Source organism: Borostomias antarcticus (genome assembly GCF_949987555.1).
Source record: "Borostomias antarcticus genome assembly, chromosome: 5".
NCBI lineage: Eukaryota > Metazoa > Chordata > Actinopteri > Stomiiformes > Stomiidae > Borostomias > Borostomias antarcticus.
In genome coordinates, this window is record NC_140238.1 from 32,194,492 (window position 1) to 32,261,446 (window position 66,955).

At 47.3% G+C, this 66,955-nt stretch overlaps 1 protein-coding gene across 1 annotated transcript; it reads right to left on the bottom strand.

Annotated features, from left to right (window-relative positions):
• Positions 1–43,823: 43,823 nt before the first annotated feature.
• On the bottom strand, positions 43,824–51,424 carry metrnla (meteorin like, glial cell differentiation regulator a). The gene is made up of 4 exons (XM_084437708.1): positions 51,174–51,424; positions 48,987–49,375; positions 44,851–44,910; positions 43,824–44,722 (listed from the first exon to the last, which is right to left on the bottom strand). The coding sequence occupies exons 1-4, from the start codon at positions 51,269–51,271 to the stop codon at positions 44,409–44,411; spliced, it is 861 nt and encodes a 286-aa protein (XP_084293834.1). The 5' UTR covers positions 51,272–51,424; the 3' UTR covers positions 43,824–44,408.
• Positions 51,425–66,955: the final 15,531 nt, after the last annotated feature.

The window sequence follows — 66,955 nt, forward strand, 5'->3', positions numbered from 1 at the left end:
GATTGATTGATTGATAGGCATTAAGAGGATAAGTAAGCTATACAGTAAGGAAACCATAACCCCAGGGAAACTCACCTTTTAGTGCTGCTGTCCCTGATGGACCAGCTCTATGCTGCTGTTTCTCAGTAACCATGGAGATGGCATGGATGTCTAGGAGGATAGTACCTGACTGGTTGCTTGACTCCAGATACACACAACACAGACTGACCACAAGCCGCCTGAGAAAACAGTGTGTGGCCATGGAGTAGGTGTACATCACACAGAATCAACCAGATATCTCACAATTCCCTGGTAGAGGAGCACATGGCTGTAACCTATTCAATAATGTTAGATCAAGTTTCATGAAAGGATTTGAGATATCAAACGGGTTCATATCCTTATCGGTGTCTGATGTTCTGTCGCCACCTGGTGGAGATTTAGAGGCTGCTAGAAGTATGAATTCAGGCGTTTTGTAGTCAGGATTTATAGATCTAAATCTCAGCTATCAACTTTTGTTCGAAGCTGATATGATGCTGTGGAGGCCCCCCTGAATTTTCATGGTCACTATTGGAGTTGAGTGTTAAACTAATTTGTGTTGTCAGACCACCGTCTTATTTCGACGTTCCACCCAGTTACTAACTTATGTAAATTGGCATTAATATTTCAATAGACTCGATCAAATTTGTAGTAGCTCATCTCTGACTAGGCTACATCTGGCAAATATCACACTGCTAATTCTTTCATGGTTTTCGTGAGCTGGTTGAGTAAGAAAAGGACTGAGCCTGACTATTCGTGAGCTGTGTAACCCCCCCCCCCCCACTCAATAATGAAGTGAAACGAAATGGCGAGTCAGTCTGAGTGTCAGGCTAATTGAATATCAGTTTAGCTGGCTTGTCATGCACAATTGTACAATTGCAGTGATTTGGTTTTAAAAGCTGATGTATAATGCTGACCAGATGTACACTCCTAGAACTACCCCCTGTTGACCACTCACTCATCAGTTGCCTGTTATCATTCCTCTTTCTGAAGTGTTCATTTGTCTCCTCAGGTTGGATCCTGCCCATGCAGTGGCAAGGGACTCCAGTCAGACTGGTCTGCCCCACATCTCCAGCTAACCAGAAGCCCATACCCACCCCTGCTACAGACCCCCCAATGCTCCCACTACCCCCAAGCCTGAGACCACCACCCCCAAGCCTGAGACCACCACCCCCAAGCTGTGGAACAGCCTGCCGCCACAAATTCAGTCTGCCCAGACCCTAGACATGTTTAAATCACAGCTAAAGACTCACCTGTTTTCACTGGCTTTCTAAGGCTAGTTAAGCCATACATCCCTGGCCCTCGTATGACTGTGTTGTTTTTAAATGGTGCATTGTTTGTATGTATTGTCTGTTTTTATTTTATTTATACTGTAAAGCACTTTGGTGCAACTTCGGTTGATTTTAAATGTGCTATATAAATAAAGTTGCAAATGAGAAATACAAGACTCCCGCACACACTTTTTCTCTGCTTTAATCTTTTTAACAACGTTTCGGTGTTGCCACCTTCATCAGGACAGATTTTTGATTTTTTCACTTATATAAATAATGTTGACCTTGACCTATCTAGCTCTAACTCTAAATCTTTTTTTCACTCAGTTCAGTTCACTGAGCACAGCCGTGGGAGCGGTGCTTATTAGCGCGTCAGTATACAACGGAGACCCAAACACAGGCCAAGAATGTTCACAGACTTTATTCTCAAATTAAATGAACATCCAAAACATACATGTAACAACAATTGTCATCTCAAGAGCCTGAGTTGTCACCGTGGCCTCGACATGAGGTTGGTAGGTAGGAAGGTAGATAGGTGAGTGGGTGGCTAAATCGGTGTTGGTGGATTGGTAATCAAGGGGTTATTTGTTATGTCTTGTGTCTCTTCCGTGGCTAGGGTTGGGTGGAACTGGAATCTGGCTCCTCAGACCTTTCCTGAGGGGCTCAAACGTTGGCCCCACCTGTCTGTCAGAGAGGGCTGGCTGGTCCCGGTCACTTGAGGATGGTGGTTTGGCAGATGGTGCTGCCATCTTCAAAAGAGAATCCGAGCTGGAAGCGGCCTTTCCAGGAAAGACTCCTTCCCACTTATCGCGAAAGCGCCTCCGATGGAGAGCCAGCTTCAGGTCCTGCTTCCATTGGTCGTCAGGCGATTGTGGAACCTTCATCTCAGATTTTCCCTTTGAACCTTCACTCTTGTGAGTAGAGGCAGATGCGCTGACACCACTAGACGTCATGCCGGTGGACAGGTGGGTAGACTTTATCGTGGCAGGGCCGTTTCCCCGTGGTGGTTTGGAAGAAAGGGCTGTGCCAGCCGCCCTCTGCATCAGACAGTCCGAGGTAGAAGTGGCCTTTCCAGGAAAGACTCTTTCCCAGTGATCGCGAAAGCGCCTCCGATGGAGTGCCAGCTCCAGGTCCTGCTTCCACTGGGAGTCAGGCGATTGTGGGCGAACCTTCATCTCAGATTGTCCTTTTGGACCTTCACCCTTGTGCGCAGAGGCAGATGCGCCGACACCACTAGATGACACAGCGGTGGAGAGGTGGGTCGATGTTATCGGGGCGCGGTCGTGTCGTCGTGGTGGTTTCGAAGAAGGGTCTGTTTCAGCCGCCTTCTGCACTAGACAGTTCGAGCAGGAATCGGCCTTTCCTGGAAAAACTCCTTCCCACTTCTTGCGAAAGAGCCTCCTACCAAGCTTCAGCTTCCAGTCAGCCTCAGGTGACGGTGGAGCGTTCTTCTCAGGTTTTCCCTTTGACCCGACCTGACGTTTAGAGGACGACTCGCCGACACCACCAGACGCCATGGGGCTGTTCCCTCGACTGAACCGAGACCTGGCAGAGACCATGTCGTCTTCACAGTCGTCCCCCGGGTCACAGGGATGATAGTGTGAGCTGCTGGAGTGTGAGCTGCCTTCAGATCGGCTGTCCATCTCCAGCAGCGCTTCCACACGGCCGAAGCACTTGTCGCATGCGGTCACATCAATGTCACACCGTGCCCTTTTGAGAGAATGAAATACAAACTAAGATGACTTGATTACTTCGATAGATTTAAATATTAGGGCTGTCAATTTAACATGTTAATTAGATTAAATAATTATACAAAATTAATACACAAAAATTAACAGAAAGGTCTGTTGAAATATCTTCATTTGGGGGCTTCTGCCAGCAACAAAAATGACATAGGATCAATTTGTGATTAACTGTGATTAATTAATTACAGATCATGTAATTAATTAGAGTAATTTTTTAATCATTTGACAGCCCTAATAATATATAATCGAAATGCATCATATTATGCCACTCATTATACACACACACACACACACATATCTCTCTCTCTCTCTCTCACTCACACACAAACATTGTTTTGGATGCACTGAAAAAAAAACATAATAAACTTACCGATCAGTGTTGAAACAGATTCCATCCTAATTTAGAAAGAAAAGACAAGATGGCTGGTGAGGTTATACAGGCTTCACAAAGACAGAACAACTCCTGGAATCGTTTGAATTGTCAATTATTAAATTACAATGAAACTTTGATTACTAACCTCCGTGTATCCTTGATGCTTTCTCCACTGATCTAGTATCCAATTTACTACCACGACCAGGGAGAGCACAAACAGAAGTCCCAAGCAGAGCCGTGTTGCATCAAGGCCCTGGACCAGGCTTGTAATTGGCACATCACGGACTATTGGCACATCACGGACTAACTGAGGTTGAATTATCACCCTTGTAATTGGCACATCACGGACTAACTGAGGTTGAATTATCACCCTCTCTCGCCTCATAAAATCATTCTTAGTCTCAATATATAACATATTCTTAATTCGTCAAAACCATGTCTTTGACAACATGTTCAGACTGCAAACACCACAGCACTGACGCTTGTCCACTTGTCAAAGCTTTATATACCCTGCCGTTGCTACGTGTATGTTACGTCATAGTGCGAACACCCATGTCACAGACCGGATATTCCTGTGACGTTTCAAGCTAGCCTAGTATGACCATCCCATGGATGACCATCCCGATCTAGCGAGCTCACTGCTTCGCTCCGCAATATCGGTCTGGCCTTCGCCCCATAGAGAGCGATTATGTGGGCGGGGCTACTTGCCTTGACAGACAAACACCTTCAGCCAATAAGCATTCTGCAAACTTTTGCCAAATCCAGGAGAAGGGTATCTCTGCAGGCCCGGAGACTTCGAGGGGGCGGGTCAACTGTCAATCAATTTCTACTTTGGCCAATCAGAGGCAGACAATCGTCTTGTCAATCAAAAACTAATTTCGCCTGAAACGGTTGTCAATCACTTTTTATTTGGCGAATCGCCTTTCTCTTAGGAGAAGGGGTGTGAGACGCAAAGCTAATTTGTCATTAATAAGTGTCAGCTGCGGACAATCAAGCGAACATATTGGACGTCTTTCGAGGTAAGGGAGATTGACACAAGTAACATAACAATAAGCAGTTATTTTAACGTATTTTCAATTAGTTATAACATTGACAGCGCCTAAATGCTCACATTTAAGAACGTAGACGAAGATGCTGAGATGCCTAACGTTAGATAAATAGCTAAGTTAGTGAATACATCCATGATCCTAGCCGTCACAACGTGGCTAGCTAGGTGTAGGCTGTTCTTGACCCAAGTTAACATTAGCAAAGCGGTGTACCTGCGCACATGCACAAACAGAGCAGTGCTTCTACAAAGAAATCTATCATATTTATTTTCTCATGTAAACACTGGGCGTTTGGTGTTGCCAAGCAATTAAGCTCTTTGCACAAATTCCACTACTTCCTGAAATTCTACAGGCATCCTTATTTCCTGTCCTATACTATTGGATGGAAGTTATTAATCAGGTGTGCCGCTTATATAGATAAACAAATAGACAGGTAGGTGTGTATATATATATACACAGTATGCATGATTATGTTCTGTTAAAAATATATAATTTGTTGACAGGAAACCAAGAGGTACAAGAGAGTGGAAGAGAGGGGACAGGAGGAGAGGACATAGAGATGAGAGGTGAGATACCTGATGTTAGCCAAAGAGACACTACATTAATTAGATCCTGGCAAGTTTAATAAATAATGTGGATGGGTGGGTGTGGGTGAGTGTGTTTATAGCTTATGTTTATGTTTTGTTAATTTGTGGACAGGAGATGAAAATGGACACCACAGTGGAGGAGAGGTGACAGGAGGAGACCAGCATGGACAAAAGACAGGAGGAGAGGTGACAGGAGGAGACCAACATGGACACCACAGTGGAAGAGAGGTGACAGGAGGAGACCAGCATGGACACCACAGTGGAAGAAAGGTGACAGAAGGAGACCAACATGGACACCACAGTGGAAGAGAGGTGACAGGAGGAGACCAACATGGACATCAGAGTGGAGGAGGCCAGGCTGGGAGAGAGGTGACAGGAGGAGCTAGTCTCATGTTTCTAATAGATGGTGTGTTCTCATCAACATTCACTTAAGTTGTGTCCTCTCTGGATGACCTCCACTGCTCTCAGTTAAAGATGATATTAATCCAATATGATGCGTGTTGTTCTTTATAGATCTAGCCTCTTCATTTTGCTCTCAAAGTGCACCAGATTGAAGCACCACAACTAAATGACCTCGGTATTACAAAAATCCTGCGTACAGCCCTGGTCCTGAATGTTTCAGAGGGCAGATGATAACCTCCTTCTAATCAAGGAGCAGGTGTTAATAACTGTCTGCATCACTACACTGGTGACATTTTGGTTGTACCGTCTGATCACAACACTGAGTTCTAATCTAATTTTTTAACCTATCTGTCTACATGTCTGTCTGTCCATCTCTATCTTTCATTGTCTGCCCCTGTTTTATTATTGTATCAGGCTTCATGTTTGGTGATGGGACTTCAGTGGGTGAGAACAGACATGCTGAATAGACATAAAGATGTAGGCTTGGGCAGCATCTTTCCATCCATTTAAAAATAAATATGTATTATTTTATGCCAACCTACATTCAGTCTAGCCCTAACCCTAACCTCTTAGAGTGCAGGAAGTGTCGGCCAGCTGTGTCGTGTCTCCATTCTCAGCGTCAGTACATCCAGTTTGATGGTTCACCTGGGCCAGTAGACTAAGCAGAGCCTCGACCCAAACAAGGTGTCCTGAATGGTCTCCCAGGTCCGCCTTGTACAACTGAACTGTCAGCCCAGTGTTTCAGTGTGGTCTACAAGCTATTCAATAAAACCTGGAGAAAATGATCTGTATCTTGTCTTTACACTTACAGCACACATGCTGCACAAATGATAACCTTAATTGTATGACACTTGTTTTGTCAAATGTACAAGGGTATCTGACTTGGCTAGACTGTGGATGTGGTGACTAGTCCAGGCCAGTCAGCATGGTATAAGCTGCATACAGGTGAGCGGAAGCTGAAACGCTTGTTCCTTGGCTAGGCCCAAGGCAGCTTGCCAGCAGGGTCAGGCCTGTGCCGGGAGGTCAGAACATTAGAACCCCCTTAGGCGGGCTGTATGTATCCTAGGTTCTCAAACTTATATTTGTGGTATAGAAAGGTAGAACTTGCTTGGTTGATTATGTAAGTGTGTGTGTGTGTGGGGTGCTGTTGATTTTCCTCCACACATCTCTCAGCCATATGTTTCCCCTATGTGGATCTGAAAACAGTGATGGGGATTAAATTAGGTTGCTAAGAGAACTGCTAGTCACCAGAAGCATTCAAGAACATAACCCGTGCTGGAATACTAGTGTATGAACAAAGCAATACAAGTAGAGCACATCTACTGACAGGCTGGCTGAATGACTAGAAGACTGACTTGGGACCTCCACTGAGGACATCCCAGTCCTGGCTATGGATCAGTAGTGATGCTCCCCTGCCCCTGTAGTCCAGGCATTTTATGACATAACCTTGAACAAATTGCAACAGAAATTATTTCAACTGTTGTAGTGTCATACATTATGTTCTTTATAACATATCAGTTAGTCCCCCAAAATCCCAGTGCTGGAAAGTAATGAAAAATGCAGATGGAAGGTATGTGACAAATATACCAATTTCCAATTTTCGCCTATGTAAAAGAAAAAGGTTTATGCATGTTTTCTTGTCTGATGTCCACACAACACTGTCCACCAACCAGAAACTATATAGGATGCATCACAGTGCATATACAGAAATATATTTTTAATTCTATTGGCATTTGGTGAAGAGAAAAGGGGTGAATCTCACACATATTGCAACAGAAAATCTGACGTGTATTAATCAAATAGCTCAAGAGTCTAGAACCCTGGAGAGGACAGTCTACAACCCTGGAGAACAGTCTACAGCCCTGTAGAGAACAGTAGAACCCTGGAGAACAGTCTACAGCCCTGTAGAGAACAGTAGAACCCTGGAGAACAGTCTACAGCCCTGGAGAGAACAGTAGAACCCTGGAGAGGACAGTCTGAGATGTAGAACCGTCCATAGCAGAGCAGCCAGGTGCTAGAGGGTCCACTTCAGATACCTGTGGGAGAAAATCACACGCGCGTGCGCGCGCACACACACACACACACACACGATTAGAGGGTCCACTTCAGGAGAGAAGAGAACATGAGCAGGATGATAATAATAATAATAATAATAATAACTTGCATTCATCATCATCTTCATCATCACATGCCGCCTGATGTGAATTTGCACACCCTGATCCTTTACAGCTGCTACATGCAACAGAACACTCAAGGCCATGTTTCTTGCATGTGCACCTCAGGCTGCTGCAGTCTGTCTTGCAGGTGCATCTGAAGACCTTAAGAAGTTCTTGTGGAGCTGGTGGTAAGTCCGTCTGGACAGGGACAAGCCTCCCATCATTCTCTTTCCACCCCCATTCTTGTGGCAGGAGTTCATCTACAGGTTCCTTCCACTGTTGCACCTGGTAGTACACACGGAGACTCTGGTAATTTGCTGCTGCTGACGTTGGTGGTAGACTCTGTGGCTGTACATGAGAAGTGCTGGTAGCCACCTTCTCACAAAAGCGCTTGTATCTTAGACTGTCAAGTCCCTCCCCAGGCTTCCCATTGTACAGGCACAGCCAAGCATTCTCTCCTGCTGACACAATCTCTGCTCTAGAAGCTGACTATGAGTCAAACACTGTAGCTTGCTGATAGAACTCGCTGCTGGCTCTGAACGTCTTGAGGGGAGCTCCTTTCCCAATGCCATAAAGGCAGGACGTAGTGTCACACCCAGCTATAGCATGAATGAAGAGAATGTGAGTGCACACACTGGGACCTAGCTGCTGCTTGACGGACTTGATGTTCCAGATGCGTGGCTTCATGCTTTTCTTGGGCTCAAGTTTGAAGAAGAGGTCATGGGAGTTGAGGTTGGTGTGGTAGATGAGGAGGACGAGCAGATCTGTATCATGTCACCAGGATGGGGGTGGAAAGAGAATGATGGGAGGCTTGTCCCTGTCCAGACAGACTTCAGCTCCACAAGAACTTCTTAAGGTTATCAGATGCACCTGCAAGACAGACTGCAGCAGCCTGAGGTGCACATGCAAGAAACATGGCCTTGAGTGTTCTGTTGCATGTAGCAGCTGTAAAGGATCAGGGTGTGCAAATTCACATCAGGCGGCATGTGATGATGAAGATGATGAATGCAAGTTATTATTATTATTATCATCCTGCTCATGTTCTCTTCTCTCCTGAAGTGGACCCTCTAATCGTGTGTGTGTGTGTGTGTGTGTGTGTGCGCCCGCACGCGCGTGTGATTTTCTCCCACAGGTATCTGAAGTGGACCCTCTAGCAACTGGCTGCTCTGCTATGGACGGTTCTACGTCTCAGACTGTCCTCTCCAGGGTTCTACTGTTCTCTACAGGGCTGTAGACTGTTCTCCAGGGTTCTACTGTTCTCTACAGGGCTGTAGACTGTTCTCCAGGGTTCTACTGTTCTCTACAGGGCTGTAGACTGTTCTCCAGGGTTGTAGACTGTTCTCGCCAGGGTTCTAGACTCTTGAGCTATTTGATTAATACACGTCAGATTTTCTGTTGCAATATGTGTGAGATTCACCCCTTTTCTCTTCACCAAATGCCAATAGAATTAAAAAATATATTTCTGTATATGCACTGTGATGCATCCTATATAGTTTCTGGTTCATTGGGGACAGTGTTGTGTGGACATCAGACAAGAAAACATGCATAAACCTTTTTCTTTTACATAGGCAAAAATTGGAAATTGGTATACTTTATCTGCATTTTTCATTACTTTCCACCACTGGGATTTTGGGGGACTTTTGATATGTTATAAAGAACATATGTATGACACTAAAACAGTTGAAATAATTTCTGTTGCAATTTTTTCCATATTGACCCCTTTTGTCTCATAAAATGCCTGGACTACTGGGCTAGTGTAGGCCATTGCTAGCCTCTACCCACAAGCCTCCATTGCATTGATCATAAGCCTACTAAGAGAATACCAAGGGGAGTCTTGGTAAGGCTTTTATCATCATGATTTATTAAGTCTTTCAAGATACATGATTTGCATTAAAAAATATAATCTCTCTCACACACAGTCATGTTATCCAGTAAATCTAACTCCATAACAAATTGCATTAGGCCTACGTAACTAGCAAGCTAACTATAGCAAACGAAGTCAATGTAGATAGCTAGCTACGTTATTAATTAGCTTAGCTAGCTACGTAACTAGCAAATGTAAATAGCTAGCGAACTAGCTATAGCGTCATTTCTACCACGCCCTTAGAGAAAGGCGATTCGCCAAATAGAAAGTGATTGACAACCGTTTCAGGCGAAATGAGTTTTTGATTGACACGACGATTGTCAGCCTGTGATTTGCCAAAGTAAAAATTGATTGACAGTTGACCCGCCCCCTCGAAGTCTCCGGCCTGCATACACACTTGAGCGGCAGGGACACGAACCAATCAGGGGCTGCTTTCCACTGTGGGGGCGGGACAGCAGTTAAAACGCAGTCCCTGATTGGCCCGGTATGGTCTGGATTTTGGGATATTCGCTCTGGAGGAGGCGAAGGCCTACGGAAGAGCATTAGGGCCAACAACTGAGTTTATTATTTTTTAAGCTTCTGAGTTTAAAGCCAGAATTTCTGATTTCCAAAAATCGTTTACATGTGCGGCCAGACAGCTCAAGTTTGGATACATTTAGTTGCTGTGTGTATCAGTATCTGCTCTGCTGTTTTAGCTAATGTTTGGTAACGTAACGAATAACGTTACAGCTAAAACTTACGAACTATTTGCTAGCCAGCTAGCTAACTGATTTAGCAGGGTGAGTGGGAGACCTCCAACTGACACTCAGATCCGACTTGAGAAGATAACTTTACGCTGCCCGTTTTGTGTTCTCTGCAGGTAGATGGGCAAAAGCTTCACTTTCTAGGCTAACGGTAAAGCTAGGCTAACGCAAGCTTCTTGTCTTTGAAATCGAGTTTAACATGTTTTTGAAAGATTTTTCACGGTGCCCACCCACATCCATTGTATGACCAAAACGGTGGTAGAACAATTATCAGACTTTGTCAAAGGTGCTAGTTTTGTCAACTTTTTGATCTGAACCATTGTTACCATGGATGTATTAATAGAACCACAGTTGATCATCCAGGATCACACCCCTGATTCCTCGCTGTCCAAGTTGGCGTCTCCACGGTATCGTCAGTCAGTAAAATGGTGATGGACAGGTCTCGATGCCTAGGCTACCTTCCCCCGGGAAGAACAGTCAGGTTGAGCTTCAAGGTGTGTCGCCATCCACTCCGAGATGTCAGCCAAACACGCAGCAATGCTTATTGTTGTTTCTGCCTCATATGCTAGTAGGCATTAAGAGGGTAAGTAAGCTATAGCCTACAGTAAGTAAACCATACCCCCAGGGAAACTCACCTTTTAGTGCTGCTGTCCCTGATGGACCAGCTCTATGCTGCTGTTTCTCAGTAACCATGGAGATGGCATGGATGTCTAGGAGGATAGTACCTGACTGGTTGCTTGACTCCAGATACACACAACACAGACTGACCACAAGCCGCCTGAGAAAACAGTGTGTGGCCATGGAGTAGGTGTACATCACACAGAATCAACCAGATATCTCACAATTCCCTGGTAGAGGAGCACATGGCTGTAACCTATTCAATAATGTTAGATCAAGTTTCATGAAAGGATTTGAGATACAAACGGGTTCATATCCTTATCGGTGTCTGATGTTCTGTCGCCACCTGGTGGAGATTTAGAGGCTGCTAGAAGTATGAATTCAGGCGTTTTGTAGTCAGGATTTATAGATCTAAATCTCAGCTATCAACTTTTGTTCGAAGCTGATATGACGCTGTGGAGGCCCCCCTGAATTTTCATGGTCACTATTGGAGTTGAGTGTTTAAACTAATTTGTGTTGTCAGACCACCGTCTTATTTCGACGTTCCACCCAGTTACTAACTTATGTAAATTGGCATTAATATTTCAATAGACTCGATCAAATTTGTAGTAGCTCATCTCTGACTAGGCTACATCTGGCAAATATCACACTGCTAATTCTTTCATGGTTTTCGTGAGCTGGTTGAGTAAGAAAAGGACTGAGCCTGACTATTCGTGAGCTGTGTAACCCCCCCCCACTCAATAATGAAGTGAAACGAAATGGCGAGTCAGTCTGAGTGTCAGGCTAATTGAATATCAGTTTAGCTGGCTTGTCATGCACAATTGTACAATTGCAGTGATTTGGTTTTAAAAGCTGATATATAATGCTGACCAGATGTACACTCCAAGAACTACCCCCTGTTGACCACTCACTCATCAGTTGCCTGTTATCATTCCTCTTTCTGAAGTGTTAATTTGTCTCCTCAGGTTGGATCCTGCTCATGCAGGGGCAAGGGGCTCCAGTTAAACTGGAATGCCCCACATCTCCAGCTAACCAGAAGCCCATACCCACCCCTGCTACAGACCCCCCAATGCTCCCACTACCCCCAAGCCTGAGACCACCACCCCCAAGCCTGAGACCACCACCCCCAAGCTGTGGAACAGCCTGCCGCCACAAATTCAGTCTGCCCAGACCCTAGACATGTTTAAATCACAGCTTAAGCCTCACCTGTTTTCACTGGCTTTCTAAGGCTAGTTAAGCCGTACATCCCTGGCCCTCGTATGACTGTGTTGTTTTTAAATGGTGCATTGTTTGTATGTATTGTCTGTTTTTATTTTATTTATACTGTAAAGCACTTTGGTGCAACTTCGGTTGATTTTAAATGTGCTATATAAATAAAGTTGACCTTGACCTTGACCTTGACCTATCTAGCTCTAACTCTAAATCTTTTTTTCACTCAGTTCACTGAGCACAGCCGTGGGAGCGGTGCTTATTAGCGCGTCAGTATACAACGGAGACCCAAACACAGGCCAAGAATGTTCACAGACTTTATTCTCAAATTAAATGAACATCCAAAACATACATGTAACAACAATTGTCATCTCAAGAGCCTGAGTTGTCACCGTGGCCTCGACATGAGGTTGGTAGGTAGGAAGGTAGATAGGTGAGTGGGTGGCTAAATCGGTGTTGGTGGATTGGTAATCGAGGGGTTATTTGTTATGTCTTGTGTCTCTTCCGTGGCTAGGGCTGGGTGGAACTGGAGTCTGGCTCCTCAGACCTTTCCTGAGGGGCTCAAACGTTGGCCCCACCTGTCTGTCAGAGAGGGCTGGCTGGTCCCGGTCACTTGAGGATGGTGGTTTGGCAGATGGTGCTGCCATCTTCAAAAGAGAATCCGAGCTGGAAGCGGCCTTTCCAGGAAAGACTCCTTCCCACTGATCGCGAAAGCGCCTCCGATGGAGAGCCAGCTTCAGGTCCTGCTTCCACTGGTCGTCAGGCGATTGTGGAACCTTCATCTCAGATTTTCCCTTTGAACCTTCACTCTTGTGAGTAGAGGCAGATGCGCTGACACCACTAGACGTCATGCCGGTGGACAGGTGGGTAGACTTTATCGTGGCAGGGCCGTTTCTCCGTGGTGGTTTGGAAGAAAGGGCTGTGCCAGCCGCCCTCTGCATCAGACAGTCCGAGGTAGAAGTGGCCTTTCCTGGAAAGACTCTTTCCCAGTGATCGCGAAAGCGCCTCCGATGGAGTGCCAGCTCCAGGTCCTGCTTCCACTGGGAGTCAGGCGATTGTGGGCGAACCTTCATCTCAGATTGTCCCTTTGGACCTTCACCCTTGTGCGCAGAGGCAGATGCGCCGACACCACTAGATGACACAGCGGTGGAGAGGTGGGTCGATGTTATCGGGGCGCGGTCGTGTCGTCGTGGTGGTTTCGAAGAAGGGTCTGTTTCAGCCGCCTTCTGCACTAGACAGTTCGAGCAGGAATCGGCCTTTCCTGGAAAAACTCCTTCCCACTTCTTGCGAAAGAGCCTCCTACCAAGCTTCAGCTTCCAGTCAGCCTCAGGTGACGGTGGAGCGTTCTTCTCAGGTTTTCCCTTTGACCCGACCCCACGTTTAGAGGACGACTCGCCGACACCACCAGAAGCCATGGGGCTGTTCCCTCGACTGAACCGAGACCTGGCAGAGACCATGTCGTATTCACAGTCGTCCCCCGGGTCACAGGGATGATAGTGTGAGCTGCTGGAGTGTGAGCTGCCTTCAGATCGGCTGTCCATCTCCAGCAGCGCTTCCACACGGCCGAAGCACTTGTCGCATGCGGTCACATCAATGTCACACCGTGCCCTTTTGAGAGAATGAAATACAAACTAAGATGACTTGATTACTTCGATAGCTTTAAATATTAGGGCTGTCAATTTAACATGTTAATTAGATTAAATAATTATACAAAATTAATACACAAAAATTAACAGAAAGGTCTGTTGAAATATCTTCATTTGGGGGCTTCTGCCAGCAACAAAAATGACATAGGATCAATTTGTGATTAACTGTGATTAATTAATTACAGATCATGTAATTAATTAGAGTAATTTTTTAATCATTTGACAGCCCTAATAATATATAATCGAAATGCATCATATTATGCCACTCATTATACACACACACACACACACACACACATATCTCTCTCTCTCTCTCTCTCTCACTCACACACAAACATTGTTTTGGATGCACTGAAAAAAAAACATAATAAACTTACCGATCAGTGTTGAAACAGATTCCATCCTAATTTAGAAAGAAAAGACAAGATGGCTGGTGAGGTTATACAGGCTTCACAAAGACAGAACAACTCCTGGAATCGTTTGAATTGTGAATTATTAAATTACAATGAAACTTTGATTACTAACCTCCGTGTATCCTTGATGCTTTCTCCACTGATCTAGTATCCAATTTACTACCACGACCAGGGAGAGCACAAACAGAAGTCCCAAGCAGAGCCGTGTTGCATCAAGGCCCTGGACCAGGCTTGTAATTGGCACATCACGGACTATTGGCACATCACGGACTAACTGAGGTTGAATTATCACCCTCTCTCGCCTTCTAAAATCATTCTTAGTCTCAATATATAACATATTCTTAATTCGTCAAAACCATGTCTTTGACAACATGTTCAGACTGCAAACACCACAGCACTGACGCTTGTCCACTTGTCAAAGCTTTATATACCCTGCCGTTGCTACGTGTATGTTACGTCATAGTGCGAACACCCATGTCACAGACCGGATATTCCTGTGACGTTTCAAGCTAGCCTAGTATGACCATCCCATGGATGACCATCCCGATCTAGCGAGCTCACTGCTTCACTCCGCAATATCGGTCTGGCCTTCGCCCCATAGAGAGCGATTATGTGGGCGGGGCTACTTGCCTTGACAGACAAACACCTTCAGCCAATAAGCATTCAGCAAACTTTTGCCAAATCCAGGAGAAGGGTATCTCTGCAGGCCCGGAGACTTCGAGGGGGCGGGTCAACTGTCAATCAATTTCTACTTTGGCCAATCAGAGGCAGACAATCGTCTTGTCAATCAAAAACTAATTTCGCCTGAAACGGTTGTCAATCACTTTTTATTTGGCGAATCGCCTTTCTCTTAGGAGAAGGGGTGTGAGACGCAAAGCTAATTTGTCATTAATATCAGCTGCGGACGATCAAGCGAACATATTGGACGTCTTTCGAGGTAAGGGAGATTGACACAAGTAACAACAATAAGCAGTTATTTTAACGTATTTTCAATTAGTTATAACATTGACAGCGCCTAAATGCTCACATTTAAGAACGTAGACGAAGATGCTGAGATGCCTAACGTTAGCTAAATAGCTAAGTTAGTGTATACATCCATGATCCTAGCCGTCACAACGTGGCTAGCTAGGTGTAGGCTGTTCTTGACCCAAGTTAACATTAGCAAAGCGGTGTACCTGCGCACATGCACAAACAGAGCAGTGCTTCTACAAAGAAATCTATCATATTTATTTTCTCATGTAAACACTGGGCGTTTGGTGTTGCCAAGCAATTAAGCTCTTTGCACAAATTCCACTACTTCCTGAAATTCTACAGGCATCCTTATTTCCTGTCCTATACCATTGGATGGAAGTTATTAATCAGGTGTGCCGCTTATATAGATAAACAAATAGACAGGTAGGTGTGTGTATATATATATATATACACAGTATGCATGATTATGTTCTGTTAAAAATATATAATTTGTTGACAGGAAACCAAGAGGTACAAGAGAGTGGAAGAGAGGGGACAGGAGGAGAGGACATAGAGATGAGAGGTGAGATACCTGATGTTAGCCAAAGAGACACTACATTAATTAGATCCTGGCAAGTTTAATAAATAATGTGGATGGGTGGGTGGGTGTGGGTGTGTGTGTTTATAGCTTATGTTTATGTTTTGTTAATTTGTGGACAGGAGATGAAAATGGACACCACAGTGGAGGAGAGGTGACAGGAGGAGACCAACATGGACACCACAGTGGAAGAGAGGTGACAGGAGGAGACCAACATGGACACCACAGTGGAAGAGAGGTGACAGGAGGAGACCAACATGGACAAGAGTGGAAGAGAGGTGACGGGAGGAGACCAACATGGACACCACAGTGGAAGAGAGGTGACAGGAGGAGACCAACATGGAAATCAGAGTGGAGGAGGCCAGGCTGGGAGAGAGGTGACAGGAGGAGACCAACATGGACATCAGAGTGGAGGAGGCCAGGCTGGGAGAGAGGTGACAGGAGGAGCTAGTCTCATGTTTCTAATAGATGGTGTGTTCTCATCAACATTCACTTAAGTTGTGTCCTCTCTGGATGACCTCCACTGCTCTCAGTTAAAGATGATATTAATCCAATATGATGCGTGTTGTTCTTTATAGATCTAGCCTCTTCATTTTGCTCTCAAAGTGCACCAGATTGAAGCACCACAACTAAATGACCTCGGTATTACAAAAATCCTGCGTACAGCCCTGGTCCTGGATGTTTCAGAGGGCAGATGATAACCTCCTTCTAATCAAGGAGCAGGTGTTAATAACTCTGTCTGCATCACTACACTGGTGACATTTTGGTTGTACCGTCTGATCACAACACTGAGTTCTAATCTAATTTTTTAACCTATCTGTCTACATGTCTGTCTGTCCATCTCTATCTTTCATTGTCTGCCCCTGTTTTATTATTGTATCAGGCTTCATGTTTGGTGATGGGACCTCAGTGGGTGAGAACAGACATGCTGAATAGACATAAAGATGTAGGCTTGGGCAGCATCTTTCCATCCATTTAAAAATAAATATGTATTATTTTATGCCAACCTACATTCAGTCTAGCCCTAACCCTAACCTCTTAGAGTGCAGGAAGTGTCGGCCAGCTGTGTCGTGTCTCCATTCTCAGCGTCAGTACATCCAGTTTGATGGTTCACCTGGGCCAGTAGACTAAGCAGAGCCTCGACCCAAACAAGGTGTCCTGAATGGTCTCCCAGGTCCGCCTTGTACAACTGAACTGTCAGCCCAGTGTTTCAGTGTGGTCTACAAGCTATTCAATAAAACCTGGAGAAAATGATCTGTATCTTGTCTTTACACTTACAGCACACATGCTGCACAAATGATAACCTTAATTGTATGACACTTGTTTTGTCAAATGTACAAGGGTATCTCTGACTTGGCTAGACTGTGGATGTGGTGACTAGTCCAGGCCAGTCAGCATGGTATAAGCTGCATACAGGTGAGCGGAAGCTGAAACGCTTGTTCCTTGGCTAGGCCCAAGGCAGCTTGCCAGCAGGGTCAGGCCTGTGCCTGGAGGTCAGTACATTAGAACCCCCTTAGGCGGGCTGTATGTATCCTAGGTTCTCAAACTTATATTTGTGGTATAGAAAGGTAGAACTTGCTTGGTTGATTATGTAAGTGTGTGTGTGTGGGGTGCTGTTGATTTTCCTCCACACATCTCTCAGCCATATGTTTCCCCTATGTGGATCTGAAAACAGTGATGGGGATTAAATTAGGTTGCTAAGAGAACTGCTAGTCACCAGAAGCATTCAAGAACATAACCCGTGCTGGAATACTAGTGTATGAACAAAGCAATACAAGTAGAGCACATCTACTGACAGGCTGGCTGAATGACTAGAAGACTGACTTGGGACCTCCACTGAGGACATCCCAGTCCTGGCTATGGATCAGTAGTGATGCTCCCCTGCCCCTGTAGTCCAGGCATTTTATGACATAACCTTGAACAAATTGCAACAGAAATTATTTCAACTGTTGTGTCATACATATGTTCTTTATAACATATCAGTTAGTCCCCCAAAATCCCAGTGCTGGAAAGTAATGAAAAATGCAGATGGAAGGTATGTGACAAATATACCAATTTCCAATTTTCGCCTATGTAAAAGAAAAAGGTTTATGCATGTTTTCTTGTCTGATGTCCACACAACACTGTCCACCAACCAGAAACTATATAGGATGCATCACAGTGCATATACAGAAATATATTTTTAATTCTATTGGCATTTGGTGAAGAGAAAAGGGGTGAATCTCACACATATTGCAACAGAAAATCTGACGTGTATTAATCAAATAGCTCAAGAGTCTAGAACCCTGGAGAGGACAGTCTACAACCCTGGAGAACAGTCTACAGCCCTGTAGAGAACAGTAGAACCCTGGAGAACAGTCTACAGCCCTGTAGAGAACAGTAGAACCCTGGAGAACAGTCTACAGCCCTGGAGAGAACAGTAGAACCCTGGAGAGGACAGTCTGAGACGTAGAACCGTCCATAGCAGAGCAGCCAGGTGCTAGAGGGTCCACTTCAGATACCTGTGGGAGAAAATCACACGCGCGTGCGGGCGCACACACACACACACACACACACACACACGATTAGAGGGTCCACTTCAGGAGAGAAGAGAACATGAGAAGGATGATAATAATAATAATAATAATAACTTGCATTCATCATCATCTTCATCATCACATGCCGCCTGATGTGAATTTGCACACCCTGATCCTTTACAGCTGCTACATGCAACAGAACACTCAAGGCCATGTTTCTTGCATGTGCACCTCAGGCTGCTGCAGTCTGTCTTGCAGGTGCATCTGAAGACCTTAAGAAGTTCTTGTGGAGCTGGTGGTAAGTCCGTCTGGACAGGGACAAGCCTCCCATCATTCTCTTTCCACCCCCATTCTTGTGGCAGGAGTTCATCTACAGGTTCCTTCCACTGTTGCACCTGGTAGTACACACGGAGACTCTGGTACTTTGCTGCTGCTGACGTTGGTGGTAGACTCTGTGGCTGTACATGAGAAGTGCTGGTAGCCACCTTCTCACAAAAGCGCTTGTATCTTAGACTGTCAAGTCCCTCCCCAGGCTTCCCATTGTACAGGCACAGCCAAGCATTCTCTCCTGCTGACACAATCTCTGCTCTAGAAGCTGACTATGAGTCAAACACTGTAGCTTGCTGATAGAACTCGCTGCTGGCTCTGAACGTCTTGAGGGGAGCTCCTTTCCCAATGCCATAAAGGCAGGACGTAGTGTCACACCCAGCTATAGCATGAATGAAGAGAATGTGAGTGCACACACTGGGACCTAGCTGCTGCTTGACGGACTTGATGTTCCAGATGCGTGGCTTCATGCTTTTCTTGGGCTCAAGTTTGAAGAAGAGGTCATGGGAGTTGAGGTTGGTGTGGTAGATGAGGAGGACGAGCAGATCTGTATCATGTCACCAGGATGGGGGTGGAAAGAGAATGATGGGAGGCTTGTCCCTGTCCAGACAGACTTCAGCTCCACAAGAACTTCTTAAGGTCATCAGATGCACCTGCAAGACAGACTGCAGCAGCCTGAGGTGCACATGCAAGAAACATGGCCTTGAGTGTTCTGTTGCATGTAGCAGCTGTAAAGGATCAGGGTGTGCAAATTCACATCAGGCGGCATGTGATGATGAAGATGATGATGAATGCAAGTTATTATTATTATTATCATCCTGCTCATGTTCTCTTCTCTCCTGAAGTGGACCCTCTAATCGTGTGTGTGTGTGTGTGTGTGTGTGCGCCCGCACGCGCGTGTGATTTTCTCCCACAGGTATCTGAAGTGGACCCTCTAGCACCTGGCTGCTCTGCTATGGACGGTTCTACGTCTCAGACTGTCCTCTCCAGGGTTCTACTGTTCTCTACAGGGCTGTAGACTGTTCTCCAGGGTTCTACTGTTCTCTACAGGGCTGTAGACTGTTCTCCAGGGTTCTACTGTTCTCTACAGGGCTGTAGACTGTTCTCCAGGGTTCTACTGTTCTCTACAGGGCTGTAGACTGTTCTCCAGGGTTGTAGACTGTTCTCGCCAGGGTTCTAGACTCTTGAGCTATTTGATTAATACACGTCAGATTTTCTGTTGCAATATGTGTGAGATTCACCCCTTTTCTCTTCACCAAATGCCAATAGAATTAAAAAATATATTTCTGTATATGCACTGTGATGCATCCTATATAGTTTCTGGTTCATTGGGGACAGTGTTGTGTGGACATCAGACAAGAAAACATGCATAAACCTTTTTCTTTTACATAGGCAAAAATTGGAAATTGGTATACTTTATCTGCATTTTTCATTACTTTCCACCACTGGGATTTTGGGGGACTTTTGATATGTTATAAAGAACATATGTATGACACTAAAACAGTTGAAATAATTTCTGTTGCAATTTTTTCCATATTGACCCCTTTTGTCTCATAAAATGCCTGGACTACTGGGCTAGTGTAGGCCATTGCTAGCCTCTACCCACAAGCCTCCATTACATTGATCATAAGCCTACTAAGAGAATACCAAGCGGAGTCTTGGTAAGGCTTTTATCATCATGATTTATTAAGTCTTTCAAGATACATGATTTGCATTAAAAAAATATAATCTCTCTCACACACAGTCATGTAATCCAGTAAATCTAACTCCATAACAAATTGCATTAGGCCTACGTAACTAGCAAGCTAACTATAGCGAACGAAGTCAATGTAGATAGCTAGCTACGTTATTAATTAGCTTAGCTAGCTACGTAACTAGAAAATGTAAATAGCTAGAGAACTAGCTATAGCGTCATTTCTACCACGCCCTTAGAGAAAGGCGATTCGCCAAATAGAAAGTGATTGACAACCGTTTCAGGCGAAATGAGTTTTTGATTAACAAGACGATTGTCAGCCGGTGATTGGCCAAAGTAAAAATTGATTGACAGTTGACCCGCCCCCTCCAAGTCTCCGGCCTGCAGAGATACACACTTGAAATCCAGTCGGAAGAACGGCAAAAACGTATTTTCCACCGATAAACTCCACTAGTGCATACTACTGTTCTTGTTTAAGTGTTGTGGTTAAGTCTATTTCTGCAATAACTGCACTTATAGCTGTATTTATTCTTCTAACGTTAACGTTACCACTCTTTGCTTCGGGAGCCGACATGTTTGTTTAGCGAGCGGCAGGGACACGAACCAATCAGGGGCTGCTTTCCACTGTGGGGGCGGGACAGCAGTTAAAACGCAGTCCCTGATTGGCCCGGTATGGTCTGGATTTTGGGATATTCGCTCTGGAGGAGGCGAAGGCCTACGGAAGAGCATTAGGGCCAACAACTGAGTTTATTATTTTTTAAGCTTCTGAGTTTAAAGCCAGAATTTCTGATTTCCAAAAATCGTTTACATGTGCTGCCAGACAGCTCAAGTTTGGATACATTTAGTTGCTGTGTGTATCAGTATCTTCTCTACTGTTTTAGCTAATGTTTGGTAACGTAACGAATAACATTACAGCTAAAACTTATGAACTATTTGCTACCCAGCTAGCTAACTGATTTAGCAGGGTGAATGGGAGACCTCCAACTGACACTCAGATCCGACTTGAGAAGATAACTTTACGCTGCCCGTTTTGTGTTCTCTGCAGGTAGATGGGCAAAAGCTTCACTTTCTAGGCTAACGGTAAAGCTAGGCTAACGCAAGCTTCTTGTCTTTGAAATCGAGTTTAACATGTTTTTGAAAGATTTTTCACGGTGCCCACACACATCCATTGTATGACCAAAACGGTGGTAGAACAATTATCAGACTTTGTCAAAGGTGCTAGTTTTGTCAACTTTTTGATCTGAACCATTGTTACCATGGATGTATTAATAGAACCACAGTTGATCATCCAGGATCACACCCCTGATTCCTCGCTGTCCAAGTTGGCGTCTCCACGGTATCGTCAGTCAGTAAAATGGTGATGGACAGGTCTCGATGCCTAGGCTACCTTCCCCCGGGAAGAACAGTCAGGTTGAGCTTCAAGGTGTGTCGCCATCCACTCCGAGATGTCAGCCAAACACGCAGCAATGCTTATTGTTGTTTCTGCCTCATATGCTAGGCTAGGGGTGTGTAGGGGTGGGTCGTAGCCTATACCCACCTCCCTTGTTCTCTGTAAAGCGCATTGTGTTGCCTCTGGGTATGAAATGCGCTATACAAATAAAACTTTGATTGATTGATTGATTGATATGCATTAAGAGGATAAGTAAGCTATACAGTAAGTAAGCCATAACCCCAGGGAAACTCAACCTTTTAGTGCTGCTGTCCCTGATGGACCAGCTCTATGCTGCTGTTTCTCAGTAACCATGGAGATGGCATGGATGTCTAGGAGGATAGTACCTGACTGGTTGCTTGACTCCAGATACACACAACACAGACTGACCACAAGCCGCCTGAGAAAACAGTGTGTGGCCATGGAGTAGGTGTACATCACACAGAATCAACCAGATATCTCACAATTCCCTGGTAGAGGAGCACATGGCTGTAACCTATTCAATAATGTTAGATCAAGTTTCATGAAAGGATTTGAGATATCAAACGGGTTCATATCCTTATCGGTGTCTGATGTTCTGTCGCCACCTGGTGGAGATTTAGAGGCTGCTAGAAGTATGAATTCAGGCGTTTTGTAGTCAGGATTTATAGATCTAAATCTCAGCTATCAACTTTTGTTCGAAGCTGATATGACGCTGTGGAGGCCCTCCTGAATTTTCATGGTCACTATTGGAGTTGAGTGTTAAACTAATTTGTGTTGTCAGACCACCGTCTTATTTCGACGTTCCACCCAGTTACTAACTTATGTAAATTGGCATTAATATTTCAATAGACTCGATCAAATTTGTAGTAGCTCATCTCTGACTAGGCTACATCTGGCAAATATCACACTGCTAATTCTTTCATGGTTTTCGTGAGCTGGTTGAGTAAGAAAAGGACTGAGCCTGACTATTCGTGAGCTGTGTAACCCCCCCCACTCAATAATGAAGTGAAACGAAATGGCGAGTCAGTCTGAGTGTCAGGCTAATTGAATATCAGTTTAGCTGGCTTGTCATGCACAATTGTACAATTGCAGTGATTTGGTTTTAAAAGCTGATGTATAATGCTGACCAGATGTACACTCCAAGAACTACCCCCTGTTGACCACTCACTCATCAGTTGCCTGTTATCATTCCTCTTTCTGAAGTGTTCATTTGTCTCCTCAGGTTGGATCCTGCTCATGCAGGGGCAAGGGACTCCAGTCAGACTGGTCTGCCCCACATCTCCAGCTAACCAGAAGCCCATACCCACCCCTGCTACAGACCCCCCAATGCTCCCACTACCCCCAAGCCTGAGACCACCACCCCCAAGCCTGAGACCACCACCCCGAAGCTGTGGAACAGCCTGCCGCCACAAATTCAGTCTGCCCAGACCCTAGACATGTTTAAATCACAGCTTAAGACTCACCTGTTTTCACTGGCTTTCTAAGGCTAGTTAAGCCATACATCCCTGGCCCTCGTATGACTGTTGTTTTTAAATGGTGCATTGTTTGTATGTATTGTCTGTTTTTATTTTATTTATACTGTAAAGCACTTTGGTGCAACTTCGGTTGATTTTAAATGTGCTATATAAATAAAGTTGCAAATGAGAAATACAAGACTCCCGCACACACTTTTTCTCAGCTTTAATCTTTTTAACAACGTTTCGGTGTTGCCACCTTCATCAGGACAGATTTTTGATTTTTTCACTTATATAAATAATGTTGACCTTGACCTATCTAGCTCTAACTCTAAATCTTTTTTTCACTCAGTTCAGTTCACTGAGCACAGCCGTGGGAGCGGTGCTTATTAGCGCGTCAGTATACAACGGAGACCCAAACACAGGCCAAGAATGTTCACAGACTTTATTCTCAAATTAAATGAACATCCAAAACATACATGTAACAACAATTGTCATCTCAAGAGCCTGAGTTGTCACCGTGGCCTCGACATGAGGTTGGTAGGTAGGAAGGTAGATAGGTGAGTGGGTGGCTAAATCGGTGTTGGTGGATTGGTAATCAAGGGGTTATTTGTTATGTCTTGTGTCTCTTCCGTGGCTAGGGTTGGGTGGAACTGGAATCTGGCTCCTCAGACCTTTCCTGAGGGGCTCAAACGTTGGCCCCACCTGTCTGTCAGAGAGGGCTGGCTGGTCCCGGTCACTTGAGGATGGTGGTTTGGCAGATGGTGCTGCCATCTTCAAAAGAGAATCCGAGCTGGAAGCGGCCTTTCCAGGAAAGACTCCTTCCCACTTATCGCGAAAGCGCCTCCGATGGAGAGCCAGCTTCAGGTCCTGCTTCCATTGGTCGTCAGGCGATTGTGGAACCTTCATCTCAGATTTTCCCTTTGAACCTTCACTCTTGTGAGTAGAGGCAGATGCGCTGACACCACTAGACGTCATGCCGGTGGACAGGTGGGTAGACTTTATCGTGGCAGGGCCGTTTCTCCGTGGTGGTTTGGAAGAAAGGGCTGTGCCAGCCGCCCTCTGCATCAGACAGTCCGAGGTAGAAGTGGCCTTTCCAGGAAAGACTCTTTCCCAGTGATCGCGAAAGCGCCTCCGATGGAGTGCCAGCTCCAGGTCCTGCTTCCACTGGGAGTCAGGCGATTGTGGGCGAACCTTCATCTCAGATTGTCCCTTTGGACCTTCACCCTTGTGCGCAGAGGCAGATGCGCCGACACCACTAGATGACACAGCGGTGGAGAGGTGGGTCGATGTTATCGGGGCGCGGTCGTGTCGTGGTGGTTTCGAAGAAGGGTCTGTTTCAGCCTCCTTCTGCACTAGACAGTTCGAGCAGGAATCGGCCTTTCCTGGAAAAACTCCTTCCCACTTCTTGCGAAAGAGCCTCCTACCAAGCTTCAGCTTCCAGTCAGCCTCAGGTGACGGTGGAGCGTTCTTCTCAGGTTTTCCCTTTGACCCGACCCGACGTTTAGAGGACGACTCGCCGACACCACCAGACGCCATGGGGCTGTTCCCTCGACTGAACCGAGACCTGGCAGAGACCATGTCGTCTTCACAGTCGTCCCCCGGGTCACAGGGATGATAGTGTGAGCTGCTGGAGTGTGAGCTGCCTTCAGATCGGCTGTCCATCTCCAGCAGCGCTTCCACACGGCCGAAGCACTTGTCGCATGCAGTCACATCAATGTCACACCGTGCCCTTTTGAGAGAATAAAATACAAACTAAGATGACTTGATTACTTCGATAGATTTAAATATTAGGGCTGTCAATTTAACATGTTAATTAGATTAAATAATTATACAAAATTAATACACAAAAATTAACAGAAAGGTCTGTTGAAATATCTTCATTTGGGGGCTTCTGCCAGCAACAAAAATGACATAGGATCAATTTGTGATTAACTGTGATTAATTAATTACAGATCATGTAATTAATTAGAGTAATTTTTTAATCATTTGACAGCCCTAATAATATATAATCGAAAGGCATCATATTATGCCACTCATTATACACATAACACACACACACACACATATCTCTCTCTCTCTCACTCACACACACACAAACATTGTTTTGGATGCACTGAAAAAAAAACATAATAAACTTACCGATCAATGTTTGAACAGATTCCATCCTAATTTAGAAAGAAAAGACAAGATGGCTGGTGAGGTTATACAGGCTTCACAAAGACAGAACAACTCCTGGAATCGTTTGAATTGTGAATTATTAAATTACAATGAAACTTTGATTACTAACCTCCGTGTATCCTTGATGCTTTCTCCACTGATCTAGTATCCAATTTACTACCACGACCAGGGAGAGCACAAACAGAAGTCCCAAGCAGAGCCGTGTTGCATCAAGGCCCTGGACCAGGCTTGTAATTGGCACATCACGGACTATTGGCACATCACGGACTAACTGAGGTTGAATTATCACCCTCTCTCGCCTTCTAAAATCATTCTTAGTCTCAATATATAACATATTCTTAATTCTCCAAAGCCATGTCTTTGACAACATGTTCAGACTGCAAACACCACAGCACTGACGCTTGTCCACTTGTCAAAGCTTTATATACCCTGCCGTTGCTACGTGTATGTTACGTCATAGCGCGAACACCCATGTCACAGACCGGATATTCCTGTGACGTTTCAAGCTAGCCTAGTATGACCATCCCATGGATGACCATCCCGATCTAGCGAGCTCACTGCTTCGCTCCGCAATATCGGTCTGGCCTTCGCCCCATAGAGAGCGATTATGTGGGCGGGGCTACTTGCCTTGACAGACAAACACCTTCAGCCAATAAGCATTCTGCAAACTTTTGCCAAATCCAGGAGAAGGGTATCTCTGCAGGCCCGGAGACTTCGAGGGGGCGGGTCAACTGTCAATCAATTTCTACTTTGGCCAATCAGAGGCAGACAATCGTCTTGTCAATCAAAAACTAATTTCGCCTGAAACGGTTGTCAATCACTTTTTATTTGGCGAATCGCCTTTCTCTTAGGAGAAGGGGTGTGAGACGCAAAGCTAATTTGTCATTAATAAATGTCAGCTGCGGACGATCAAGCGAACATATTGGACGTTTTTCGAGGTAAGGGAGATTGACACAAGTAACATAACAATAAGCAGTTATTTTAACGTATTTTCAATTAGTTATAACATTGACCGCGCCAAAATGCTCACATTTAAGAACGTAGACGAAGATGCTGAGATGCCTAACTTTAGCTAAATAGCTAAGTTAGTGTATACATCCATGATCCTAGCCTTCACAACGTGGCTAGCTAGGTGTAGGCTGTTCTTGACCCAAGTTAACATTAGCAAAGCGGTGTACCTGCGCACATGCACAAACAGAGCAGTGCTTCTACAAAGAAATCTATCATATTTATTTTCTCATGTAAACACTGGGCGTTTGGTGTTGCCAAGCAATTAAGCTCTTTGCACAAGCTCCACTACTTCCTGAAATTCTACAGGCATCCTTATTTCCTGTCCTATACCATTGGATGGAAGTTATTAATCAGGTGTGCCGCTTATATAGATAAACAAATAGACAGGTAGGTGTGTATATATATATACACAGTATGCATGATTATGTTCTGTTAAAAATATATAATTTGTTGACAGGAAACCAAGAGGTACAAGAGAGTGGAAGAGAGGGGACAGGAGGAGAGGACATAGAGATGAGAGGTGAGATACCTGATGTTAGCCAAAGAGACACTACATTAATTAGATCCTGGCAAGTTTAATAAATAATGTGGATGGGTGGGTGTGGGTGTGTGTTTATAGCTTATGTTTATGTTTTGTTAATTTGTGGACAGGAGATGAAAATGGACACCACAGTGGAGGAGAGGTGACAGGAGGAGACCAGCATGGACAAAAGACAGGAGGAGAGGTGACAGGAGGAGACCAACATGGACACCACAGTGGAAGAGAGGTGACAGGAGGAGACCAACATGGACAAGAGTGGAAGAGAGGTGACAGGAGGAGACCAACATGGACATCAGAGTGGAGGAGGCCAGGCTGGGAGAGAGGTGACAGGAGGAGCTAGTCTCATGTTTCTAATAGATGGTGTGTTCTCATCAACATTCACTTAAGTTGTGTCCTCTCTGGATGACCTCCACTGCTCTCAGTTAAAGATGATATTAATCCAATATGATGCGTGTTGTTCTTTATAGATCTAGCCTCTTCATTTTGCTCTCAAAGTGCACCAGATTGAAGCACCACAACTAAATGACCTCGGTATTACAAAAATCCTGCGTACAGCCCTGGTCCTGAATGTTTCAGAGGGCAGATGATAACCTCCTTCTAATCAAGGAGCAGGTGTTAATAACTCTGTCTGCATCACTACACTGGTGACATTTTGGTTGTACCGTCTGATCACAACACTGAGTTCTAATCTAATTTTTTAACCTATCTGTCTACATGTCTGTCTGTGTCCATCTATCTTTCATTGTCTGCCCCTGTTTTATTATTGTATCAGGCTTCATGTTTGGTGATGGGACCTCAGTGGGTGAGAACAGACATGCTGAATAGACATAAAGATGTAGGCTTGGGCAGCATCTTTCCATCCATTTAAAAATAAATATGTATTATTTTATGCCAACCTACATTCAGTCTAGCCCTAACCCTAACCTCTTAGAGTGCAGGAAGTGTCGGCCAGCTGTGTCGTGTCTCCATTCTCAGCGTCGGTACATCCAGTTTGATGGTTCACCTGGGCCAGTAGACTAAGCAGAGCCTCGACCCAAACAAGGTGTCCTGAATGGTCTCCCAGGTCCGCCTTGTACAACTGAACTGTCAGCCCAGTGTTTCAGTGTGGTCTACAAGCTATTCAATAAAACCTGGAGAAAATGATCTGTATCTTGTCTTTACACTTACAGCACACATGCTGCACAAATGATAACCTTAATTGTATGACACTTGTTTTGTCAAATGTACAAGGGTATCTCTGACTTGGCTAGACTGTGGATGTGGTGACTAGTCCAGGCCAGTCAGCATGGTATAAGCTGCATACAGGTGAGCGGAAGCTGAAACGCTTGTTCCTTGGCTAGGCCCAAGGCAGCTTGCCAGCAGGGTCAGGCCTGTGCCGGGAGGTCAGTACATTAGAACCCCCTTAGGCGGGCTGTATGTATCCTAGGTTCTCAAACTTATATTTGTGGTATAGAAAGGTAGAACTTGCTTGGTTGATTATGTAAGTGTGTGTGTGTGGGGTGCTGTTGATTTTCCTCCACACATCTCTCAGCCATATGTTTCCCCTATGTGGATCTGAAAACAGTGATGGGGATTAAATTAGGTTGCTAAGAGAACTGCTAGTCACCAGAAGCATTCAAGAACATAACCCGTGCTGGAATACTAGTGTATGAACAAAGCAATACAAGTAGAGCACATCTACTGACAGGCTGGCTGAATGACTAGAAGACTGACTTGGGACCTCCACTGAGGACATCCCAGTCCTGGCTATGGATCAGTAGTGATGCTCCCCTGCCCCTGTAGTCCAGGCATTTTATGACATAACCTTGAACAAATTGCAACAGAAATTATTTCAACTGTTGTAGTGTCATACATATGTTCTTTATAACATATCAGTTAGTCCCCCAAAATCCCAGTGCTGGAAAGTAATGAAAATGCAGATGGAAGGTATGTGACAAATATACCAATTTCCAATTTTCGCCTATGTAAAAGAAAAAGGTTTATGCATGTTTTCTTGTCTGATGTCCACACAACACTGTCCACCAACCAGAAACTATATAGGATGCATCACAGTGCATATACAGAAATATATTTTTTATTCTATTGGCATTTGGTGAAGAGAAAAGGGGTGAATCTCACACATATTGCAACAGAAAATCTGACGTGTATTAATCAAATAGCTCAAGAGTCTAGAACCCTGGAGAGGACAGTCTACAACCCTGGAGAACAGTCTACAGCCCTGTAGAGAACAGTAGAACCCTGGAGAACAGTCTACAGCCCTGTAGAGAACAGTAGAACCCTGGAGAGGACAGTCTGAGACGTAGAACCGTCCATAGCAGAGCAGCCAGGTGCTAGAGGGTCCACTTCAGATACCTGTGGGAGAAAATCACACGCGCGTGCGGGCGCACACACACACGATTAGAGGGTCCACTTCAGGAGAGAAGAGAACATGAGCAGGATGATAATAATAATAATAACTTGCATTCATCATCATCTTCATCATCACATGCCGCCTGATGTGAATTTGCACACCCTGATCCTAATAACAAGCGGAGTCTTGGTAAGGCTTTTATCATCATGATTTATTAAGTCTTTCAAGATACATGATTTGCATTAAAAAATATAATCTCTCTCACACACAGTCATGTAATCCAGTAAATCTAACTCCATAACAAATTGCATTAGGCCTACGTAACTAGCAAGCTAACTATAGCAAACGAAGTCAATGTAGATAGCTAGCTACGTTATTAATTAGCTTAGCTAGCTACGTAACTAGAAAATGTAAATAGCTAGCGAACTAGCTATAGCGTCATTTCTACCACGCCCTTAGAGAAAGGCGATTCGCCAAATAGAAAGTGATTGACAACCGTTTCAGGCGAAATTAGTTTTTGATTGACAAGACGATTGTCAGCCTGTGATTGGCCAAAGTAAAAATTGATTGACAGTTGACCCGCCCCCTCCAAGTCTCCGGCCTGCAGAGATACCAAGCCCCCAGGATTCGAAATCTAAAGTGAAGGCCTATTGAACCGCGCCATCTTGGCTAGATTTGTAGTCACTTGGCTATTTCCGGTGACTTTTGACTTGCGCAGTTGAGCTTTTCTGTCCGACGCGCGTCCACGAAAAAGTTCACCTTTATGTGAAATGTAGACGCACGTTCCCGGCTCTCTCGGCTCTCCCCGCTTTGATTTAGCAATGAAAACCGGCTTGCATATTAACCTGTTTTTGTAAAATATATCCATTGGAGAAATTATTTTTTCATCCAGGCATCTTAGTTTTAACAGGTTAAATATAACGGAACATGTTTTGTTTGCTAGTAGATGGTATTCATTCCGTTCGCGATAACGTTATTGCAGCCAGGCTAAATTCCTCCAGGGATCCAGTGACCGGCGAGTTGAAGAGCTTCACTCCCCGCCAGCAGGAGCTTTGGCCGCGGCTACCGCATCTCGGATAACCCGCTGAGTTCGTGGCTGCTATTTCACATATCTCAAATCCTTTCATGAAACTTGATCTAACATTATTGAATAGGTTACAGCCATGTGCTCCTCTACCAGGGAATTGTGAGATATCTGGTTGATTCTGTGTGATGTACACCTAATCCATGGCCACACACTGTTTTCTCAGGCGGCTTGTGGTCAGTCTGTGTTGTGTGTATCTGGAGTCAAGCAACCAGTCAGGTACTATCCTCCTAGACATCCATGCCATCTCCATGGTTACTGAGAAACAGCAGCATAGAGCTGGTCTTGAAACGGGTTCATATCCTTATCGGTGTCTAATGTTCTGTCGCCACCTGGTGGAGATTTAGAGGCTGCTAGAAGTATGAATTCAGGCGTTTTGTAGTCAGGATTTATAGATCTAAATCTCAGCTATCAACTTTTGTTCGAAGCTGATATGACGCTGTGGAGGCCCCCCTGAATTTTCATGGTCACTATTGGAGTTGAGTGTTAAACTAATTTGTGTTGTCAGACCACCGTCTTATTTCGACGTTCCACCCAGTTACTAACTTATGTAAATTGGCATTCATATTTCAATAGACTCGATCAAATTTGTAGTAGCTCATCTCTGACTAGGCTACATCTGGCAAATATCACACTGCTAATTCTTTCATGGTTTTCGTGAGCTGGTTGAGTAAGAAAAGGACTGAGCCTGACTATTCGTGAGCTGTGTAACCCCCCCCCCCCACTCAATAATGAAGTGAAACGAAATGGCGAGTCAGTCTGAGTGTCAGGCTAATTGAATATCAGTTTAGCTGGCTTGTCATGCACAATTGTACAATTGCAGTGATTTGGTTTTAAAAGCTGATGTATAATGCTGACCAGATGTACACTCCAAGAACTACCCCCTGTTGACCACTCACTCATCAGTTGCCTGTTATCATTCCTCTTTCTGAAGTGTTCATTTGTCTCCTCAGGTTGGATCCTGCCCATGCAGTGGCAAGGGACTCCAGTCAGACTGGTCTGCCCCACATCTCCAGCTAACCAGAAGCCCATACCCACCCCTGCTACAGACCCCCCAATGCTCCCACTACCCCCAAGCCTGAGACCACCACCCCCAAGCCTGAGACCACCACCCCGAAGCTGTGGAACAGCCTGCCACAAATTCAGTCTGCCCAGACCCTAGACATGTTTAAATCACAGCTTAAGACTCACCTGTTTTCACTGGCTTTCTAAGGCTAGTTAAGCCATACATCCCTGGCCCTCGTATGACTGTGTTGTTTTTAAATGGTGCATTGTTTGTATGTATTGTCTGTTTTTATTTTATTTATACTGTAAAGCACTTTGGTGCAACTTCGGTTGATTTTAAATGTGCTATATAAATAAAGTTGCAAATGAGAAATACAAGACTCCCGCACACACTTTTTCTCTGCTTTAATCTTTTTAACGTTTCGGTGTTGCCACCTTCATCAGGACAGATTTTTGATTTTTTCACTTATATAAATAATGTTGACCTTGACCTATCTAGCTCTAACTCTAAATCTTTTTTTCACTCAGTTCAGTTCACTGAGCACAGCCGTGGGAGCGGTGCTTATTAGCGCGTCAGTATACAACGGAGACCCAAACACAGGCCAAGAATGTTCACAGACTTTATTCTCAAATTAAATGAACATCCAAAACATACATGTAACAACAATTGTCATCTCAAGAGCCTGAGTTGTCACCGTGGCCTCGACATGAGGTTGGTAGGTAGGAAGGTAGATAGGTGAGTGGGTGGCTAAATCGGTGTTGGTGGATTGGTAATCAAGGGGTTATTTGTTATGTCTTGTGTCTCTTCCGTGGCTAGGGTTGGGTGGAACTGGAGTCTGGCTCCTCAGACCTTTCCTGAGGGGCTCAAACGTTGGCCCCACCTGTCTGTCAGAGAGGGCTGGCTGGTCCCGGTCACTTGAGGATGGTGGTTTGGCAGATGGTGCTGCCATCTTCAAAAGAGAATCCGAGCTGGAAGCGGCCTTTCCAGGAAAGACTCCTTCCCACTGATCGCGAAAGCGCCTCCGATGGAGAGCCAGCTTCAGGTCCTGCTTCCATTGGTCGTCAGGCGATTGTGGAACCTTCATCTCAGATTTTCCCTTTGAACCTTCACTCTTGTGAGTAGAGGCAGATGCGCTGACACCACTAGACGTCATGCCGGTGGACAGGTGGGTAGACTTTATCGAGGCGGGGCCGTTTCCCCGTGGTGGTTTGGATAAAAGGGCTGTGCCAGCCGCCCTCTGCATCAGACAGTCCGAGGTAGAAGTGGCCTTTCCAGGAAAGACTCTTTCCCAGTGATCGCGAAAGCGCCTCCGATGGAGTGCCAGCTCCAGGTCCTGCTTCCACTGGGAGTCAGGCGATTGTGGGCGAACCTTCATCTCAGATTGTCCCTTTGGACCTTCACCCTTGTGCGCAGAGGCAGATGCGCCGACACCACTAGATGACACAGCGGTGGAGAGGTGGGTCGATGTTATCGGGGCGCGGTCGTGTCGTCGTGGTGGTTTCGAAGAAGGGACTGTTTCAGCCGCCTTCTGCACTAGACAGTTCGAGCAGGAATCGGCCTTTCCTGGAAAAACTCCTTCCCACTTCTTGCGAAAGAGCCTCCTACCAAGCTTCAGCTTCCAGTCAGCCTCAGGTGACGGTGGAGCGTTCTTCTCAGGTTTTCCCTTTGACCCGACCCGACGTTTAGAGGACGACTCGCCGACACCACCAGACGCCATGGGGCTGTTCCCTCGACTGAACCGAGACCTGGCAGAGACCATGTCGTCTTCACAGTCGTCCCCCGGGTCACAGGGATGATAGTGTGAGCTGCTGGAGTGTGAGCTGCCTTCAGATCGGCTGTCCATCTCCAGCAGCGCTTCCAGATGGCCGAAGCACTTGTCGCATGCGGTCAGATCAATGTCACACCGTTCCCTTTTGAGAGAATGAAATACAAACTAAGATGACTTGATTACTTCGATAGATTTAAATATTAGGGCTGTCAATTTAACATGTTAATTAGATTAAATAATTATACAAAATTAATACACAAAAATTAACAGAAAGGTCTGTTGAAATATCTTCATTTGGGGGCTTCTGCCAGCAACAAAAATGACATAGGATCAATTTGTGATTAACTGTGATTAATTAATTACAGATCATGTAATTAATTAGAGTAATTTTTTAATCATTTGACAGCCCTAATAATATATAATCGAAATGCATCATATTATGCCACTCATTATACACATAACACACACACACACACACACACACACACACATATCTCTCTCTCTCTCTCTCTCTCACTCACACACAAACATTGTTTTGGATGCACTGAAAAAAAAACATAATAAACTTACCGATCAGTGTTGAAACAGATTCCATCCTAATTTAGAAAGAAAAGACAAGATGGCTGGTGAGGTTATACAGGCTTCACAAAGACAGAACAACTCCTGGAATCGTTTGAATTGTGAATTATTAAATTACAATGAAACTTTGATTACTAACCTCCGTGTATCCTTGATGCTTTCTCCACTGATCTAGTATCCAATTTACTACCACGACCAGGGAGAGCACAAACAGAAGTCCCAAGCAGAGCCGTGTTGCATCAAGGCCCTGGACCAGGCTTGTAATTGGCACATCACGGACTAACTGAGGTTGAATTATCACCCTTGTAATTGGCACATCACGGACTAACTGAGGTTGAATTATCACCCTCTCTCGCCTCATAAAATCATTCTTAGTCTCAATATATAACATATTCTTAATTCGTCAAAGCCATGTCTTTGACAACATGTTCAGACTGCAAACACCACAGCACTGACGCTTGTCCACTTGTCAAAGCTTTATATACCCTGCCGTTGCTACGTGTATGTTACGTCATAGTGCGAACACCCATGTCACAGACCGGATATTCCTGTGACGTTTCAAGCTAGCCTAGTATGACCATCCCATGGATGACCATCCCGATCTAGCGAGCTCACTGCTTCGCTCCGCAATATCGGTCTGGCCTTCGCCCCATAGAGAGCGATTATGTGGGCGGGGCTACTTGCCTTGACAGACAAACACCTTCAGCCAATAAGCATTCAGCAAACTTTTGCCAAATCCAGTCGGAAGAACGGCAAAAACGTATTTTCCACCGATAAACTCCACTAGTGCATACTCTTGTTCTTGTTTAAGTGTTGTGGTTAAGTCTATTTCTGCAATAACTGCACTTATAGCTGTATTTATTCTTCTAACGTTAACGTTATCACTCTTTGCTTCGGGAGCCGCCATGTTTGTTTAGCGAGCGGCAGGGACACGAACCAATCAGGGGCTGCTTTCCACTGTGGGGGCGGGACAGCAGTTAAAACGCAGTCCCTGATTGGCCCGATATGGTCTGGATTTTGGGATATTCGCTCTGGAGGAGGCGAAGGCCTACGGAAGAGCATTAGGGCCAACAACTGAGTTTATTATTTTTTAAGCTTCTGAGTTTAAAGCCAGAATTTCTGATTTCCAAAAATCGTTTACATGTGCTGCCAGACAGCTCAAGTTTGGATACATTTAGTTGCTGTGTGTATCAGTATCTGCTCTGCTGTTTTAGCTAATGTTTGGTAACGTAACGAATAACATTACAGCTAAAACTTATGAACTATTTGCTAGCCAGCTAGCTAACTGATTTAGCAGGGTGAGTGGGAGACCTCCAACTGACACTCAGATCCGACTTGAGAAGATAACTTTACGCTGCCCGTTTTGTGTTCTCTGCAGGTAGATGGGCAAAAGCTTCCCTTTCTAGGCTAACGGTAAAGCTAGGCTAACGCGAGCTTCTTGTCTTTGAAATTGAGAGTTTAACATGATTTTTCACGGTGCCCACCCACATCCATTGTATGACCAAAACGGTGATAGAACAATTATCAGACTTTCTCAAAAGTGCTTGTTTTGTCAACTTTTTGATCTGAACCATTGTATATGATGATATTTACTACTCTTTTAAAGGTGCTCAGTTTGATTTTTTTCGGCCACTAGAGGGGGCAGTGGTGCAGCGTATCAGATATAAACAAGTGGGCGTTTTCACTCCATAAGGTGCCGTTCAGGGGGCGGGGCTCAGCGCCAGGCCGGCTTCGCTCATAATAAAAATACATTCTGCATTTGCTCCACAGGCATGACACCGTTGGCTATATTTTCTGTACAGTTAGTTATGACTCCCCTGGACCTATTTATTGCATATATTGGAATTTATTTTATTTTATTTTTACAAAAAGTGCAGTAAATTGAACAGAGCACCTTTAAGAACACACATGATAGTTCCATGGTGTTCATATAATGCCCCTGTGTGCTAATATCATAGAAAACACTAGAAAGTAAGATTTTCACTGTGTTGTCCCTTTAATGACTCAGTTCATTCCCATGTAAAAGGCCCTTTAATGACTCAGTCCATTCCCATGTAAAAGGCCCTTTAATGACTCAGTCCATTCCCATGTAATAAGGCATCAGACTTCCAGCCAAATCTCTTGATTGGTGTGTTTTCCTCTCATTTTTCTCTCAGTTGGAGAAGCTCAAGAACTTGATTCCCTTCGACCAGATGACCGTTGATGACCTGAACGACATGTTCCCAGAGACAACGCTGGACAAGAAGAAGAACCCGTACTGGCCACACAAGCCCATCGCTGACCTCTAGCTGGACAAGCTCTGTCTAAATTATTATACTTTCCTTTAGTGAAAGATTGTATAAAGTCTGCTTCATCCAAGACAAGTTTGTGAAACGACTAATGATTTATGTTGTGAAACAACTGTTGGATCCTTGAGTGGCATTAAAAAATAAAGTGGACATTTCTTGATATTTGCAAAAAATGTGATTTACTTTTCAGAGAATGTAATATTGTGTTTGTGTTGATGATAGTAATATAGCTCTGTTGAATAATTAAGAATGTAACTTGGATCACTCCAGTGAGAATCCCAGTCCTCTCATGGGCAAATGAGCTGCTGTTTTATTACTGGAGTTATTCCCAGACAGTAAGAACATGATCTATTGGACAGTGTTTTCCTTCTAAATTTGGGATGGAATATGTTCCGGGTTCCAGCGTGCACAAAAAGTGCAGGGTCTCGCCCCTTGTGGATATGCTGATGAGGTTTTAAGTACACACTTGATAAAATCACTCCTTCCAAAAGTAGAGTAGAGTTTCATTCCCTGGTTAATTCGTTGTTATTGTAAAGTACTCGGCTACATTACTTGCCATTGCAAGTCCTCTGTACAGTCATGGGAGAAGCTCTGTTCAGAGTCTGTATACTTTCTCATGTCTATCGTAGGTTGCTCTCCCACTGAGGTGAGACAGAAACTTGCTGTGTCCTGATTGGTTGAATTTACTGTTGTGTTAAGGGTCTGTAACTCATCCATCAGAATGGTGACACCATGACTGAACTTCAGACGATCACGGTCCCAGTCTTTTTATGACGCGGTGTCCGTGTGTCCCTCTTGCTTTGTTATGACTACAGTATAAATCTCCATTTTGCCATGGTTGGAAATATGAGCGTTCCCAAGGGCCCTTTCTACACGAGGCTCAATGAAGGCTGTGTTCTCTGCCTATGAGGGCTTTGGTTAGTGGGCTGAAATATGGCTTTATGTAATCTATCAGGTCTGACTGACATGGTGAAAAGTGGGCCCTGTGCCTGACTTGATGAAATGAAATGTTCTCCTTCTAAATGAACTATGCATCAAGTTCAAAAGGTTGTGTGTACGGAAGCCCACAATTATAGACCAGATGTGTGTTCTGTCCCTGTTTTTTTTCTTCCTACTTGCCACAGATGGACTAACAACAGACAGCTGCCGGCAGTTACACTTCTGTCCAGAAGAGGGCAGCATCTGTTAAACAAAAGAAAAGCTGCACTGAATCTCCCCTTCATTTATTTTCTCAGCAAGAGGGAGGAGGCTACATATATATTTTTATATTTTGCATTTTTATATTTTATATTTTGCCTTTTGGTCCATACTGTAGATACGTGCAGCAGCCTGCTATGTCAGTAATTTAAGGCGGTTGAAAGGTTCTATAAACACTTTTTCAACTATTATCCCTGTAAGTACGCTAAATATTTGGACTGTATATACACTACAATAAGATACATTTTTATTCATACATAGACATCAAACAAAGCAATAGTCACCAGACTCAAGATGCACGATGAAAGGGAAACTCCAGAATAAGCTGCCTACCCTGCTTTTGCGAATGGACCCAAACATAAAACCAAAAACAGGTAGACACCACAGCAAAACAAACATAAAATACACAAACACAAAAAGAAAAACACAAAACGTACAGAAACGGCATCAGATCTAGATCGAGACAAAGAATAGTGACAATATCTAGTCACCCATTCAGAAAGCGAATAAGGAGGTGTAATATTAACTGCACTAAAAAATATTGTAACTTGCCTCCTGGAATTGCACAGGATGGATAAGGACGCATCGGGGGAGAGATACCAAAACAGATTCTACAGCCTTACATTTTTGAGTCAGCAGCGGGGTGAGGGAATTTCACCGTCAGCACATTTACTGTAATTGAGATGCCCTCCCTCCACCTTCTCCTCATTCTGCTCATTCAGATGCTATGCATTCCATAGTACAACCGCGATAATCCCCACTAAATCTATCCACTATGTCATCCAATGTTGGGCTCTGCCTGCAGTTATGCAGTCGGGTAGGGGATCTACTCGAGTCTCGAGAGCATTACTATGTGAACTTCTTTTTTGAATGTGCAACTCTCTTAAAAAGCAGCTCGTAAAAGATTGGTAAGGTTCTCCGTTTAGTTTGAAGGTAATTTGGGAAATGGGGGTCAGGGAGAAGGGTTTGTTTACTACCCAAACGTGTATTCTAACTCCTGGTTTAATTCCATTTCAATCATTAACCATTATCTTTATCCTCATCAATTAACAAACACAGTTGTAATTTGTCTTTAGTTGTTAGTGTTCTTTCAGGTCTGTTTGCCTTGGTTGATGACATCCTCTAGCATGACCTGATGGGGTCAGAGGTGGTGACCTACCGTGACCCCCGTTAGGGGCATGGCTACAGAAGTAGAACCCAGCCCCCCTTCAAGGGTCACGCACACTGTCAACTGTGTGGGTACAGCCAAGCTACAAGTGAATTGTGTTGGACCTTGTTTGTGTGTGTGTGTGTGTGTGTGTGTGTGTGTGTGTGTGTGTGTGTGTGTGTGCATTCATGGCTCTCCTTAGAGCTCTACTTTCTCTCGGCTCAGCCATTCTCAACCCAGCTGACCATTCGGCAGCTGTCCTGAACACATGTCCACTCTCTAACTGTTGTCATAGCACATAACGCCACATGCGACTCCTCAAGCGCTAATGATTTTCATACACATACTTAAGCCGTTATCTGATGTGCTGTTTGACATTGAAATCAATACTTAATCTCATCTCGGTCAAGGGAAGAAAATAAACAGAGGTCTCGAATCTGACATGACCTAGTGTGAGTGTGTGTATGTGTGTGTGTGTGTGTGTGTGTGTGTGTGTGTGCTGTGCTATGCAGGGAGGATGGTGCGTGAGAGCCCACTAATTTATCCTAAATTAGACCGCCGTGTTGTCGGCTTGGGTTTCCATTTAAGATAGAGTCAGTGTTCAAGACGCACTCTTAAGGAGCTTTTACACCCGTCCGAGCTTCAAAGGGCCTCGTCTCATACGTCACCTTTTAACAGGGAGACATGCTGTTCAAAATGGCCGCTAGGAGTTGCATCATTCAGATTTGACTTATAAATATACATAGAGGAAATTGGACACACGTTTGAATTCTGTTGCGTTCTGTCCGTGTTCTGAATTCGGTCTGATTAGATTTGCAATTCCGTAAAAAGAACAAAAAAAAAGGCCAAGCAGTTGAGGTTTTATTTCCATAGACACATCTCTAACTACGAGGTCCGACAAACCAACCGGTCTGTTCAGCGAAGCAAACTACTGTCCATGCAGACGTTATGCGTCCTATTTTTCACCGTTATCAAAACTGGCGTCTTGTGCGTCAGACACACAGTCCTTTGTCCTACAGTGTGTGTGTTATAGTTCTTACCCACTACAGCTCCTGTCACATGAGCGAGGGAAGCAGCCAGGGAGCTAGTGGGTGACTCGGTATGACCTGACAGTGCAGATATTCACCATGGTAGCCTGGTTAGATAAGCCTAAAAAGTTTCATAACCGCTCTTTTATGAGAGAACTACTTTGTTCACTTTGAAAGACCTCACGGTGCTGTTAGAGACTGATCTCGGTATGTTTACGCTGTTTGTAAAAACGAATGTCCTCTGGTGAAAACAGCGATGGGATGTGCATCATCTGCTGTTCTCCCCCGCCTCTCTTCCTCCCCCCCTCTCTCCCTCTCTCCCTCCACCCTTGAGAATCAATCCATCATCCCTGTCCTAGAGCAAGCAGCTCACATCCGCTCCTGTGTGAAAAACGCCCGGGTGCACTTCCTACCTATCCATCACACTGTCCATTCGGCTCCTCGTTTAGACATCCCTCAAACGTCACACGTTCAATTACGCGATCCATCACGGTCTTCACCCCGATGACAAGCCCGGGCCGATGATCATTGTCGGGCCACGGCGTCTATAGATCTGTGTTCCTCTCGGAGGATAGGGGGGTACGCCCCTGTCTCCCCAAACTTCCTGGTTGCCATGGAAGCCCCCCCCCCCCCCCCCCCCCCCCCCAGTGTGGCAAAGCCACTGGTGCTCATTGAAGTGTGCAAACAGGAGATCCCGGTGCCTGACCCCTGACCCTGACACGTCTGCCAGTGGAGGAGGATGGGAAAATGGCGCTCTCTCTCAAGAGAGCGGCCAATCGGATCACAGAGTTGTGACGAATGACATATGGTGGAGTGCACACAAGTGCGTTCATTCAAACCCATCATGAGCTATACTGAAAGAGAGAACCTTTTGTTATTATGATTACGATCACATCCGCCACAGCCATTCGGTCACAATGGATTGTGGGCCACGGTGATAATATCTTTGAGGGCAAAGTACCAAAAAGAGGGATTGAGTCTGCGATCGGGGAACAAGTGTGGCCCTCTCAACACACTCCAAGTTCACAGTGGCTGGTCAGGAATTCATGACGCTCACTGGGTTAGCTCATCGTGTCCAGGCGTCTCAAGGTAATCCGGCGATTTTAGCAGACACTGTGACTCTGCTCAACTCCCTGTGGAGAACCCAGACTTCACAGAGCTCCTCTCTTCCCAACAACAGCCCACCAATCACAAAGCCATGATGACATCATGAGAAAATTGCTCCCCTGTGTTGACAAGGCCTGGGCTACCGTTGCCATGGGGCGGCCTGAAAAGGCACCGCAGATCCCCGGAGATGAGGAGTGTTGGGGGGGGGGGGGGGGGGGGGTTGGGGGGGCGCAAGTAAATAAAAGTGTCATTTGCAATGTTTGCCTGAGGTCTTCTTCTTGTCGGAGTCAAACACAGCTCTATTATTGAGCTACGGAGGACCGAGGGGCTTCGAATGGCCGAGTATAGGGAGACCCCCCCCCCTCCCTCCGAGAATGGCAGACCTTCTTCCCGTATCGGTGTGTTTGCTGAACGAACCGCCTCCTCTGCTCGTTCGCTGGTCCACAACAGGAAAAAAGAGAGGGAGGCGGAACAAAAGAGAAGTCAACCTCGTTCGACCGGCGGACCGAATCACAGGTACGGGGCCCGCAAGAGACGAGGTCGTGCAGTTCAACACTTCATCAAGACACATGATGACCTGTCACCCTTTCAAGGCCTCTGGTCCAATGTTCATTTTGGCTGTCAAAGTGTTTTGACTTCCCCCCTCCCCCCCCGACGGTACCTGTCAGCCAAGTAGCTTAACTCTGATCTGAAGCATCTGATTCTGGCAGATCAAGGGGCCTCGCCTACCTTCCACGCCCCATTCCACAGCCGAGGTGCACACAATCCCCCTTATCCCTTTGATACCGGATATCTGGACAGGCCCTTGGCCTCGCCCCTCCCCCCGCCTCTCGTCCCTTTGGGCAGGAGGAGACATCCAACACCCCCGGGCCTTAATCCCCGCTGTACCTCGGTGACCCTACAGTGGAGGCGGGGCGGGGCTAAGGAGGAGGCGGAAAGCCGGGAGCGGGGACGCATTTCTGCGCGGCAGACTCATGGCGGCCCCCGGGGATTAGAGAACATTCTGCGAGGCGCCTCGTCGGCTCTGCGGCTCTCTCTCCCACCTTATCCTGTTGATATGTTCAGTTCACCGCTATCTGGCTCAGCAGCAAAGCGAGAGACAAAAAAAACAAAGTGTTGAGACAAAGATACCGTGTTGAAACATCGTTTCGGGACCACAGTGATAGCGTGTTTTCCTCCGGGCCCCCACCACGCGCCAGAACAGCGAGGTGTCACAGAGCAGCTGCCGGTCGCGTTGCGGCTCGCTGTGTGGGCGGCTATCTCCCCGCTGGGGCGGTTGTGTTTGTGTGCGCTGGAGTCATGGCCACGTGCACACACACACACACACACACGCGCGCACACACACCACAGAGTCCCCATTGATTCACACTAATCATGGCCGGGGGGCTCGGGGGGAAGCTGTGCACATGCGTGCGTGAAGTCAACACATTCCACGCATTCCACTACTTCCCAAAGAGACAGAAAATGTCACCACTACACTGAGCTCAGCTCACTGGGTCTTCTGTCCTGGTCTCTCTCTCTCCTCTCCCCTCTCTCCAGGGGACCTATTGCTCTTTCACTCACTCGCCCCTTCTTTCTGCCAAGTGACGGTGCGATTTGCTGCCACTGCACTTTTCAACAGAGCTTGTTTTTCCTTTTTTTTTAAATTCCACCCACGGGATGGCTGGGCCCTGACTCCTGACTGAATCAGCCCGGCAGAGAGAGAGAGGGGGAGGGGAGAGAGAGAGGGAAAGAGTGTGTGTGTGTGAGAGAGAGAGAGAGAGAGAGAGAGAGAGGGGGGGGGGAGGGGAGAGAGGGAGAGAGAGAGAGAGAGGGGGGGAGGGGGAGAGAGAGAGAAAGAGTGTGTGTGTGTGTGAGAGAGAGAGAGAGAGAGGGGGGGGGGGAGAAAGAGTGTGTGTGTGTGTGTGTTTGTGAGAGAGAGAGAGAGAGAGAGAGAGAGAGAGAGAGAGAGAGAGAGAGAGAGAGAGAGAGAGAGTGTGTGTGTGTGTCTGTGTGTGTGCGTGTGTGTGAGAGAGAGAGAGAGAGAGAGAGAGAGAGAGAGACGCATATTCATCTTCTGCGGTGGTCGACCGTGATTACCGTGGTCTGGGTGAGTTGCCCAGTGAGGAGCAGCTAGGCTCACTTCTCTGACACAGGCCTCATTCAGCAGTGACTCGCTGACACACTCGTGCTCCGGGCAAATCTTTATAGGACAATATGCCCACTGTGGAAATATATTTATTTCTGTCTAGCACCGTTTCACGAAATAACGATGTATGAACTCATAAACGGTTGATGAATTCAACTTTTACGGAGTCTATGTGAGGTGCGTCAGCGCCTGAGGACGAGGGGCGGTCCAGACAGGCAGTGACAGCAGTGAAAGGTGGGGACAGGGAAGACTGACAAACAGGACAGCTGGGCAGATGAAGACGTCGTCAATGGCCAACCCCCCCCCCCCCCCTCCCAACCCCGCCATTGCCTCCTCCTCCTCCTCCTCCTCCTCCTCCTCCTCCTCCTCCTCCTCGCGCCCCTCTCCCCGAGGAGAAAGGGTTCACAGCACGGCACCGTTACCATAGGAACTTTGTTTGCATTTCCCAGTGAGCGATTCCGGGGCTGCTGGCTTTCAGCTGGAATTCAGACATTCAATTGAGCACACAGGGCTGTCTGGAATAGCAATTGTCTATATGGGCCAACTTATTGAAAGACTTTCGAGGTACATTTCCGTTTAACTGAAAAGGGAGACAAAGACTTAGGCTTTTCGCTGGATGTTATCTTTCAACAGACTTTCAGGCAGCATCATGCGGTCTGGCACACAAAACCTAAAATCTTTTTGACTCCCCGTGTTTAATTTGAGGTGAAGAAAATGAAAGACCTTCTCTTAGAAGGTATAGCACCACCGCGGAGAGAGCATGCCAATCAAAACTACAACCCCCGGGTTTCCAGAGTGCAGCTTTCAGCCGAGCGCGCAGGCGCAGGAGCTGCATTGAGTGCGGTCCCCTAGGCCTGTCCCCGGTCCGTCCGCCCATACCAGGCTGCCTAGAAACAAAGGAGGCTTTCAGATTGACCTTGACACACCGCCACCCCCAACACCACAGGAGCCATGCAGAGGAATCCGCCCAAGTCTCATTCCAACCAATGATATCAATCTCCCCCATCCCCGGGCTTGAGGTTAACCTTGGAGAGAGGATTAATACATTTCATATGGGGGGAGCATCTGTTCAAACCCAAGCCTAGACTGTGGAAAAACAACCAGCTAATACCGCTGTGGAAATTGTATTTGATCAGTGTGGTACATTTATACATGGAGATTTGGCTATCGCATGGGGTTTGAAGTTGGTTCCTAAAGTGAAGACAAGCCTTGCTGAATGCTAATTAAATGAAATAGATTGTTACATTTTGAGGGATATTGACACACAAACTCTACTCTAAACTATGCAACTTAAAGACTGGTTCTGTCCAAGATTTGATTCGTGTGACTGACTTCTGCTTCACACAAATAAAAAACACTCAACACAAACAAACAGTTCCAGAAAATACGTTTTATTCACTGGAAAAAAAACGGTCACTTTTTTACACAATTAAACAGCCTGACGACATAAATTCAGGCGGTAAATTGCACATCTAATTTTCTTACAAACAAAATAAAAATAAAATAAAAAGCAGGCTTTAACTTCATACATTTCTGTCATAAGAAACAACTTCAAAACTGTACATTAAGCTTTTTACAAAGCACCTGGAGCTTCCATTTTAGAATGTTCATTCACATTTTATACACATTGCCCAAACAGGATCTGCTACATTAGACACTCTAGGAGTTCCTCCTCCAGGAATGGCCGTCTTAAAACATTCCTCAGTGGGTCGTTGGCTTGGAGCGTAGAGTCCAACCACCATGCTGCTTGGCAACACTGACAAGCTCCAGCCTCTGTCTCTCTCTCACAGAGCTATAAGACATTGGGAGAAGGGGTCTGTCTGTGTGTGTGTGTGTCCATCTGTCTGTCTAGCAGTCCAACTCTCCCCTCTCTCCTCAGTAAGTGTCAGCACTTGGTACAGGGTCTTCTCTCCGCGTAGCTGGGCCTCTTTCCTGACATGGTCGGGGTAGACCGCTCAGTCCGTGTCCACGTAACAGGGGTTGGTCCCCAGCTGCTGCGCCTCCTGGTACAGCCTGAGAAAGTCTTTGTACCGCGGGGCGCAGCCCATCCAGGCCTCCCCGAACCTCACGGTCCCCGTGAAGAGGAAGTCCCCCTCCCCGGGCCTGACGCCGCACTGGAGGGGCATGTTGACCCGGCCTGTCCAGCGCCTGGCCCTCACGCCCCCCGACACGAACACCTGCGTCTTCTGTCTGTACAGTCGGCTGATCGACACGGTGACTGACGACTGCTCCTCCTGCTGCTCCACCCCCTGGAGGCTGCCCCGCGCCACTGCAGGTGGGACAGAGGACAGGCTTGACACACTGGGATTGTACTCTAGTGCAACTCATCAGACAAATACATACGTTTGCTAAAATAGTATGAACAGACTATTCAGGAGAGGGAGAATGTCATCTTACCAAAGTCGCTGGTGCAGACTGCTAGCAGCACTTCAGCATTACTGCAGGGTTGACAGGGAGCTGGAGAGAAAGAGAGAGAGAAAGAGGGTGGATGAGTTCAGGGCTGAACCACAGCTCTACCATACAAAAGGAAACACTGATGACTCTAGTTTTCACTACGGTCCGCCATATTGAGCGATAAAAACCTCGCTGTCAACTCAACGGCTTTCCAGCCAACTGCCTCGAACACAAACAGCCAGCCAGACACAGTCAGCCGTGCGGGGCACACACACACGCACGCACGCACACACACACGCACACACACACTTGCACACACGCGCACAGCACCTCGGCCACGGTAATTAATTTCCCTCCCCCGGATGGTTATTTATTTTTGCGGACGGCTGAACGGGAGTCAGCTGTCATGGCCCTGGGTTTTACACCGAACAGATCTGGGGTGCAGCGCTCTCCTCTCATTATACGAGACGCTAGGAAAGAGGGAGGGAGCCGGGGGGGGGGGCGCGGGGGGTTGGGGCGCCTCTGCTAGAACAGGAACCCTCCCCCCTTCTCCTTAGAACCGCCTGACACCCTTCCGCAAACGAGAACCAGATGAGCAGGACGGAGGAGGGCGAGGCGAGGCGGATACACGCCTGACCTGCACGCAACCAGTCACTACAAAGCCTTCTGGGACCAGACGCTCACTACAACAACAACAACAACAGCAACTACAACAACTACAACAACAACATAGCCAGGTTAGGACCCACAGGACAATGTGACCCCCACACCCACGTGGGATGCGGTTGTGGACGGCCTGACAGGTGGGAACAGAACCCTCCCAGATAGCAAGCGGATCTGGGCCATATATGGGCCGGAACTAAGCCACAAGGGCCAGATCTGGCCAGTATATGGCCCAGATCCACTTGCTATCTGGGCTGGAAAGAGGAAGAGGACGTAAAACGGCACCAAGAAAATGTTCCCAAAACATGTGTCTGCTCATGGTGGGTCACTCCTTCATCGCTTCTGGAGGGGGAAAACATTTGAAATCAAGTGACCTGCAAGTAGCCCCCCTCCCCTCCCCCCTCCTGGGGGCGTCAGGACAGGCTTCGCTTCAGATCGGTCACACCGGAGTCCGGGGGCCCCCTGTCCTGACCCCGTCGAGGGCCTCGGATGCTTTACGACAGGAGAAAGGGCTCCTAGCGAGAGCGGTCGTGTCGGTGATTGGTTGACTCAGGTGGCCCTGCGGCTGCGCCCGGGTAGAAAGGCTTTATTAGTCCTGGACCTGGTGTGGTTTGCTTTTACTGCAGAGTAGCCCACAGGGGGAGGTATGGGGGAGGTGGGGGGGAGGCCGGGGGAGGAGTGCCCACAGGGGGAGGTATGGGGGAGGTGGGGGGAGGAGGCCGGGGGAGGAGTGCCCAGTCAGCAGTGGGTGGCTGAGGGTGAGGATGAGGTTGATAAACCCCAGCTGATGGGGCAGACTGCTTCGGACTGTTAGTCCAGGTGGACTGTGTGGATTCAATCACTCCACTGAGGGAGAAAAAAAAGCTCACTTTGGAGAAAGCCCAGTATAGTACAGTGGTAAACACTGATTTATGAATCCAGGGCTACCCATGCCGACCTCTGACCTCTCGACACATTCGGTTGTAGCCTAGCCCATGAGATAGAGAGAGGTCCTAAAAAGACCCTGTCGTTACAGTGGGAGGTCGCGACCCCTGGCGCGGGGCAGATTATATTTAGCCAGATTGTTCTGATGTCGGGAGGCTGCGATGCCGAGGAAGTGGGGGGGGGGGCGGGGTCTCAAGTCAGCTGGCGTCGCAACACAAGGCGCTGCAGAGCCAGCGGCGTGGTCGTGGGGTCAGGGGTCACCCAGCCGCAGGCTCTGGGGAGCTTAGGAACAGCTGGAGCGTCGGGAAGACTTCAGAGTGGAGCGTGGACCCGGGCCCTTTGATGAGGGCCTCCGCCTGCCGCCACATCATCCCAGAGCAGAGGCAGAGAGAGAGAGAGAGAGAGGGAGGCAGAGAGAGAGAGAGAGAGAGAGAGAAGCGAGAAGCAGAAACCCAGAGCAGCTCTCTGGGCCGAGGCTCACATGTCAGACATGAAACAGAGCCACAGGAATGGCCTGGCAACCCGGTCGGCAGCTCTCCCCGACCCGAACGCACGCTGCTACGCTCCGATCAGAACCACTTCACAGAGTGGGAGGGGAGGAGGGGTGGAGGAGGGGGAGGAGGAGGAGGAGAAATAATGTCCCTGCAACATCTGGTCCCGGACGCATTCCACCCTAATGGAGAACGACTCAATAATACCACCACGTTCCGACAGGAACCACTTCAGACGACGGAGAAGAGAGGGAGGATAGATGAAGGGCAGAGGAATGAAAGGGAAGAGACAGTAATGACGAATAGAAAGCGGTAGAAATGGAGAAGTAGGAAAGATTGAGACGGAGGTGAAGAGGGGGAGAGCGGAGGGGGTGGGGGGTGGGGTGGGGGGGCGGAGGAGTAGTCTGTATATACATACACACACAGCGAAACGTCCTCCCAACATCTCCCATTTCCTCCCCCTGACGGAGAACAACTCCAGCTTAGCACAGGGGCGTCAGAGAGAGAGAGAGAGAACGGAAGAGAGAAGAGAAAGTGAGGAGAGAGAGATAGATAGGTAGATAGTTCGATAGATAGATAGAGAGATAGATAGAGAGAGGGAGAAACAGAGAGAGATAGAGAGAGAAAGAGATAGAGAGATAGATAGAGAGAGAAACAGAGAGAGATAGAGAGAAAGAGAGATAGAGATAGATAGATCGATAGATAGTTTCTGAGAGATAGATAGAGAGAGAGAGAGAGATAGATAGTTGGAGAGAAACCGAGAGATAGATAAACAGAGAGAGATAGAGGGAAAAAGAGAGAGATAGAGAGAGAGAGAGAGATAGATAAACAGAGAGAGAGAGAGAGATAGAGGGAAAAAGAGAGAGATAGAGAGAGAGAGAGAGATAGATAAACAGAGAGAGAGAGAGAGAGATAAACAGAGAGTGAGAGGGGGAAAAAGAGAGAGATAGAGAGAAATAGATAGAGAGAGAAACAGAGAGATAGACAGATAGAGATACAGATAGATAGATAGATAGATAGATAGATAGATAGATAGAGAGATAGATAGATAGATAGATAGATAGATAGATAGATAGATAGATAGATAGATAGATAGATAGATAGATAGATAGATAGATAGATAGATAGATAGATAGATAGGAAGGAGAACCCCAGAGTTGAGCACCGGACCCTACTGTTTAATCACACCAATCAGACCAACATCTCTCTCCCTGTCATCTCCCCTCATCGCTGCACCAGCTCGTACCACGCAGGCGAGCGCAGGAAACGGACTGGATCAAAACAAGCCCCACCCACCACGCCACGACCTCCCCGTTCACCTCTCTCGACCGCGCCAGCACCGTGTGCAGGATGTAGACGCGTGAACTCTGGGAGCAAGAGGAAAACAGATGTGGGCTGGATATCACTCCTATTTGTTTTTTTTGTGTGCGAAAAAACATCTGATATTATGCACATTCACACAGCTTGAGGTCTGGTTTGGCAGGTACGCTGCGTGAAAATAAAGGAGGTGTTTTGAAAGGGAGGCTCTGTGTTTGACTGTGCCCCCCCCCTCGACGCAGTCCATCACTGAGAACTCACAGGGCCAATAATAAGGCTCTCTCACACATGATGTTTAACACATGATGTTTAACACATGCTCCCATACGGCTACAGATAATAAACCGACTATTGGGACATTTACCTGTGAACTTGACTTCTATCCTTCACACAGAGCGCATTATAGAACCGGTACAGACTGACGGCAGAACGAGGCTGTTTTGATTCCACTGCGGTTTCGAAATTTCCCGTGTAACACATTCTTACAAAAACACGCTGACTGAGAGAGAAATAAACTCTCTGTACCAAAAGTGAGATAGGGGAGATTTTCCTAGAAAAGAGGAGGCCTTGAAGATTACCGCCAGCAGATGGCTGCGTTTAGCGCAAGGCTAAAGACGCTGAGACAAAGAGACAAAGGAAGCCAGGTGATGGAGGGAACCAATCAGAAAGTCCGTCAGAGGACCTCTCCGTTTAACATTCATCGGTATTGATCTTGGGCGAGACCCAGAGGGCAGCGTTTCTCACCAGCCAGCGAGTGAAGCTCAGCTCCGGGCCTGTTGTTGACCAGCTCGTACTGGAAGGCGGTAATCTTGCGGCTGATATCCCTGTGGGGGATGGCCTCGATGAACAGCGCCCCCTCCTGGATGCTGAAGCAGTGCACCTTGCCCTCGGCCTGGTCCTGCTCTCGGAGGAGGAGTCGCAACTTGCCCGCCCGGTCCAGGTAGATGTTGGTGCCGCTGGAGTTCTGCAGGGGCTTGATGCAGACGGAGACGCGGGTGGAGGCCGGGGACACGGTGTTGGGACGCAGGTTGACGATGATGGCGCCCGTGGGGTAGAGCCACTCCAGGGCGCCCTGTGAGCAGCGCAGGTACACCTGCTCCACGTCCCTGGCATGGCCCTCATGGGTGAGACCGCTGGAGGGGGAGAGGAGAGGGGGGTGAGTGAATGGAGAAGTCAAACATGGCTGCCAGACATTATAGAAAACCTTATAAAATAAAGAATTCACAGCACATGTGGTCGTTCGAGAACAAAGAAAAGCTTTGAAACACATAAACCCAAGAGACGTTCAACCAAACCAGGACAGAAATAGCCCTGAGTAAAACAAGAGCTCGTAAGCTAATTTCCAATCAAAGCGTCAAAGAGATGTTTTGTGCTTAAAAAAAAAAAATGACAGAGGGTCAGTTTGAGCCCCGAGTTGAGACGGAGAGAAGGAGAAGCCTTCTGGCTGATTGAAAGGAATGCGCTCTAATATCCTCGCTCAGAGTGTTAAAACCCGGCCGCCCGCGAGCCTGGCTGCATGACCAGTCACGCGCCCACGCGGCTCCGCTGACCTCAGCCCCCGATACACGCTCCTCCACGCTCGCTGTTCCCCGCGGGGCCCTGGCCAAACGCTCTGCTGGCGGGCTGCCGTTGGGAAGCGTTTAGCGGCGGTAGAGGATGAATAAAAGGACACAGAGGCTTCTGCGAAGACAACGGCACAAACAGTAGCCGGGCCCGCTGCATGCAAGTGCAAATGCAGGTCACGCACCGAGCCTCCCCTCGCTTTCAAGCCGCCAAAGAGACTGGAAGAGACTTGTCCGGGCAGCATTCTGGACTCTGGCGCCAGAATGACCCACGGAGTCCATCCAGAATTCAATGGCTGCCGACTGAGAGGTTCCAAACTCCCATCTGTCACTCATAGCAGAAGCCATGGGCAGGAAACCCTCAGCATTCTACCAGGATCGGGATGCCAAGTTAGCGGTTGCTTTTCCTTGGGAGAAACACCCAGTCTTGAAAATGAGACGCTGAAATCCTAATGTGCCACAGATCTGAACCTTACTCGGGCATATGCTGATCAGAAGCAGCACAGTCCCAGAGCCAGGCTTTCCTCTGTATGCCTTTAATTAAGCCTTTTTTAGCTTCATCATCTCTGCAGGCAATTATAAGGGAGTCTTGCTAATGAGCAACAGATCATTGGTTACAAGCTCAAAGTGCTAACCTACCCTCCTGGTTCTGAGGATGAAAACATAACCACTCTCTTTAATCACCCAAAACAGATTTGACTGCCTGTAGTAGCTTAGTCTTTGGTGGTCTTTGTAGTTTATTTATTATGTAGCTACTTATGAGAACTTATGAGAATATAATTGACTTCTTGGTGAAACAGAACCTACCAGAAACCACCACACAATGAATAATATGATTTATCCTATTTTTTTTTACAAGGAAATCAATGCATTTGTTGCCTATCTGTAGGCTACTTATAGCCTAAGGCTACGAATATACATGGAATCCACTCTATACAGTGAAGTGAAATGTTGTTCAAACTCACTTTAACAGTGAATCTTATCAAGTTAGAACAAGATATAAATTATCATCAAATTCCATTGTGAATGTAATTTACACATCAAAATAGAATTAAACTCATTGTCTCAAACTCAGTCATTTCAATACACAGGTTGATTCAACTGCTGACCCAAGACTTTGTAGTCTAGACTCGGATAGACTGGCCTTGGGGAGCATCCAGCTTAGAGCAGTTATGCATGAAAGAATCTAGTCTATCTCATATTTGACTGCAATGCACAGCCTTTATAATTTGATGCATTTTTCCTCCATTTAATTAATGGCCGCAAAAAAACACAGCATCAACAGATCTCTTAACACGCACAATGTAGAGCTCAAATCAGTGGATAGATTGAAATCACCTGAAACATTTTTAAAACTTAAAAATCTCACCTGCCCCTCCAACTGCACTGGTCGCTTGAGTACTGGCAGAGCGCGATCCTCCAGAGCAGGAGGAAGGAAAGCGAATGCGCCAGGATCGGTGCGAGCATGTTTATCCCACCGAGGGCAGTCGCAACAGGCGCAACACTTTTCCTTTTCGTTTCAAGTGAAACAACACAGTCCGCCGCCGTAAATCCAGCTACATTGCGTCTCCATGTGTCCTTTTTGCATATAGGCTACAGCTCTAGACGACCTATACCGGGTTTCTTTTGCCGCTACGGAGGCTATGCCTTGTTCAAACTAGATCATAGCAGACTACGGACATGGACACGACCAGTGAGTCTTGACTCGAGCGAGTGTTTTCTCTCCTCTGGTTTCGCTCCACGTCACACCCCATGCACAGAGTTGCGCGTGCGCTTTGTCGACTAGAGCTGCCCAGAAGAATCAGAGATGACTTTATGAAGTAGGCCTGCTTCTTCAGAGGTACTCAGGTAGGATACACTCTTGGTAGGTACTCAGGGCTCTGCGCATTATGACATCTATCTTCCCATTCATTTGGGAAGATTATTAACAACTTGCTATAATTATTAGGAATAATTATTCCTATAAACATTTAGCATACATGTCCCTGACTACCTCAAGTCCGATACATTAAGTAAACATTTGATAACACATATACTGGTTGTCTTTTATCTATTAAACAGATATGTTTGTTTTTCCACTGTGTGACGAAAGGGAAACCCGTTAAACAGGGAAACGAGCTGTTTGTGTTACATTCCCTCTGATTTCTTTGGAAGGCATGGTTTAAGTGGTCTCAAAGTTGTGGTTTGTGTGTCGTGCGTGCGCGCGTTGTGCACGAGAGAGAGTGTGTGTGTGAGAGAGTGTGTGTGTGTGTGTGTGTGTGTGTGTGTGTGTGCTGGTATGTTTTCGTCTTGCTACACTGGATGCATGCTACCTAGGTGCTGTAACAAGGCTCTGCATGTTGTAATGGAACCAGGATCCATGTCGGGACACGCTGCCTGAGGATTAGTGACATCTATACAGGTAGCCTGCCTCTACCACGACCTTCCACCTCAAGAATAGAATTAAATAATTCACGAGAAAAAGAGAGGACACTGCATAATCCGCTGTGTCAGAATAACTAGCCTATCCCACTTAAAACGTAACCTCCGACGGTGCCCAAGCTGTCGCGAGAGTTCCCCGAGTGCGTTGGTGTTGTTTTACCAGGAGACAGCGCGAGCTGCCAGGTCATTAACCCCCTCGCGCTTTCCCAGCTGCTTTATCGCCGACACCCCATGTTTGTTATTTTCACTCTCCTTGCAGCTTTGAAGGAAAGCAGGTTTTCCTCTCAACCTCCACACCTGTCATGTACTTTTCAGGGGAAACGAGGCGGGGGTGTCGAGAGCATGAGAAGAGCCGTGAGGGATCACACAGTTAATCACACTGTGCAATACCTGTTGGCGGTAGTAGAGTGAAACTTGGCATACAAGCCCGGAATCTTTTTTTTTCAACTGAGTAGTGATGAGGTATATATGAGAGGGTTAGACGTGTTTGGTAAATACGGTGCATGAATCTGTGAAAGGGTGTGTGTGTGTGTGTGTGTGTGGGGGGGGGGGGTTAGGGGAGGAGCAGGAGGAGTGTAGGAGTGAGGGGAGACAGGGTGAGAGCTGGGTTTTGGGAGGGGGAGTAGAGAGTAGGAGAGATAATTGTGTTTTCATGGTGGTTGTTTTCCTGATCTCTTGCTGAGAGTGACTCACTCTGCCCACGAGCAGTCCCCAGGTGAAAAAGCAACCATAAAATGGGATTGCCCTGGCAGGATGTGACTTTGTGTGTGTGTGTGTGTGTGTGTGTGTGTGTGTGTGTGCTCTGTCATCACCTGTCTTTAAATCCCTTTATCGGCTCTGAGAATGGCTTTTCTGGTTTTTCTCAGCCTGTTCTCTGTAAGACTATGTGGTAAATTAAGAAAACAGGCGTGTGTAGAAGGACATCCACTCGCAATAAATAATTACCCAACTGCCTATTGTTAATTAATCTCTGTGATGTGCCAATGATTATTACATGTAACTTCCCAGTAATGTTTCGGTATCTGTTTGCGAATGAAGTCTTGTCCTGGCATGTTTCTTAAATGTTATCAGGTACAGATAAACCGTAAACGTCAGTCGCGCAAGCCTGTCCCATGTCTCTGTGGTATGCACTGGCAGATAGGAAGGCGTTGATATCACCAAGAGACTGCCTGCTTGTCAACGTCCCTCTCCTGGCCCCTCTCCAGGCTGTCAGAAGGGCCGCAGGGCTCGTCGGCGGTACCGTAATTTTTCGAATTCCTCTCATAAACTGGAACGTTGTCATTTTAAGTGCAGCCGTGTCTGAGGAGAGGCATGGCGTTGGTATCCATCCTCACACCTCGTCCTCGGGTCGGCAACCGAGTCGGGTTTTGATGTTGCCGATACAGAAGGAGCGCGGCCAAACGGTACATTCCAGCTCCGCTCACCCCCTTCACTTCCATCGTTGTTGTTAGTCTTTTCCTTCGGTCTTTTTCGACCGCTGATAGTGTCCGCACGGCCCGGCAGTGTTCAAATATGTAGGGGAGGGGGGTAGAAAGTGACATATTTGGGGAATGCAGCAACTGTTTGCGTCTCCCTCAGAATTCTCTGAACTCCACGCAATCCGGAGAAGACAAAGCTTGCTTCTTGTTCCAGCCATGATGACATATGACCATCTGTGGACTTTGTGTGGGTGCGATGTATTCTTTGTGTGTGTGTGCGTGTGCAGATACTGCATGTACGGCGTGCATATGTCATAAATATGTGTACGTGAGAGGCGGAGAGGAGGTTGGAGGGGCCTCCTTACAGCGACGTGCAGACGTCCATGCTGCATTAAGCCTTAATGCCTTCAAGCTGCCTCCGCCGTGCCGTAGTCCGCCTGCTCTCTCTGCTCAGAGGCCCATATTAATCTGAGGATCTGCAGCTCGCCAAATCTCGCAAGAGGAATTTAGGTCAGGCAGCGTTCTGACAGGGTAGTCAACCTAGCAGGTGGAGACTTACTCTTGAATGAAAGCAGCGCGTTAAAAGTGCGTTCAGCTGTGCTCTGTCTTGCACATTTCAGAGGTATAAGAATGGGCTCGGGACACAGAGATCCAGGTGGTGGTGAGGTGAGGCTCGCGAGACGACAGGGTGGACTCAACCCTGTTGAGATAGCCCCTCATGTAGCTGATAGGCTAGCTGAGATGACTCAGTGTCTTCCAGAGGAAGATGTGATGCAAGACGAGCGGTAGTTGGAAGAAGAACAGTCATGCGATCCGTCACAGTAGGAGAGTTTTGTAGTGGAAGTATAATATTTAATGTGAAAGACTTGAGTTTTTTTCAGACTAGCTATCAGGATCTGGCTTCCTGTGAAGATGTTTGGAGACTGCTTGTCTATGGGAATGAGGATCACAGCTTCCTGGTTGGACGCCCTCATTCTTCGATGTGCTGGATCAGCCCAGGAGCCATGCACAAAGAACATTAGTCATGATGCTGTGTGACAGCCATGGCAGGCTCAGTGTGTGTGTGTGTGTGTGACTGTGTGTGTGTGTGAGTGTGTGTGTGTGTGTATACGTGTGTGTGTTTTGTCAGTCATTAGGATCCATGATGCTGTGTGATAGACATGGCACGCTCAGTGTGTGTGTGTGTGGGTGAGTGAGTGAGTGTGTGTGTTTGTGGGTGAGTGAGTGAGCGAGAGCGTGTGTGTGTGTGTGTCTCGTCAAACTCTCGGTGCTGAAACTCAGAGAGAGGAGGCGATCAGATCTGGCAACCCTCCTGAGCATCAGATCTGGCAACCCTCCTGAGCAGCTCAAACTCTCTTACACTGCATTTACAAAATCAGGAGAACATTTAAATGTAACACAATCAATCACTCTGCCCAAGAACACCGCTTGCTTGTCCACATAGGCCATGTATGTTTCTGTGTTCTTGTGTTTCTCTGATCTTTCACGAGTGAGAAACAGATTTATATGAAGCATAAACATCGCAGGGGTACATCGGCTGGGTTTGATCAGTCCTGGGGGGCCCTCACCAGACCCCCAGCGTACAGTGGCACGGGGGTCCTCTGGGTTTATACTTATATGTGAACTGGGCCTGTTGGTCCTCAAGAGGGGCGTGTCGGTGCTCAAATGGTCTCAGATGTGAGGAGATACCTGCTCAATGTTCAGATGGGTGGTTTTGAGTTTTGGGCGTAAACATACGTCCACTCACGCGTACTTCAGGCCTTTGTACGCCATGCATACACAAACACAAACTAAATATAAGTTCCTTTTCAATCGTAGACACACAAGCAAAGCACCCAGCAGGCCAAACTCTTTCACTTTAACTGACCCTAACTAGCTCATGTGTTTACCGAAAGAGAGAGAAGGGGGGTGGGGGAGGGGGGGGAGAACAGTTGGTCTATTGTGTCCATCCACGTTTTGCAAGTTTTATATAAGCACGCAGACTGCTCGAAGGAATAACCCCAACAAAAACTATTTTGATCCCAACAAAAAAGCCGAAGCGTGGTGTAAAACCGACTTCTGCTCTGCATGGAAATGCAGCACTGACTGCTCTGCTTGTGTGAGCGCCGGTACAGAGGGCTCTTTAACATCTTATGGCAGCCCCTGAATGGATGTCATTCTCCCTGAAACCAGAGCTCGCTGTCGGAAACCCAGAGTTCCGATAGTGGCGTGCACTCTGGAGGTGCCCCTCCCCTCCCCCGGTAGCCCGTAGCCCCGTGAGACCGTCCTGATATTCTCTCCGCAGATCAGTCCGGACGTCCAGCTATCTCGAACGATTTCTCTCCGGTTATATTTTGACCGGGCCAATCAGGGACTGTGTTCTGATTGCCATTCTGCCCCCCCGGTAGAACGGAGCACCTGATTGGTTCGCGTAGCTGATGAGTAAAAATGAAATACAGGACGCTGGTAAAACAATCTCCCGAAGCAACGAGCGCTAACGTTAATGTTAGTAGAATAAACACAACCGCTAGGGCTGGGTATCGATTAAATTCCGATTCACAAGGTTCATAATCAATTATCACGATTCAATTCGATTCGATTTGATTCAATATCGATTCGGTTAGTGTTACTAAAACCTGTTTTTTTTTAGCTGTAACCTTAATTACATGACCGCCAAGTTACGCAACACATCAATACTAGGGCTGAGTATCGATACTCATTTCCAAAAACGAATGAATGAATGAATCATTGAATGAATTAATTAACTATTCATTCCTTCATTTATTCATTCATTCATTAAATAAAAGATCGATTTTGGGATTCATGAATCGATTCAGAATCGATTACTCTTTTTTTTTTAACCCAGCCCTAATAGCCGCAAGTGCATTTATTGCAGAAATAGACTCGATAGCAACAATTAAAGAGTACGCACTAGCAGAGTTTCTTGGAGGAAGGGTTGTTTTCGCCCGTTCTTCCGACTGGATTTGGCAAAAATTGTGTTATGCTGGTTGGCTGAAGGAGTTAGTCTATCAAGGCAAGTACTCCCGCCCCCTGAAGTAATTTGAAATAGGGGGTAGTCCAGACTGATCGAGGGGAGACACAGAACGTGAGCTCGCTAGATCAGCATGGTGGTCTCACAAGGCTAGCTAGCCTAGTGATTCACACACGGGTGTCAGGGCCAAGGCAGGCCGTGGCAGGTTGATGGGAAAGACAGGGGTCAGCGGAGAAGACAGAGGTTTATGTCACCAAGGGCTGGTTCAGTAGTTTTACAAGCAATGCGCACACAGACACACACACACACACACACGCGCACACACACAAAGCCATGGTCTAGTCTATTGATAGCAGGGGGCTATCATGGCTCACTGAGTTTCATGCTTCTACATGGGCAAGTTGTCTCAGAAGCTCTGATTTCCTGTTTTACATGTTCTGCTCGAACGCCACTGCTGACTTTTAAGATCCTATCCTAGGTGACTAGCCACTCACTCACTCACTCACTCACTCACTCACTCACTCACTCACTCACTCATCTCAGAGAATCGAGGAAGAATGATATCCTGTCAGACCGAAATCACCCAGCAGCCCAGATGGGAAGAGTGTGTTGCGCAATCACGGTTTCTACATGTTGTTTTTACATCACAGCTCGACTGTATCTGATCGGCTTCCTGTTTCCCGCGTGCGTCAATCACACTCGCTACAGTCGGGGTTGACTGCCTGTCATCGTGACTGTCTTTCTCTTAATGCTGTTTTTATACCGTGCTGTCTCCCTTCTAAAGTTCAACCCTAAAATATTACAACTACTGCTGTTCCCCTGTCTGACTCTAAAGACTACACCCTGTGATTCCTCAGCATTTTTATGATCAAGAAGCAAAGTTGAATAATATACAGGATATCAAATTATGATTTAGTACTCCCAGCAAAATTACTTCTCTAGTTTCAGCTACTTCACCATCGTAGCAAAACTGAAACTGACAGCCATGTTTTAAGGAAACGCCTTTGACTAAAATAACTGGACCAAAGAGGAGATTTTGAAAGATATACTCAGAAGTCATATTAAGAGAAACATTCCTCACAGCTTTGGGGGCTTTGCTACGTCTCTAGTAGGGAGTGAACTGGCCGGCCTGGGGTATAAAACGGCCACATTTTAATATTATTTCGTTCCTTGGCACGCTAAAGGAATATCATCTTTCTGATGAAGGCTGTGAAAAAAAACACAGTACAGAGCGTCGCAGCGTGCGCTGCCAAGACATTGCAAAATACTTAACTCTCTCTCTCGCTCTGTTAAAAACAACATAGACGTGCCAAGACCTGAACTATGACGTTTTTCTCTTGGGTTCAGAGTGACAAACAAATAACCAGTTGGGTCTGTACTCCACTAGATTCATCCTGAGGTAACCGTGGGACCTGAGCCAATACGCCTTGTGGTGAAACTGTAAGACATTTTGAGTTCAGCGCGTACCCGGGGAGTACGGAGGAAAATGGCTTCTCTCTTGGCTGCTCGTTATCGATAGGAGGGCGAATGACGTCTTAATCATCGTTTAGCGTCATTCACGCTGTTCCAAACTGACACACCTCGCGCAGAAATGGGTCTTTTTGGCGGAAACCCACTTACAGTGTTGACAGTGAGTCCGCGAAGACTGGAAATGAGCGTCCGGGGGAAATGAGAGGGTCAGGGAGGGAAGATTGGAACTAAGATACGCCCTGGATGAAATCACCTGCTGAGATGCGCACACACACACACACACACACACACACTGAGCCACACATCAACTAGGAGGGTGGAAAACCTCTCAATATTTTTACTAGGACTCTAAAATGTCTGACTAAGAGATCAGAGTGTGCTGAGTTTAGAGAGGACTATCTGTCCTTGGCGGAGGATGAAAGCGCGGCGGCGTCCGCTCGTTGGGGCGGAGCTCAGAGGAACCGCGGCCCGAAGAATCAGCTGAGGGATCAGGAGGCAGAACTGTGATCTCGTTATTGTGCTTTGTGCGACCCGGCTCTCTAACGTTACTCCACTCTCTTCCTCGCTTGTTCAGGCTTAGCCCACAGCTAAGCTGCTCACACACACACACACACACACACACACACACACACAGCTCCTGCACAACAGGTTTGAATCAGCAAGTTGCCTGGCCGGTTTGTGTTTTTCTATAACACACGCACACACACACACACCCACACCCCTAGGTCCTACCCTGTTGAGGTCTGACACACTTACAGACACACTCCAGTGCTCGCATGGCTGTAGCTGTTCCACACACACACACACACACACACGCAGACACACTCGCTGACAGACGCAGTCACACCTCGGCGGCTCATAGGGACTCGCATGCGGAAACTGTTAAAGTGACACATTTGTGACAGACGCACTCGCCATGGAACAGACGGCACGCGTTATGTACACAAACGTGTATTTCACCATTTCCACGCGTACAATCCCAACGGCAACATTTTTACAATCGTGCCGTTTCACTACCCTACACTTAATGACATTAAATGACATTTTATGACCATAGAGTTGAGTTGCTAGCTTATACCTAACTGATAACCACATTTCTTTGTGCAGCTCAGTTCATATGTTTTAATAATAATCTAATAAATAAATGTATCATCATATTTTTCAAAAGCACACTTAGAGCACGAGCCACTTGGCTGTGGCCTGTGTCCCAGGCTTTGTGCCCTGTGTCCCAGGCTTTGTGGCCTGTGTCCCAGGCTTTGTGCCCTGTGTCCCAGGCTTTGTGCCCTGTGTCCCAGGCTTTGTGCCCTGTGTCCCAGGCTTTGTGCCCTGTGTCCCAGGCTTTGTGCCCTGTGTCCCAGGCTTTGTGCCCTGTGTCCCAGGCTTTGTGCCCTGTGTCCCAGGCTTTGTGCCCTGTGTCCCAGGCTTTGTGGCCTGTGTCCCAGGCTTTGTGCCCTGATATGAAATTCAGTATGAAGTTCAATCACGGTGGCTTCATACTGTACCTGTCGGCTGACACCTGCTGGAGCATAATAACATTATTGTGTTGTTGTGATATATTGTGTATTATGTATTATTAACCGTGTCGTATAATCCCATATGGGATGGATCACTTTGGGTGGCACGACACGCAACTAAAAATTCATTCATTCATTCATTCATTCATTCATTCATTCATTCATAACAGTGATCAGAGGGGAGGCTCCGTCATGATGAGACGCGAGCATCTGCGTGTGCAGGTGAGTCACAACCGAGAGAACAGAGGAGAAGCAGGTGGCGCGGCCACAGTCACGACACACACCCTCACATCACAACCGAGGGAACAGAGCAGAACCAGGCGGCGCGGTCACAGTCACGACACACACCCTCACATGGGAGGCAGGAGTGGGCCGGGGGACAGCGTCTATGAAAAGGTGTGTCTGTGTGTCAAGGTACAGTTTATGAGATTCAAAAACGGGTGTTATGTTTGAGAAAGGTTTGTCGCTTAAAAGAGTACATATACGCCCTCAAGATTGAACAAAAACAAACTATAACCTAATAAAATGCACAGTGAGATTCTGTGAGAGTGTGTGTCTGTGTGTGTATGTGTGTGTCTGTGTGTGTGTGTGTGTGTGTGTGGTGGTTTCACATGTGTCTGACATCACGTGCAGGGCTACAAGTGAACCTAAGCAGCTTTGTGCTCCGGCCATTTCACCCGTATGATCAGAATCCCAGGATGTCTGCAAACAAAGCCAGCGATTCAGCTCTCAGCCTGCTTCAGCCCTACACCTCAGCTTCATCCATCCATCCATCTCACTCCCTTCCTCTCCTCTCTCCTCACCTCCTCTCCTCTCCTCTCTCCTCTCTCCTCTCTCCTCTCTCCTCCTCAGCCTGCTTCGGCCCTACACCTCAGCTTCATCCATCCATCTCACTCCCTTCCTCTCCTCTCTCCTCCCTTCCTCTCCTCTCTCCTCACCTCCTCTCCTCTCTCCTCCTTTCTGTTCCTCTCCTCCTCTCCTCTCCCTTTCCTCTCTCCTCACATCCTCTCCTCTCTCCTCCTCTCCCTTCCTTTCCTCTCTCCTCTCTCCTCCCCTCTTCTCCTCTCCTCTCCTCTCTCCTCACCTCCTCTCCTCTCTCCTCCTTTCTGTTCCTCTCCTCCCCCCTCCTCCTCTCCTCTCCCTTTCCTCTCTCCTCACATCCTCTCCTCCTCTCCCTTCCTTTCCTCTCTCCTCCTCTCCCTTCCTTTCCTCTCTCCTCTATCCTCACCTCCTCTCCTCTCCCTTTCCTCTCTCCTCACCTCCTCTCTCCTCCTCTCCCTTCCTCTCCTCTCTCCCTTCCTCTCCTCTGTCCTCACCTCCTCTCCTCTCTCCTCCTCTCCCTTCCTTTCCTCTCTCTTCTCCTCTCTCCTCCTCTCCTCTCTCCTCACCTCCTCTCCTCTTCCCCCCCCCTTCCACTCCTCTTTCCTCCCCTCCTCTCTTCTCCTCTCTCCTCTTTCCTCCCCTCCTCTCTTCTCCTCTCTCCTCTTTCCTCCCCTCCTCCCCTACTCTCTTCTCTTCTCCTCCCCTCTTGCCAAGCCTCACATCCACTCGTCCATGGAGCCACATCACTAACAATGGTCTCTCTGTACGCGCTGAGGTAATGCTATAATTGTTACAATTTTCTCTTTCAGGTGAAAAATACACCCCTTTAGACTCTCAATCATACTTTCTCATGTTTTTGCGGGTTTGACTGATGTTGAATTAATTCAGGATCAGGAGAGAAAACAGCAGCGCAGCCACACCTGAGGCCTTGGCTGCACAAGCAGGCAGCTGTGTGTGTGTGTGTGTGTGTGTGTGTGTGTGTGTGTGTGGGGGTGTGTGTGCGTGTGTGTGTGTGCGCGCGTGTATGTGTGTGCTCTTTTTTTTATTGGCCGAGTCCAGGCCCAAACCACATGTCCTGCCGTGGAGGTGGAGCGACATATCTAATAACATCCTGGCATTTCCTCAGGTGAACCAATCGTGCGCAGCAGAGCGGACAGACGACGAGGCGACCCCGCCCCCCATCACAGAGCTGGACAGACTTGGAAAACCGTCGGGGGGGGGACAGAAGCCCATCCTCAACGTAACGGCACATAAACAAAACAATCGGAAAGAGAACATCTTTTGGAAAGCGTTTCCATGTCCCCGTCCTGGAAATGTGTCGCCCCCCCCCCGTCCCCCCCCGAATTTATATATCCTTTCCCCTGCGCTCGTCTCATCGCACGGCTTTCTATTTAGCGATAGGGATGTCCGCCCCCTCTTCCTCCCCCTGCTCCCAACACTTCCTGGGGGGATAAATCAGTGGTCTGACTCGGGAGGGGCCGGGAGGGAGGGAGGGAGGGAGGACACTGGGGGGGGGGGGGGGGGGGTCTCCTGGTGGGCTTCCAGCTCCTCACTGGAGTCTGAGGCACGGGGAGGGTCTGAGTGGAGCTTCCCTCGGCTTCCGCTTAGGAAGCATCTGGATATATCTACCGGTCGAAAGTGACTTTGTGTGTGTGTGTGTGTGTGTGTGTAGGCGGCGGGGTAGGAAATTCATTACTGTGTGTATGCTTATGATCACCAAAACCACTAGAGGCTTTTGGCCTCCTCCCTATGAGTCAGTAAGGGGAGTTCTGCCATCGGACATCTTTGTGCTGATTCGGTCTTTCAACAGCGACCGGTTCACTTCAATTAAACCGTCCATCGACTCTCTGCAAAGAATTCCTTCACCAGACAGAAAAAAAGAGTGAATATCTGTCTCTGTACAGTTCTTCTCTCTCTATCAACAAAAGAAAAGTCAAATTCACACACTCGCCAACCGAGGACCCCGACTCTTGTGAGCGTGACAAAAGAACGAAGAGGGAAAAGCTAGTGTGGTTTCTGTTTGAGTGCGTCTGCCGGCGGCGTTGTGTAGAAAGGTTATTGTGTCGCTACGAGCAGGTGAGAAGACAAAGCGTTTGCGGTCGAAGGCGTGCCCCTCCGTTTCGGAGCCCGCGGTGTTGACAGGCAGACACAGGCGGGGGGTCGCAGGTCACACCTGCCGATAAAGAGCCCCTATCGCCGTGCGCGAGGCCCCCGGCTCGTCACGCGCGCTGACAGACAGACGCCCCGTACCTGAACGGGGCCTCGGCAGCACCTGCCGGCCGCACGCTCAACACTCCGGCTGCAGACGCTTTTGTCAACGCGTACAAAGCAGCTTCCGCCTCCCAGGGATCTTCTCTGCACACGGCTCGGAGCTATTTTCCTTTCATTCAAAATTAAGTCTTGTCTGCGCACACTTGGCGACGGAGGCAGGATATGAGGCATTTTGTTACTGTATACAGTACCTTTCACAATAAACAGTGACAGCAGGTTCTTTTCCTAGTCAAATATTTCTCTTTTCTACCACCCTCCCCCCCCCCTGGACTGTGCTGTTATGAGCAGTGGTTCGGTGGCGTGTCGTTTGTAACGTTGCTGTTTGGACGCCGCTCCGAGAGAGGATGTTCCGCTAGGCAGCGGCGGCGCTGGGGACGTGGTTTTTGGGATCCAGGAGAGGATGTTTTTCCTCCTGTGTGTTGACCCCTGACCCTCACCATCCTCCCTCAACCTGCTCTACCTCGCGCCCCCGCTGACCAAACAATCGCAGTCTGGATTCTCCACTCAGACGCCAGTCAGGGACGTTCAGACGAAAATGCTCTGTAGGTGAAAGGCAAAAACATGATACAGACTGTATTTTAGCATCATAATATAAAATTTATGTCACCTAAGTTTGAACATTTTTGAGATTCTTTTATTTAAACATACAAGCCGGTCTCTTCGTTCTCGTTCAGGGGTTTCAAGCGGGCGGTCGGCCATGTTGTCCTGATCCAGCGATATCATCGTTTCCCTCAGCCTTTGTTATCCCTAGCATTAGCATCAGCTACCACGTTTGTTGTTGAAATATGGAAAAGAAACTGGGGACTTACTTTACAGGTGTAAACAAATATCCCCTAAATGAAAAACAACAAACGTCCTACATCCTGAATCGTGGCCGCACACTTCGGAAATGGTGCCAATTTTGAGCGATATTCGGCTACAGCCAGATGGGAGGGAGATCATTTCGCCCAGGAGAGACCTGTGTTGAGCTAGACTGGGTGGTAGAAGCCACATCTCTTCAGTCCTAGTGGATAGCCCCTCGGCCCCAAGCCTGGGGGGGGAGAGGAGAAACAACTTGACCCAAACGACGAAGAAAAAGAAGAGGTAGAAGAAGAAGAAGAAGAAGAAATCCTAGTGATCATCCAGCTACTGTGCATCAATAATGGATGGGATTGATGTTGTGTGACTGATTTTGTTTGAGAATAATCAAGAGGCTTGTTTTCTGCTGACCTTATGTGGCAATTTATGGAAATCAATGCAACATTCCAAAGACTTTAATAAAGAGCGTCTCATGTTGACCTTTCTTCTACCTCTCTCCCTACATCGACCTGTACTCCCCAGAGCTCTCCCATCTTCTCTGGTATCTCCCTTTCTCCCTCATTCTCCCTCCTTCATTTCTCTCTCTCTCTTTCTCTCTCTCTTTCTCTCTCTTTCTTTCTCACACTCTCTCTCGCTCTTTCTCTCTCTCTCTCTCGCTCTTTCTCTCTCTCACTCTCTCTCTCTCTCTCTCTCCCTTTCTTCCTCATCCCTCCCCTCCCTCCTTCATCTCTCTCTCTTTCTCTCTCTCACTCTCTTTTTCTCTCTCTCACTCTCTCTTTCTCTCTCATTCTCTCTTTCTCTCCCTCTCCCTCTCACTCTCTCACTCTCTCTCTCCCCCCCTCTCACTCTCTCTCTCCCTCTCTCTCTCCCCCCCCCCCACCTCTCCCCCCCCCTCTCTCTTTTGTCCCCCAGGCACCTCTTCCCCAGTATTGTCTCAGTGCTGCGTGACTGGCCCCTCCAGCTAAGACAACACGGGTCGGTCCTGAGGCGCGGCGTGGCCCCTGCCCATCACACTCCGCCGGGCCCCCGGCTCCCTGCGCCTCTCATCTCCCCTAACGCGCCCTGACACGGCCCTTTGAAGCCTGGACGGCCGGCGTGGTCCTGGGCCCGGCCCAACAAAAGCAACCTGATCCCTAGCTGACGCACGAAAGCGGGCCCACGACCCCCTCACAAAGGCCGGGGGGTAGAAGGGAGGCCCCCCCTGCTGCTCCTGTGTGTACCTTAGACCCTGTTTTTCGGAGGAGAGCCATACCGCTACATGAGAGGTACTCCGCCGGTGACAGAGGAGGCTGTTCTCTCTCTCCACGCGGGAGAACAGATTCCGCCCTGTCAGGCAGGTGGCTGTGATGACCCCCCCCTCCCGCGCGCGCCAGGAGACCCGCCGTGACCTCTCACCTCCCGTCAGATACCATGTGTCTGAAATGACAAGTGAGCTCGGATGAAAACGTACATGCAGAACAGCTTCATCGTGGAACCCGGGCGGAGAACCCACTCCGGGGGCCTCTGCCCTGTCTCTCACCTTGCTCAGCCACAGGCCTGCAGCGGGAGAACCTGCGGTCTGTCTGTTTCCTGTGGCGTTCCCCCCCCCCCCCCCCCCCTCTGGTTCTGATTAGCGGGGACGGGGGCGAGCTGGGATGTGGTCGGTGTCATGCTGACGAAAGAGCGGAGCCCGGGGAGGGGGGGGGGTGTTGGGGGGGGGGGGGGGGGTGAAGTAGGGATGAGCTGAAACGAAGATGGAACGCAAACAGGACGTCCAGGTATCACTTCGGTTCCGTATGACCCGAAGCCGGAGAGAGACCATAACAGACTGGCCCAGGGCTGCTCATATCCCCTCGCGTCACCCCTGCGTGCCCCCCACCCCCCCCCCCCCCAGTCCAGAAAGAAACGTTAGGATATGCAAAGCTTCTCCAACCTCGGAATTTGCATGAGGCGAGAAGGGGGCCTGGAGGTCGATTTTTTTGTGATGGGGATGCTTTGGCACGCTTTTTAGTGTGTGTGTGTATGTGTGTGCGTGTGTGTGTGCGCGTGTTCGTGCGTGTGTGTGTGCGAGTGCCGATGCGAAGGCGTGAAGAGGCGGGCAAGTTCCGACAGCTGAGCCCTGCAGTGCGTTTGGCCATGTGTGCAGTTGGCTCCGTGAATCGTGGATGAAGTCATGCACTCTGGATGACATGGCCTAGGTGTGATCTCGTCTTTCCCACTCCTCCTCCTCCTCCTCCTCCTCCTCTTCCTCCGCCCCTGAGAGGTTCTCGGTTTCAGCCTCTCTGCCCTCGGCCCCAGGAGTGCGAGCAGAGTGACAGGAGCTGATCCTCTCCGGGGGCCTCCGGGGGCCTCTGGGGGTCCGCAGGCCGGGGCCCTCTCACATTAAAAGCCTGTCCAGGAGAGACAGGGCTTTGCTGCTGAGCTGGCGCTCGACGTCTGCAGCTCAGAGGCCAAGAAAAACTCAGAGTCGGTCTGGAAAAGTTTCTTTTTTTTTGTAGGAGCAAAATCTCCGAGGTTGATATCGGTCGGTTTTGGCAACTGACAGGCCAGAGTGCAGTATGGGAAATAGAATCCTGTAAGGTCGCAGAGGAGTGAGAAAAGGGAGAAGAAGAGAGGGAGAGAGAGAGAGAGAGAGAGAGAGATAGAGGGAGAGAGAGAGAGAGAGGGAGAGAGAGAGTAAGAGTAACAGTAACTATTCATCTGGGCAGAAGTTAAAGAGAGAGAAAGAGAGAGAGAGAGAGAGAGATAGAGGGAGAGAGAGAGAGAGAAAGAAAGAGAGGGAGAGAGAGAGAAAGAAAGACAGAGAGAGAGGGATATAGAGGGAGAGATAGAGAAAGAGAGAGAAAGAGAGAGATAGAGGGAGAGAGAGAAAGAGGGAGAGAGAGAGAGAGAGAGAAAGAGAGAGATAGAGAGAGAGAGAGAGAAAGAAAGAGAGAGAGATAGAGGGAAAGAGAGAGGAGAGAGAGAGAGTAAGAGTAACAGTAACTATTCATCTGGGCAGAAGCTATCTACAATTATAGCGTCAATCATTCTCATAAGCCAGCGGATATCACAACGTCACCATAAAATGACAAAACATGGTATTAATAAGCATTCTATCTCTATTACCCCATAGCCTTCTCTATGGCTAAGAGGCTCTGCATACCTAAAATCAAAAACATGTAATTTACAAATCATCTGTTTATTACTCCCCGTACTCCTGTAGTAAAGAGGGTATTTGCTGTGTTTGACTGGCAGGGTTTTCATTCCCCAGTGAACATCCTGGCTGGCAACACTGTATTTATCTACAGTATTACCCCGTGAATTATGCTGTAGGATGTGGAAAACAAACCTGCTTTTTTACATCCTCCTCCGAACCCCCCCCCCCCACACACACACACGCAAAATTGCGAATGACCATTGTTGCCAAGTGGTTGTGTGTGTGTGTGGGGCAAGTCCTGTGTATACATTTGTGAGGTAAAAGTGTCTGCACATAGGTTTGTGTGTG

Coding starts and splice junctions, on each gene's coding strand:
- metrnla (XM_084437708.1), bottom strand. CDS start 51,271: ATGCTCGCACCGATCCTGGCGCATTCGCTTTCCTTCCTCCTGCTCTGG. Junction 49,376..51,173: donor CAGTGCAGTTGGAGGGGCAG/GTGAGATTTTTA, acceptor CTCCCCCTCCAG/CGGTCTCACCCATGAGGGCC. Junction 44,723..44,850: donor AGTCTGCACCAGCGACTTTG/GTAAGATGACAT, acceptor TCCCACCTGCAG/TGGCGCGGGGCAGCCTCCAG.